The following is a 72,089-nucleotide window of genomic DNA, read 5'->3' as shown; positions in this document are numbered from 1 at the left end:
ACACAGCTTCTTCCCTTCAGCAGTCAGACTGCTGACAATGAACCCCACGCTGTCCTATACTGCCTAGTTGTTGTCGTGTGCTGTGCTGAAGCGCAATTCTGTATTCACTGTATTTATTATTATCTGTGTATTTATTCTTATTTATACATTTCCCATCTATTTACCTTTATTTTCGTATCATTTATTTTGTACATACTTCTGATTGTGTATATAACTGACTGTTTTGCACTCTGGTTAGACCCTCCTTAATTTCGTTACACTGTGCTTGCATTTTTGTAATGACAATAAAGTAATCTAATCTAATCTAAATCTAGAGGAGAGAGCAGTGTCTCTGGAGGAGCTGTAATCGAGGGTTCAAAGATTTAGAGGAGAGAGGAGAGAGGAGTCTCTCTGGAAGAACTATAACCGAGGGTACACTGAAGTATTCTCCGGAGACGATTTCAGCCAATAGTGATGTTTAAAAAAGGTGTGACGCATGGCTGGACTTATGTCAACAAAGCACAGCTCTGCAAAATGTTCCCGTTGTGATTATAAGTTATTTAAGATGATTAAATGTGCATCAGACTTTCTGCTCTTTACCGTTTGTTTACTCACTAATCACATCTCCCCTGGATGTTAGGCTATTTCTTTTTCAATACAACTGCTTTCATTGTGAGGCAATTTTTACAGTGAGAACAGCTGCTGAGGTCAGTAAAGAAAGCAGAACAGTGTGTATAATATATATCGCTCAATACTATATTTAACAGGCCTACATGTCACACTTTATTTGTAGGCTTTAGGAGATATCTACAAATAAACAGTAGGGTTAGGGTTAGGGAGTGTATAGGTGGCTGTTGTAATGAATGAAAAATGCAAACCTTTGAAAATGGCCAACTTTATGGGGGATGGGGCTAATGAAAAGCAATTTGAAATATGTGTGCAATCATAATAGCAATGTGTATACAGCGTTTCGTGAATATCTGAAAAACTATATTTGAGTAGTTTGGAGTCATTTGCGACATGTAAATGGTCAAAACTGGTGTATTCGCTGTTAGCTTACGACCTCCACGATTGAGCTATCAAATAATTTATTCGCAATTTAGCATCATATTGGATAGGGGATGAACTTGTGCTGGATTGGAATTTTTCCGATCATTCCCCTAGGAGGAGTTGGCAAGAATGTGTTTAAAATGCATGAAAAACACAAATATTTCAAAATGGCCGACTTCCTGGGGGGCGGGGCTAATGGAAGCTATTTACAAATATGTCCACAACTCCATGAGAAATGTTTGTGCCAAAATTCGTGAAGTTCTGAGAAACTATATGAGACTACCACACAATAGGAGGCGCTAGTGAGCAGTTTTTTTGAAAAATTACGTTTTATTTTTACATTCTCCAAAAGGTCGTGGGCTCTGACGTGTGTCCCAAGTTTTGCGTCTGAAGCTCATTTTATGCTATCGCAAATTAAAAAAAATGTATAGGCCACGCCCACATTCTGCATTTGTTGCACCCAGAGTATGTGTAAAACATTTTTTTTTTAAATCATCAATACGTTCTTGAGTTATAAATTGGTGGTGTTTTTGGGGCCCCCTATGGTCCAAAATGAAAATGCGTTGGTGTGCCTATTCCCCAAAACAGAGTGAACCTATCCACCAAAATCTGTGTTGTTTGAATACATTGTTGATGAGTTATGAGCATTTCTTTCTAAGCCCCGCCTTTTTGCGAGTACGTTTTGATTAATGGCGGCAATATTTAAAGTCGGAACATGCTCTTTTTCTTTGGTAATGTATCTGACCCTCAACCGATGCTGTATACGAAGTTTGGTGTTGAAAATCTGAAAATTGAAATGTAAGTTAATATGGCAGTGTTTTTGAAGATTATTCTAATTTAAAAAATAATAATCTAGGCGGAGTTTAGGGTTCCAAGAGGATTATTTGTAGAGCAGGTCTACCCGGATATGTGTGCAAAATGTCAGGTCATTCGGAGTAACGGTGCGGTTTTGTAAATGTATTCCGAAATGGGATTTTCATAGGTGGCGCTAGCGAGCACGTTGGAATATTTTAACTAGGGCTGTCAAGTTAATAATGCGTTAACGAAAAAAATAATTAACGCCACTAATTATTTTAACGCGATTAACGCATGTGTATTTTTTGTCCTCGGCCGCCCCGTAGTTTCAGAGCGCATCGAGTTTAAAATACCATCTACAAGCTGATGCTGACAGCCCCGCTCCTGCCGTCCGCTTGCGGCAGACCACACTTCCACGCTCACCGGCAGGCACCGACTGGCCATCGGGAGGACCGGGAGGGAGGGTGTATGTTGGCGCGAGCGAGCGAGAGAGAGACCTTACGTGTATTGTTGTTGTTAGCATCTGGTGCTAGCTAGCTGCGCTAACGGATATAAGGAGCTGTTTCCATGAAAACAGAGGAGCGACATTTCGCCCACAACTGTGCCGAGCACTTGACTTTACAGTATGCAGGTAGCCAGACAGTGGGACATTGTACGAAAAGTCAGCACACTCAGCACGGGTAGTGCGCGCAACATGATTCTCCAACGATCCATCACAATGTCTCTCCACACACACACACACACACACACACACACACACACACACACACACACACACACACACACACACACACACACACACACACACACACACACACACACACACACACACACACACACACACACACACACACACACACACACACACACACACACACACACACACACACACACACACACACACACACACACACACACACACACACACACACACACACTTTGTATTGTATTATTGTATGAGAGAAGTTCCAGGTTGAATTGAGGCGAATATTTGTAATGTTCAGAGGTTGTTGTGTTTAATGTTCATGAGAATATTTGTCATTGTTCAAATGATAATAAAAATGTGCATAAAGCATATTTGTCCACTCATACAGTATGTTGATAAGAGTATTACAAACTTAAAAAATATTCCTCTAAGGTACATTTAGAACAGATACAAAATGTGCGATTAATCGCGATTAAATATTTTAATTGACTTACAGCCCTAATTTTAACATTAAATGCTCGGGCCCTAATAATAATGTTTAATATACTAACTATTTAAACATACAACACTTTTAGCTATTTTCTTTAACTTTGTATTAATTACTTTTAGCAAATATCAACCAACATGCTTTCACCTGTTTATCCCTTCATTGCTCACTATTCTTCAGGGGTGTAGACTTCTCTGCTCAAGGTTCAAGGTTCTTCATTTGTCATACGAACATAGCTACAGAGTAGTTATGTCGATGAAAATCTTAGGTCACAGGCTTCTCCAACACTGCAACACAATAATACAGAAAAACAGAAAAATATAGTTCAATCAGGAGAGACGTTTATTTATGAAATACATGTTTATTACTGGGACACGTAATATGAATGAAATATCAATCAATCAATCAATCAATCAATCAATCAATGTTTATTTATATGGCCCAATATCACAAATGTTACATTTGTCTCAGTGGACTTCGCAGTTTGTACAGAATCAGTATGACAATACGACACCCTGTGTCCTTAGACCCTCGCATCGTACAAGGAAAAGCTCCCGGAGAAAACCCACAGTTTAAAGGGAAAAATGGGAGAAACCTCAGGGAGAGCAACAGAGGAGGGATCCCTCTCCCAGGATGGACAGGCGTGCGATAGATGCCGTGTGTTAATAAATAATGATGCCAGATTTAAAACAGGAGAATGGAATGGTGTTTGGCGATTAGGCACCGGTTTGCAGGATCATCATTCACGAGGGGAAGAACCGCTCAGAAGAAACCCCCAAAAGAAGTGAAGTATGACAAACTGAGATGTAATGAGTTTCTTACCTTGTGGGCTGACTGCGGTGATCTATGGATGAAATGAGAGATTAACATGTGGATTAAACAAACGGCCGGAATCACTGCCGGGCTTACTGTACATCATAAGATGCTGACCCGAAGGTCGACGGCCGGAATCAGCGCCGGTGTTGCAGTATAAGTTGAGTCATGACAACTGGCGACATTCTATTTTGTTCGTCATAGGAATCCGGGGCGTGTACATTGAGGACCCATTGTTGACTTACCAGGAAAGAAACATCGTTTGTCGTTTACATTCATCTTTTGCTATATCTGCCTTCCTAAGATCACTTTGCTGCACATTCAGTACTCGTATGTGAGGTTGTGGGTGAGAGGCCGATATCGTGACGCTTACAGGGAGGTATCGAACATTACAAAGTAGGTGACTGTGTGGATGCCTGTTCAAAACATTGCAAACTTCAATAAATCATTTAAATTATATATTTGTGTCCGACTTTCATTTGTTCATCGTTCTTAATGTGATGTATAGTAGCTTTGATAGCTGTCCATACCTTCAGACAGCCTACAATTAAAACACAAGTTGTTTATTCACAGCCCGAACGCTCATCGAGATGACTGGATCAGTCATGACAACTTGTGATCAGCTCCGATTAAATTGTGCTATCAATTCTGTAGCTAACCTCCAGGGACCACGTTCTTTTTATGAAATACCTGTATCCCTCTCATCACAACAAGACTCTACACTGTGCAGGAAAAACAATTACATACATGAAAATAACCTTGATGCATGGGAATTAAACACACAAACTATTTTCCGTGGCTATACTGATATGTCACAGTAACGGTAAACCACAGAAAAGTAAGTCCAGCGGGGCACAAGTTGAATACATATAATACGGTAGTCCTATTATGCCTTTAAGCCTATACGTTTAACCCATAAGAACCCGGACCCATTTCTACTTTTGGGGAAATTAAGGGGAACGTCATTTAGACTAAATAGACACATTTCTGACAAAAACCCCCCCTAGTGTCAAATATCTGGGCTTTAATGGTAAAGTAAATCTTATTTATAACTTAATTAACAAGGATGATGATTTGGTTTGCCTTTGTTTGAACATACTATGAATTGAAGAATAAAGCATATGTTAACTAAATATAATTGAATCAGCTAAATTAACTGACCAGACCATAATCATATTTCTAATTGTGCATATATGTCACTCCGGGTTTACTGTGAATGTTTAGGGTTAAAGTCCCGATGTGACACCAGTGTCACAGCAATATTTATGGCATTTGTTTCATATCAATTTCATCAAGAAATGTTTCCACAACAGGTTAAATGTAATCAGAATCAGAATACCTTTATTCGTCCCACAGAGGGGACATTTACATTTGCTACAGCAGAAAAGAGCCGAAGACAGCTTATTGTTTAACAAATGACATGTCATTTAAGCATTTTTATTCTTAAATGGCTTGAATATTAACTTTAGCAACAAAAAACCTTTCCAAATCTAGCTAGTTCTGTCACATGTTTTAGCCTGACACATGGACATCTTGGACATGTTGCTATGGGAAGACAAAAGCAAATGACAAGGACCATGACCCCAGACTGTTCAGTGTGTGTCACTTAGGGACTTCATGAGATAAAAAAGGCTAAAGCTGTATAAGGAACTTTCCAGAACATTTCAATTTCATGTGACACCAGTAGTAAGATTCATCCCGCTTTCGTCTCATTAGTATGCATAAAAAAGTGACAGGTCACACCTCCCCCCATTATGCAAATGAGCTAAGTCCCGCCTCCCCTTTGATCGAGGTGTGAGATCTCAAGTAGGTGTGATATCCCAAGTAGGTGTGAGATCCGTCGATAGGAGGGGGTTGATGTGTATTCACAGGTGTGAAAAGCCCCCACTGTTGCGCCTTATGGTGTATCATAAAAAATGTTTCAATCACATTAGTATGCATATAAAGTGACAGGTGGGCCCGCCCCCAAGTCTATTGAAACAAAATGCCGCTTCCATCACATTAGTATGCATAAAAGTGACAGAAGGGCCCGCCCCAATTATGTGATGTCAGAAGACCGAGGGGGTGGAGTGAGATAAAAAAAAGAACCCCGTGCAGATAAAAAGCCAGTCATTTCCAATCATCAAGTCATCTTTCCAAAAAGAAAAAATGGCCAAGAGACGCCTCGATATGGGTTTAATCAGCGAGACGCCTGTGACAACTTACCGCCATCCGTCCGGAGCGCCAATCAAGAAATGGATGCAGTATCTGTGCCGGGTTCAAACACCTCCGGTCGAAGATCTTGAAGAGAAATGGCTTCTGGAAAATGAACATGTTTGGGGATACGTATTCAACTATATGGCGAATGAACTGCATTTCTACAATCTGAAGAATGGAGAAATGTATGGACCCCACAGTGTTAAAGCGACGTTGACCTCAACAGATTGGGCTGTGTTAACTCTGGTGTCTTCCAGAGATCTCCACGCAACCATTGTATCGGAAGAAGTAGTGCATCAAGAAAATACTGTGAAACCATCGGTGTACAAGATATTTGCAACAAAAAGCAAGATCAGAGAAGAGTTTTCACCGTTACCCCCCAATGGGGAGGAAGAAGAAGGAAATATCCCCCCGCCGCCAGAAGTGAAAAGAGACCTGACAAGCACCGTCTGGGAAACTAAAAGCGGACCATCTGGGCGATGGTATTACCGCGCAAGCCGTTTGCTGACGCAGGGGGGAGGGGTTCTTTCTAAAACACAGTGTCCTGCCATCTATCTCTGTTTCTGTTGATGTGTAAAATATACAAAATAACGTTTTATATACTTACTCTCTTGTTAAAAGGTGATGAAGTTTGTAGCGTAAGCCAGCCATCAGTATTCTAGTTTTAAGGATCGAAGGATCCAATGTATTTTTAAATGGAGCAGAAATAGAACTAGTCTCCCAGTGCAAGTATCTTGAACAGAGAGTGTCATATTGGACTCGCACTTGACTTTTTAAGAAACATATCCAGAAAGTGACCAATACCATTAAATTCAACTTGCAACATTTTAAACAAATTAGACCTTTTTCTTAACTGTCAATGCTGCGAAGTCATACCTCCACTGTATGATTCTATCCAACATTGAATACTGTTTTACAAACTGGTCGTTTGCTTGTGCCACACACCTGAAACCCATAGAACAGCTGTTCAAGAGAGCTATCCAGGTGTTTGACAGAAAGCCACAGTCATACCACCACTGTACCATCCTTGAATATGCTGCTCATGCTCTTTCTGCATATCGTGTATTTATTTTTGCTGTATGTATATATATAAATGTCATGTTCTTATATGCTGTATGTGACGGGACTACAGATGGAAATGAGCTCAGAGCTCAAATCCGGCTCATTTACACTTGTAAGCATTATATTTGTTTTAAAGTGTTCATCAATGTGCACTACGGTAGCCCTGAAGAAAATTAAACATTAAAATATGTTATCAATGTCCCCATTCCCAGTTTGTTTTGGGAATAATTGCAATGTTTACTATGTTTTGGTAGCTCTTAACAAAACTGAATTTTTGTAAAAGACTGCGACTCTAAAAGGCAAGTTTGTGATTTTAACACTGTTTCGATGAAACAATACATTATACAATATTACGACTTTTTGCCATATTTTTAACACAATATACTTGTACCTTTTTTTTTGTGGTTGTAGGGCTTCTAGATATTTAGCATTTCATGCATAAACACGGTGTCATCTCTTCCTTGAAACTGACGTGCTTTACAAAACAAGTTATTTTTCTGCTTCTTCATCCTCTGAAACTTCCTCCCCCGTCCCTCTTCCTTCAGCCAGCACAACAAGAATCAAGGTGGATCTGTGAAATGAAACACCTCTTCCCAAAGCGTGACTTCCCTATTGAGAGCATGCGTCTAGGGCAGTAGGGTCTAAACCAATTGGCCAGATATACTAACATGCAGAACGTACGGTATGTTTGAAGACTAACCATTTATCCAGTTCAAGCTGTCTTTAAGATGTGACATTGCGCTCTGACTATTTCCTGTAAAATGGTGACAAACTATTACTTATTCTTAAATTTGACCTCTTGCTGCCTGGTTGAAATTGATAGATGAAAAATAACTTTAAAAAAAAAAAGACTCAAACAGTGAGGGATATTATACTGGTGAAAAAACTCTCAATTCTACAGATGACTCCCCCAATTCAACGCAATAAGTCCCTCCCTCCACTCAGCAAAGCATATAAAACTAAGGACCCCACTAAGACGACAGTTTGAAAACTAGCTATGGATCTGAGAAAAAACAAGTCTGATGTAGCCTACCCTTATTATCACCAGGATAACGTATATGGGCTTAATGAATGGATGTTACAAAGTAGGGGAGAGGATGTTCCCGAAGAAGAGCTCTCCTCTATATCATATCCATGTAAGGTCTTTCGGACAAAAGAGGACTATGATAACATGACATATGAAGAATATCTTTCTTTAAAAGATGGTATTATAGATAACCTCTATAGAAACAATATATCTCATACCACTCACCAAGATCGCAAACGACATTTAGCAGATAAGAAAAGCAAAAGTAAAGAAAACCGAAGAAAAAGAAAAAGAAAAATGAAAAGGAGAAGAAAAATGAAAAGCAAATGCAGAATGCGAATGAAAAGAAAAGGGACCATAGGACGGAAAACGAAAAAGACAAAAAGAAGGAAGGTGAAAAGAAAAAGGAACAAAGTGCAGAAATGTCAACTAACTATAGAGGATGGTGTTGTAGACCCATTACCGGTTCATAATAATCTTATAGATCAGCTACCGCTAACCGACTGCTGCGAATGTGTTGAACAAATACCAAAAGCAATGGCAGAGCTTTGCTTCAATATAATGAGAGAAAAAGCACGATACTACGGAATTGCCCAAATTGGAGACAGTGCCAGAGCATGTATTAAAAGACTGTTGGAGGATTTCTATTCTAGTGTTGGTTGCCATTACATCGAAGGATATGCCAAAACGTGTGACAACATAGACAAAGCTTTTGAAAACAATTATATGGTACCTGTCCTTACAGCTAAACAAATCCTATGCCAGGTATTCAGCAGACCACAAGAAGCACAAGAAGCCCCAGAAAGGATTACATTCAGAGCTAATAATGGTGAAACCGAAGAACAAGCTAAGCAGATTATAATCGTTGCGGGTGAAAGGATAGAGAATTTGCAAGTGATGTTAATGCATTTATCTGATACAAAAAATGCATTCGTTTACTTCCAAGAGACCCCTAAACATCTACTTGGGCAATGTGAATTGAACGATAAACCGATCACTGTAAATGAAAGGCGGAGAGAAACAGCAGTGCAAATTGTTAAGTCTATTACCTTGTATGCACTACGACATTAACTTGGTAAAATGTAATATGTTTTTCTGAAAATGGGGTGAATGTTGTGTTTTCAATTAAACAACCAAAACAAATGAAAATGTGTTTTATTTTTGCTTTCATGTATAGTAATAGTATTGTAAACGAAACATTTAAAGTGGTCCTGGAATCTTCATTTTCCGAAACATTCTGTAACATTACCGAAGAAATGAAACAAACACCAAAAGTGTACCATGTGCTCTCATTGTATGCTCTGTTTGTAGATGTAATGCATCTTTGTGTCAAAAACAGCATACACATGAATATTTTGACTGAAGTGAAAAAACTCCATCATGATATTTCCAGTAATCTGGGGAATTCTAGCTGGAGACGGTCCTGGGGATGTTACAATCAGTATAACTATTGAATTTGTGTGTGAAAAAATAAAAATGTAAATAGAAGATACAAAAAAAAAGAAGTTTTTACATTTTAAAAACTGTTGTCTTCATTATAGCAAGGGGAGGGTAACAGGGAAGATGTATGATACAAGTGTATTGAAACGTGTGTATTATACCCCCACAGAAACACAGAAACGCAGAAGCACAGATACACAAAAACACAGAAAAAACACTGAAACACTGAAACAACACAGAAACACTGAAAAAACAGAAACACCGAGACACAGAACCACAGAGACACCGAGACACAGAACCACAGAGACACAGAGACACAGAAACACAGAAACACAGAAAACACAGAAACACAAAAACACAAAAAACACTGAAACACCGACACAAAAACACTGAAACACCGACACACAGAAACACAGAAAACACAGAAACACAAAAACACTGAAACACCGACACACAGAAACCCAGAAAACACAGAAACACAAAAACACTGAAACACCGACACACAGAAACCCAGAAAACACAGAAACACAGAACCACAGAAACACAGAAACACAGAAACACAGGAAACACAGAAACACAAAATTGCAAAAACACAAAAACACAGAAAACACAGAAACACAAAAACACAGAAACACAAAAACAGAAAAAAATTAAAACACCGACACACAAACACCGAAAACACTGAAAACACAAAAAACAGGCTTGTGTGCTAGTATGGTTTTTGAATAAACACATCAGTATTTTAAAAAGTCGATGGGAGGCTGATACAATTTGACTTTTTAAAATACTGATGTGTTTATTCAAAAACCATGCTAGCACACAAGCCTGTTTTTTGATCGTTTACTGAACATCGTCGTTGAGAGTTTTTTCACCAGTATAATGTCCCTCGCTGTTTGAGTCTTTTTTTTTTTTAAGTAATTTTTTCATCTATCATTTTCAACCAAGCAGCAAGAGGTCAAATTTAAGAATAAGTAATAGTTTGTCACGATTTTACGGGGGATAGTCAGAGCGCATTGTCACATCTTAAAGACAGCTTGAACTGGATAAATGGTTAGTCTTCAAACATACCATACGTTCTGCATGTTAGTATATCTGGCCAATTGGTTTAGACCCTACTGCCCTAGACGCATGCTCTCAATAGGGAAGTCACGCTTTGGGAAGAGGTGTTTCATTTCACAGATCCACCTTGATTCTTGTTGTGCTGGCTGAAGGAAGAGGGACGGGGGGAGGAAGTTTCAGAGGATGAAGAAGCAGAAAAATAACTTGTTTTGTAAAACGGGCAGCACGTCAGTTTCAAGGAAAAGATGACACCGTGTTTATGCATGACATGCAAAATATCTTGAAGCCCTACAACCACAAAAAAAAGATTGTGTTAAAAATATGGCAAAAAAGTCGTAATATTGTATAATGTATTGTTTCTTCGAAACAGTGTTAAAATCACAAACTTGCCTTTTAGAGTCGCAGTCTTTTACAAATATTCTGTTTTGTTAAGAGCTACCAAAAACATAGTAAACATTGCAATTATTCCCAAAACAAACTGGGAATGGGGACATCGATAACATCTTTTAATGTTTAATTTTCTTCAGGGCTACCGTAGTGCACATTGATGAACACTTTAAAACAAATATAATGCTTACAAGTGTAAATGAGCCGGATTTTAGCTCTGAGCTAATTTCCATCTGTAGTCCCGTCACATACAGCATATAAGAACATGACATTTATATATATACATACAGCAAAAATAAATACACGATATGCAGAAAGAGCATGAGCAGCATATTCAAGGATGGTACAGTGGTGGTATGACTGTGGCTTTCTGTCAAACACCTGGATAGCTCTCTTGAACAGCTGTTCTATGGGTTTCAGGTGTGTGGCACAAGCAAACGACCAGTTTGTAAAACAGTATTCAATGTGGGATAGAATCATACAGTGGAGGTATGACTTTGCAGCATTGACAGTTAAGAAAAAGGTCTAATTTGTTTAAAATGTTGCAAGTTGAATTTAATGGTATTGGTCACTTTCTGGATATGTTTCTTAAAAAGTCAAGTGCGATTCCAATATGACACTCTCTGTTCAAGATACTTGCACTGGGAGACTAGTTCTATTTCTGCTCCATTTAAAAATACATTGGATCTTTGGCTTACGCTACAAACTTCATCACCTTTTAACAAGAGAGTAAGTATATAAAACGTTATTTTGTATATTTTACACATCAGCAGAAACAGAGAGAGATGGCAGGACACTGTGTTTTAGAGAGAACCCCTCCCCCCTGCGTCAGCAAACGGCTTGCGCGGTAATACCATCGCCCAGATGGTCCGCTTTTAGTTTCCCAGACGGTGCTTGTCAGGACTCTTTTCACTTCTGGCGGCGGGGGGATATTTCCTTCTTCTTCCTCCCCATTGGGGGGTAATGGTGAAAACTCTTCTCTGATCTCGCTTTTTGTTTGCGTTTCTTTGCTTTTTGTTGCAAATATCTTGTACACCGATGGTTTCACAGTATTTTCTTGATTTACTACTTCTTCCGATACAATGGTTGCGTGGAGATCTCTGGAAGACACCAGAGTTAACACAGCCCAATCTCTTGAGGTCAACGTCGCTTTAACACTGTGGGGTCCATACGTTTCTCCATTCTTCAGATTGTAGAAATGCAGTTCATTCGCCATATAGTTGAATACGTATCCCCAAACATGTTCATTTTCCAGAAGCCATTTCTCTTCAAGATCTTCGACCGGAGGTGTTTGAACCCGGCACAGATACTGCATCCGTTTCTTGATTGGCGCTCCGGACGGATGGCGGTAAGTTGTCACAGGCGTCTCGCTGATTAAACCCATATCGAGGCGTCTCTTGGCCATTTTTTCTTTTTGGAAAGATGACTTGATGATTGAAAATGACTGGCTTTTTATCTGCACAGGGTTCTTTTTTTTATCTCACTCCACCCCTTCGGTCTTCTGACGTCACATAATTGGGGCGGGCCCTTCTGTCACTTTTATGCATACTAATGTGATGGAAGCGACATTTTGTTTTAATAGACTTGGGGGCGGGCCCACCTGTCACTTTTTATGCATACTAATGTGATTGAAACATTTTTTATGATACACCATAAGGCGCAACAGTGGGTGCTTTTCACACCTGTGAATACACATCAACCCCCTCCTATCGACGGATCTCACACCTACTTGGGATATCACACCTACTTGAGATCTCACACCTCAATCAAAGGGGAGGCGGGACTTAGCTCATTTGCATAATGGGGGGAGGTGTGACCTGTCACTTTTTTATGCATACTAATGAGACGAAAGTGGGATGAATCTTACTACTGACACCCGTGTCTAAGCAATTCTGTCTGCCTTCCGTGTTCCTGTTGTTATTTACTTCCTCTCTGCCTTCTTCTGATGATTTATCTGTTAGTTTGTGTGTTTAATTCCCATGCATCAAGGTTATTTGCATGTATGTAATTGTTTTTCCTGCACAGTGTAGAGTCTTGTTGTAATGAGAGGGATACAGGTATTTCATAAAATAAACGTGCTCCCTGGAGGTTAGCTACAGAATTGATATCACAATTTAATCGGAGCTGATCACAAGTTGTCATGACTGATCCAGTAATCTCGATGAGCGTTCGGGCTGTGAATAAACAACTTGTGTTTTACTTTTAGGCTGTCTGAAGGTATGGACAGCTATCAAAGCTACTATACATCACATTAAGAACGATGAACAAATAAAAGTCGGACACAAATATATAATTTAAATGATTTATTGAAGTTTGCAATGTTTTGAACAGGCATCCACACAGTCACCTACTTTGTAATGTTCGATACCTCCCTGTGAGCGTCACGATATCGGCCTCTCACCCACAACCTCACATACGAGTACTGAATGTGCAGCAAAGTGATCTTAGGAAGGCAGATATAGCAAAAGATGAACGTAAACGACAAAATACGATGTTTCTTTCCTGGTAAGTCAACAATGGGTCCTCAATGTACACGCCCCGGATTCCTATGACGAAAATAATAGAATGTCGCCAGTTGTCATGACTCAACTTATACTGCAACTCCGGGCTTACGAGAACACTACCACTAAACAAACGGCCGGAATCACTGCCGGGCTTACTGTACATCATAAAATGCCAGTGGCGAGCCGTGACTTTTATACCTAGGCCCTCTGACACCCCCCACCCCTTCCCTCGAAAAAAAAGAAGAGTTATTACGGCTCAGCGTATACTTCAGCGGAATATCAAAACAACGGCCCGGGGTGCAAAACGCATCAATGACCTCTACCACACAAAACAACACCATTTATATAAACACCTATCATGACAGGCACCCACAGCCAAGTAACAATAAAAAATGAATTAATTCGGCACGGCGGCCCACATTGAAAATGACTTTGCCTACCTTTGATGATCAAATCACTGAAACACAAAGTCCATCCTCCTGTCCTTCTGTATGAAGCACTTGATGGCGGGGTCATGCAGCTGACCCCTTTCCCACTCCAGTTTATCATTGTAACGCAATCTTGAAAATGACTCGGTTAATAATTTCGCAACGATGTCATCACTATCACTGACGTGAACCATCATGAAAGAACTTATGCTAATCATAAATCTTTCCATCATAAATCTATCGATTAGATTTATTACTCGAAAATAATAAAAGTAGGGTAGACATGTGGATATTATCCGGCTGAACAAAACGTGCATTTATCTAACAGGTTCGTTTTCCACAGACCTTATTTCCAGCTATTTTCCAAAATCCTATGGAGAAATCTCATTGCTTTTTTGTCGAGGGAATCCGAGCGCAGCTTATTTCCGGGTTTTAGGACGCGTCACTGCACCAGTTGCATAGACCTCACAGCGGGCGGAACTTGTCATAAAGTCCGCGAAAATAAAGCCCACCCATTTAGAGGGAAGATATGATTGGTCAATTGTACTGTCATTTCACATTACTCTCTCGTTCAGTTACTATTAGACCCTCTGGAAAAACGCGATTCTGCGATCGCAGAATTGACCGAATAATCAGCAAAATGGCGCAGATTTTTTAAAAGCCGCATATTTATCAAAAGGCCGCATAATCCCCGCATTTTTCCACACAAAGTTGAGGGGAAAAAAAGTTAACTCGTCTTGACGTGACGTAATCAGCTCGCGCATCACAGAATGTAAACAACACTGTATAGAGTGAACGTGTGGGGCTCACACGATAGAGAAAACACCAAGATGAAAAAATCTAATCCATCTCATTTACCGACGAACATTTCTACTAAAGACCGGGCAAAAAGTGGGGGGAAACTATTCTGCACCCCGTGCAACTGTGTGTTGGAGCATAAGAGAAAATCGATGGTGACAACCCACTTTGATTCATTCAAACATTCGAAAAGGCTTTTTGCTGCTGCGGACAAGAAAGCCAAACAACGCACGTTCACCGAGGCATCAACATCCAAAACCCTTTCGAGGGCTACAATAAACGAAGTGAGTAGCCTACAAGATTGAAGCTGGTCAGATAACGAACGAGTAAATGACAACAGAATGAGGCGGAGAAGTGTGTGTGTGGGGGGGGGGGGGGGGGGGGGGGGGTGTGAGATTAAAATAGCCCAATTGCTTTTACAATAAATAAACATTGAATTTGTTTAACTGAATAGTAAAGGGGTTTAACGTTAGTGGCAGGTTGTGTGTGAGAGAGAATAAATAAGACTTTAAAAAAACTTTAAAAAAATTGTTATTCTTTTTTCCCGCATATTTAGCATATTTCGCAACTTTACGCATATTTCGCAACTTCCAGCAATTTCACCGCATAAAATCATATAAAAACCCTGCATGTTTAATCGCATAATCAAGGATTTTAGCCCGCATAATCAAGGAATTTAGCCCGCATAATTAAGGATTTTTGCCCGCGTTTTTCTGGAGGGTCTATACTATAGCGGGCCCTCTGTGAATCTATAGAGGGACCAACAAGCTCTCACGTCTTCACAGTAACCCTTCACATTACGACAGAAATTGAACAGGCAGATTCGAAGGATTTATTTATTTGGAAATGTTATTTTAAATACAATTAAATCAAGTTATTTAGGTTGAACTAATGAAACATTTAACAACAAAATATTTGTAAAGATATTTTTAAAGAAGTTTTTTTTTTTATGTTTTCAAATATTATTTTTTTGAATATCTTAGGCCCTCACAGAGGGCCTAGAGGGCCCTGACGGCTCGCCACTGTAAGATGCTGACCCGAAGGTCGACGGCCGGAATCAGTGCCAGGCTTACTTACTAACACTAAACAACGGCCGGAATCGCTGCCGGGCTTACTGTACATCATAAGATGCTGACTCGAAGGTCGACGGCGGAATCAGCGCCGAGCTTACGTGAACACTACCACTAAACAAACGGCCGGAATCACTGCCGGCTTACTGTACATCATGAGATGCTGACCCAAAGGTCGACGGCCGAAATCAGTGCCAGGCTTACGTGAACACTACCACTAAACATCACCGACACGATGGTCGATGACCTGCGATGCAGGGTTAAACATTAACACAGATGAACACTACCACTAAAATGCATAAATACCAGGTTTAGGGTTTGAGAGATCTTTGGATGGCCAGCACGGCGCTGATGTCCGGGCGAATGTAGGATGTGAAGGCAGAGGAGGACCACCGTCCAAGTTGTTGTAGGGATGAGGAAGAAATACCTTAATTGGCAGCAGGGTTGGCTGTACCTATCCTGAACAAAAGCCCTGAAATGCTATTAAGACACCACCACCAGTTATATGCATATTTACCATAGGTAAGCTGGAGAGATCTTGGATTGCCAGCACGAGCCGATGTCCGGGCGAAGAGGGAGATGTCGACAATTTAATGCATGAGAGCTGTTAGCTTAAGTACGGTGATGCATGAATATCATAACCTGGCTTATCAGCAGCCATGTGAGCATGAAACCAAATATAAATTAAGTACGATATGCGCAGCATAAAATGATGTACGCTTAGGTAAATACTGAAACATGACCCATGATATAGGACTAGCTTCTATCATCTTACATGAACTTCTCTTTCTCCCTGAAAGAAACCCCCCAAAACCAACGGATGGGGCAGCATCCGTGACTGTGTTGAAGCTCGAAACTGCGTTACTTACTGAGCATTGTAATGGGTAGTAGTTACCCAAACTGCATTAGTAATGCGTTACGTTACTTCGTACGGCAAAGTAATACGTTACTGAAACTCCATACTGTAACACGTTACACCCAACACTGCCTGAACTCACCTTAACCCTGAACTAAAGGCAGCAATGCATATAACGAACATTTCGTGAATTTGTTGCAAACTGCCTCTTGCCAGCGCTACCCCTGACGCCTGTTTTAGAGGTGATGCGCAGGGGAAAGAGGCGAGAGCCTAGCTCTGCAATGAACCTGCTAGCCGCCTATTACGCACTTAGTGTCCAGTACTGGCTACTGAGCCGGGAGGAGAAGTAGCTTCAATGGGATGTAGCTTAAGCCCTGCCTGCCTGCAAGAGGGGTTGTGCTTGAAGCCAGAAATGGGTGAAGCTTTGCATGCGATGAGGACATTCCGCGTGAAGGCCAGAAGCGCCGTATTTAAGCGGCAGCGGCCCTGATGCCAGTGATGCCCTCTCGAGAGACTGAAGGCGTGCGTCAATTGTTTGCGTGAAGTAGGCCATTTCCATTAAAAGCCAGAGGAACTTCTGTGGAGCCGATATCCTTGTCCTTTCCTCCCGCGTCCGGGTTTGCGGGGTGGCCGGCTGGAACCGCTAGCCAGCCGGGGAACGCCGCCTGTAGCTTAATCCGCAAGACTGCGGAGCTGATGAATATATGCCTTGAGCTGGGAAGAAGCCCTGCTGCTGCTGCTTATTGTCACCTGAAATGACAGCTGACGAGAGGGAAGAGCAGATATAAAGTGATTAGCGGGTGCAACGATAGGCTTGTGAGAATGGAGAGAGGAGTGATTGGTTAGCTGGGGAGTGGCACCCCCGATCACTTAATGAGGGAGGAGAGAGCAATGAAGTGACGTGTACTATGAATGAAGAGCTTGGTCTTCCTGATTGAACTTGCGCTGAGCTTCATTTTGCTTGCTAACTCTTTTTCATGCACTCTCCTTGTGTCCTCACGCCTCATTCTTGCTCAACGCTCCAGCCTGGTTTATAGTGTTAAGTGTTTGCAGTGTTTATGACAGCTAGTTTCTTTTGTTAGATTGATGTTTCTCTCCATTATAAAAATATTTGGACAAACATAGAAATCTTTTTTTTTGTTATAGCTAAGCTCCTCAACAATATTTCTACGAACCCCCTGAATCATGCCTGTGGTTAACTGATAGAAAGGAAGAGCAGAACCAGGCCGCTCTGAGAGCATGACGCTCGGCCTGGATCTACCTCGTTATGTGGTTTTGCTCCAACATGTAATGGCTCCTTTTTTGTCCCAGGCTTCAACCTTTCATCAAGCTTCCTGAAAATCGAACAGGAGTTTCCCATAAACCTGCAGACAAACAAACAAAATAAACTAAAAGCATTTCCTTGGTGGACGTCAATCTGTATTAAAATGGTCTTTTCCACAGCCCAATGGTAGCTGCCTTTAATTAAAACTACTTTGCAAGGCTGTCATATCTGTGTGTTTAAAGATGATTGACAGTTGAGAGACCACACTGAAGAATGACCTTTGTAGCAAACCAAATGAAACCAGAGCCTTGCTGACTTTAAATAGCGGGAAAACATGCTGCAGGTGATGTCATTGTCTCCTCAACATTATACTGAGAAGAGGATGACTTGATATTTCTGTTATAGTTCTTGTGTGATCCGATCTATCCCTTTCAACAATGCCAGTGAGTCCTTTTAAAAAGTGGGTCAATGGAGCTATTTTTAGTAGCCATTGCAAACCCCTTTTCACAAACAAGCAAAGGCACAAATTCTGGATGAAACGTCTCATTGAAAACAAATATACAGAGGAATGAATGTGTTCATCTTGCCAGTAAATGGGGTGAACTATTTATCTGGATTCAAAGTTCACCTCCCGGTGGAGATGAGAGGCAGAGTGAGGGCAGGGAGTGACTTGGGGGGGGGGGGGGGGGGGGGGGGGGTGCTTTGCCTCCTGGATTGGCTTTGATAAACTTGGGCTCTCTGTTCTAAAGTGGGCTTCTGTTTCATCATCTCAAGCGTTGAGCTTGCGTGGCTACCTTGCGTGGCTACCTTGTTGTAAATCCTCCTCATTTTCCCGGGTTCCTCTCTCTCCTTTCATTCTGATAGGATCAACTTGAAAGGGAAGTGTTGGCTGCCTTCTCCTGTGTTAGAAGTGACACTGTGGGCGATGATGTGATGGAGGCGTTCCAGAGACAACATCCTCACATGCACCTTACAGGATTAATATTCCACAATTGCGCAAAAAAGTTTGTCAACCAAACAGAGCATGAAGTGGCGTATGTTGGAACTAAATCTGAGCAGAAAATCCTATTTATTCAGGAATGAACGCAAGGATGAAAAATTAAAATTAGGTTTGTTTCAGGATTATACATTGTTAATTATGGCGGGGGCAGCAATGAATTGCTGCTCATATTGCTATCAAACTCAATAAATCATATGAGGCTGTGCACTGCCCCAACACACGGCAAGAGAATGTCAGTGGAGCAGAAAGGGATTTTGCAGCAGAGCAGAAAATGCACTGTATTCCTACAGGCATTGCATGACAAATCTGTAAACTTCCACTAAGTAGAGGTGGAGCATTGTTTGCAGGAATTCCTGAATGGCTGCTTCACCTCAGGCAAAGAAAGGAAACATTAAGAAATGAAGGCCTGAAGTTTAACTTTGACATCAAAATAAAGTGAAATGTTGCTGATGCTTAAAGAAAGAGGTGGCACTTGCATAGCAGGCTTTTGCAGGAGTGACTGAAATAAGTTAACGTTTCCCAGAGGACTTTACCTATATGCTGCTAACACCTCAGAACCTGAGGGAACCTGTGAAGCCATTATATACGCTGGGAGGGAGATCAGTGTTGTAGAACCACAGCAGCAGTGGGCTATCAGGGGCCACAAGTATCAGGGGCCTTCCTGGTCTTTCCCTACACAAACCACTGACAGGGGAAAACAACGACAATGAGACATTAAATGACTAAAAACAAAAACTAAACAAAAACTCAATTTAACTCAAAATGAAAACAAAAAGGGCGCAAAACAACCACCGACAAAATATTGTTACAAAAAGACGAGACAATTACAAAGAGACATGAAACAACTACCAATTGACACAAATCTACTACAAAGACTCACAAAACAAGATTGACAACACACAAAAGACAACATCATGCGGCAAAACAACGAAAGACAAGAAATAGCAAAAAATAAAAAAAGAAGATGGGCTAACACTACAAAGAGACACAAAGAAAAAAACAATAAGAAGCTTAATGTCACAATCTTAGTTTTTGTGTTTAGTTTCCTGTTTTATTTTGACATTTATTTTCTCCTGGTTTCTTACTTCATTTTTTGACCCATGATGTTGTCTCATTGTGTCCACCTGCTGCCCCTGTGTTTCAACCCCCCTCCCCAGCTGTGTGTTGTGATTACTATTGTGTGTATTTAGTCTTGCTTTCACAATAGTTCTCTGTGAGTTTGTCGTCGTTTTTCCCTTGGTTGGGTTCCTGATCGCTTGCCTATGTTCTGGATGTCCCTCGTCTGGCCTCCTCTGAGTGTTCTAGCTTTGTTATGACTTTTCCTTTTGTCTAAACTCGCCTATACCTGCAGTTCTTGTGTTGATTTGTTACCAGCTTTTAATTTAAATGTCTAAACCCTTTAAAGTCTGTGTCCTGCTCCTGAGGTGGTGGGGCCTTCTGCAGTTCTCTTCCCAGGGGCCCATTGTTTCATCATCTACACAGTCTAAAACCTTCATTCTTCTAGTGGCAGAGGTGGTATGTTTCCAGGAATCTCTACCTATATTCCTCACCTCGAGGAAAACCCTGTGATGTAATATCGGGTAAACCTCACATTTCTGTTGTTTGAGGAGTAAATGTTAAATAATATGATGCTTGTATTGCATTCACATTTCCCATAGAGCTGAGGTTATGTAAAGAGTGGACAGGACACTAATAAAGCCCAATACAGAATGCCTTGCTCAAAGGCAGCAGTTAAGAATAAATGTGTTACTTGCCACCCTTAATTCATCAACTCAGATTTGGCTTTCATCCTCCTCCTGTTAGTAGCACATATCAAAGCAATCGTTTCCTGGCGATTTCTCAGTGCCAGTCTCACTCTGAGCTCAAGGCTTAAGTGCTCCTCAGATGACTCAGAAACATCACAATATTTATCATGAATTATCAGCTATTGGTGCCTCCTATTTCAGTGATGTGGGAGCAGTCAGTCCCGCGTGACACTTTTTCAAAGAGAAAAGTTTGGATTGGTAATGACATCTGCCAGGAGGGCTTGTCTGCTTTACAGTCAGAGGTGATGTGATGAAGATGAGACAGAATCAGGATGGCAGAGAGGGAGGAAAGACAGTGAAGAAATATTGACACAAATGCATAGTGAACTGTAGTGTTAGGATCAATATCAATCATATCCATAGACTGTAAAAAGATCATGACACAGTAAAACTGGCTTATAAGCAGTTTGGCTGGAGAGTGGATCGATGTTAAACATCCTGTAATCACACATTTAACATGAGTGTGCTCCCTGTGGTCCGCTCTGTTCTGCTGGGGTTGTCATCACTGGAACAACACTGCCCCTCAGTGGCTGCACCCCCTCTCCCTCTTGGCTGAAGCACACTCACACAGCTCTCAGCCCTGTGTGATATTTTCACCATAACTGAACTAATGAGGATCACTTGAGATTTTTGGCCGTGAGGGAAAAAACGTTGCATTCTTAAATGTGGGGCATTTGTTGCGAAAGACTTGTTTGAGGTGCATGTATATCCCCTTCTGCTGTTATGATTTAATAACATGCCATCTATTATTACCCAAGTGTTTACACAGTTCCTGCTAAGCCTATTTTCCAGCTTTTCTAACTTTACTGTTGCTAGGTTTCAGCTGGAACTATGTAAACATTTTCAAAATACTATTTTGTAACTGTCTGTTCTCTGAAATAGCTCTGCTGGAACAATCTGTCTCGAGTTGACGCTGCAGTATCAGGACCTGTCTGGGCTGGATTAACCTTGCTGGGGGCCTCAGCTGACATGGTCATTTCACTTGAAATAAATGAAGGAATGTAGAATTTGTAAACAAACTAAAGAAGAAAAAAAACCTAGATGTTATGACTGTTTCTGTGAGCCACCTGACCTGAGGTGCTGGTGTCCTTTTGAACTCTAGACTGAGCAAAGCTTTTCTTTCCTCCCCGCTGCATGCTTTCCTCCTATTGGTGCGAATAATGTCCTGTTGGACTGAAAGCTCATATTTGAACAAAAACAAACAGCCATTTTTCTATATTTAGTTTTAAGTACATAGAAAAGCTGTTACATAAGGAGATAAGAAGATGATTTATTTATTCAGTTTTCACATATATAGTTTAACCACACAGTACACAGGTAGGTGCAAACATGCACATGCATTTTTAGTACACACAGTTTTACACTCTATACAGCAGGGGTGTCTTTTTTCAAGGAGGGCCAGATTTGATAATGTGAATATGCCCGGGGGCAAAAAGTCCCTCCTGACATTTTTTAAACATAAGAGTAAAATATGAATACACTGTTAAATAACAATTTCCCTTTTTCACAATTGTGTTTATTTTTTCAAATGGAAATATAGCTAAATATAAGCCACCAAGGCAGGCGTGAACATTTCTACAAATTAATTAATTTGGGAAATATCTTCTCCATCACCGAAATGCAATACAAATTAAATCACAAATCAATTTCCATTTTGGTCGGATATATTTCAGTGGGAGAAACCAGACATGTAAGATGAGTGTGTGTGCAGTGTGTGTGGTTAAAATAGTCAATATATACAGTTCAATCCGCTTTGGCAAGGAGTCCAGTTGGTTATACAACCCAACATAAGTTCGATCCACGTCATACGCCCACAAAAACAGGGCAAATAAAAAAGTCTGCTCCGTTTTTTTACAATATCGGACCGACAGTCAGTATATATACAGTATAGGCTATAATGTCCGAATAGAGAATCTACCTACACCTGAAGAATGCTTATTGTACTTTTATCCATGTTGAGAGTGAATGAGACACAGCACAGGCACAATCTGTACTTATTGATCCACTATCAGCGTCAGTGCACCCCGCTGCCAGATTGTGACAGCGTGTGGTGCTGAATTAGCCAACGTTTGTGGTTTGAAAAAAATTACACCAGCTCACTAAATCATTCAAACCTAATGTTTACTGATATGTGAACAGTAACAAAGTTCAGTTAAAACATTGACAACAAAATCGGAGAAGCCGCTTGATCATGGAGGGCGAGGGGTGGTGGTGCATATGCTGCCACCCCAGTTGGCAGCTTTGTTTTGAAAGAAAAGTTTTGGCTCATCGGACATTAATGAGAGAAAATCCCTAATGTCCGAGTGCAAGTGAATGCAGCACAAGACGCGAGCCTTGGGATTGGGAGCCGAAACACGGTTCCAGGTGAGAACCGATAAGAAAATGCCGGGTACCGGGTACGCATACAAAATATACAATTTTCCGTCTGCGCCGCGGCGACCCGGTGGAATTCAGCGGCGGACTGGCCATCTGTGTGCTCTGGAGAATCACAGAACGGCCGGTCGTCAGCGGGCCGTTGGCGGCCGGCTCAGTACGCTGACGCTGGCACCGCCCTTCATTTTTTAAAACCGCATCATGTAAGTTGCGCTGACAGGCGACAGAGGTCCACAGTTGGCCCCCAGCGAGGCTCCCCCGCCCGCCCTCCCGTAGACAGTTCACGAGCTCAGTCACTTCATATCACCAAAGATGGATCGCAGTAAACGCTCTAAAGTGAGGCTCCACTACACTAAAAAAGACAATGCACAGTGTAATGCCTGTTAATAGCAGGCATAGCTCAGTTAAAATAAAGCACAGCTATTGTGCAATACTGCATGTATATTTTTTATTTGTAAAAATGTCAGTAAAGGAGACATGTCATGGCCATTTCCACTGATCATATTTCCATTGTTGAGGTCTACTAGAATAGATTTATATTGTGCAATTTTCCAAACTCACATTGGTTTCTCATACAGCATCTCTGTAAACTACGTGTATTCACTGAATTTCACTCTCTGCCTTTAACGGCTCGTTGTAGCTCCTATAGCAGGGGTGGGGAACCTTTTTCCTCTCAAGGGCCATTTCAATTTTTACAACATCCTCCGAGGGCCGTACAAATTATTGAACTCAACGTCTGCTTAAAAAACTAAAATCACAGCCCATTCATTTCGCCTTTCTTTCATGCTGTGCAAAGAAAAAGCAACCTCTTAATCCAGATATTTGACCATGACCCGCGCATGCATGCACCGTGGCATGACAACCAAAACAGAAATATATGGACACAAGATGTGTGCAAATGTATTTAGTTTCATATCAATGTGGACATGATTTAAGTGGGGGGGGGATTTTTTTATTTTTAATAATAACTTTTTTTTACTGTCATATTAGTATTTTATACCTGTTTACTTTATTCTCTTATTTTTTTATAACTATAATGATCATATAAAGATGTGCTGATGAACAGATCGCCACTGGGCTTTCAACTAAAGACACAGCCACACAACAACTGCGGCATGTGTACGGCTCCTTATGGTTACTGCAATTTGTGAAGTCCCGGTCCGGAGCCGCGTTCTGGTGCTCTCCGTTAGAACTACACCCCTGTCAGACGCATATCAGACGAGACATATACCACGTGATGACACGTTCGTGTTGTGTTCAAGGACCCTGACCTTGGCCAGGAAAAACAGGCACTCGCTTGTTTAATTATTTTGCGGTCTAGATTTCTTGAATTTTTTTCTTTTTTGCGTGTGTTTATAAATTACCTCGAGGGCCGTACCAAATGATCTCGCGGGCCCTATACGGCCCGGAGGCCGGAGGTTCCCCACCCCTGTCCTATAGGGTTATGGCTTGAAAGGATCCGTCTTGTGTAAATATGACGTCACGTTCTCGTTGTAACTCTCGTTGGAGCGGCTCGGAAACACACCTACAGCAGTAACATGCAACATACACATTAATGCAGCAGTAATATTAATAGAGAAACATCAGACATAATAGTAAAACACTGAAAGGGAACATTGTATTGTACCATGAGCTATCTTGGGACTTTTACTGCGACGACGTTGACTTGCCTGTAAATAAAAAATAAACCATAGTGTTGGTGATCTACAGTGTTGTCATTCTTCTTTGAACAGCAAGACCGCTAACTCCCTATTTCAACAATCACACTCCCTGTCATTGACATAATTAATAGATGGTTTAGCTTCTCACCATCATTTGCTGTGGCCCACTGATGTTAACGATCGTAAGTGAAAGGCTGCCTGCCAAACGTAAACATTCAGCCACGTGACTTGTAAACTATCACGAGAGTTTTACACTAGACGGATCCTTTCTTCTTCTTCTTCTTCTTCTTCTTCTTCTTCTTCTTCTTCTTCTTCTTCTTCTTCTTCTTTTCTTTAATGGCGAATCGCTTCCACTTGGAGCATATATCGCCACCTACTGTTGAGTTATTAAATGTTCATATTAAATCCTTGTCCTCAGACAAGTGCTTTTGAGGAATTTGAAGATCAGCTTGTTTGCTTCATTTCTTGATTTACTTTCGTATATTGCCTTGAAATCCATGTCCTTGATGTTGAGTTGTTCCAGTGCAGTTTTCAGAATGAATCTTTGTCTGTTATAATCCGGGCAGCTAAAAAATACATGATGTATTGTCTCTGGTTGTTGGCAACCATCACAATTGCCATTTGGATGTTTTCCAATCAGATGCAATGATGAGTTTAGTCCAGAGTGTCCCAATTTTATCCTGCTGTTAATGCACTGTTCTCTTCTACTACTCCCCCAAGTGCTTCCTGTTCCTACTTCCCTTTGTATCTGGTATAAATGTCTTCCTTTGGTTTTACTGTCCCATAGTTTTTGCCATTGTTGCTTGATAACCACTTTTGTAAAAGATTTGACTTCTGCTCTACTGATAGGTACCATAATATCAATCTGGTTTGCTTTCAAACCACATTTTGCCAGTTGATCCACTAATCCACTAGCCTCTAATACCCACATGCGCTGGAACCCACACAAATTGAACAACAATTCCCAGATGAACTAACCTAAACATGCTTTGTAAAATTTCATGTAAAATATCCTGACGATATTCTGAAGAGAAGTTGTTTATACTCTCCAGAGCTGCACTGGAGTCAGAGCAAACGACCACTCGCATTGGCTGTATTTCCTCTACCCACTGAAGTGCTAGAGAGATAGCCATCATCTCTACTGTATATACTGCAATGTGATCACTTGTACGCTTTCCCACTTTGACTTTAACTCAGGAACATAAAATGCACAACTAGTAAGACCATTTTCTGGATTTTTGGATCCATCAGTAAATATTTTTATAAAGTGCCCATATTGTTCATGTAGAACAGTGTTCACATAAGCCTGTACATTGATTTTGTTTTTCATTGAATGTAACCGTTTCACTAGTGATACATCTACTATAGGTTGAGGTAGCAACCATGGTGGAACAGCTGATAACAACACCGTCGCACTAATATTCCATTCTTTAACTTTGAATTCCTTACATATTTCCGAAACACAAACACAAAAACTTTCTTTTTTTATTTTGTTACTTTCCCAACTTGTTTGTACAGTTTGTTTAGTAGGGTGAGTATCTTTATGGCCCTGTAGATTTGCCCAGTAATTAACAATTAACTGCTTTCTCCTCAAAGAAATAGGTACTTCTCCGACCTCTACCTGAAGTGCCGACACTGGTGTAGATCTTACTGCCCCACAGCATATCCTTAGTGCTTGTGCCTGGACTCTATCTAATTTTTGAAGAGAAGAATATGCAGCTGAACCATACACTATTAGTCCATATTCTATGGCTGATCTTATTAAGGCTGTGTATACGTTCCTCAAAGCAGCTTTATCAGCCCCCCACTTAGTGCCTGCCAAGCACCTCATAACATTTAAAACCCTTTTACATTTATCTACTACTTTATCAATGTGAGTACTCCATGTGACTCTCTCGTCCAATCATATTCCCAGAAATTGAAATGTCTTCACTTTCTTTAGATCTTGTCCATAAAGTTTTAACCTAACCTCCTCACCTATCCTTTTCCTCGTAAAAAATAAAGTTTCAGTTTTTTCCCCACGTCAGAGACCAGCTTTCAATTTCCGTAATGGCTTCCTGAATCTTAGCTACAATATATTTTATATTTCGGCCCCTTTTCCAAATAGCTCTGCAAAAAGTGACCTACCAATATCAGATCCTACTTGTGTATATATATCATTGATCATGATAGAAAATAAAAGAGGACTGATGACACTCCCCTGCGGGGTTCCATTTTCAACTTCATGCCTTCGAGAATATGACTTGCCAACTCGGACTCTGATGGCACGGCCAAACAAAAAATCCATAATCCAATTATATACATTACCTCCCAGACCCATAATGTCCAGTTTTATTAATAATCCTTCCTTCCACATCATATCGTAAGCTTTTTCCACATCATAGAATACAGCTACAACACACTCCGTATTCGCTTGGGCTTTCCTGACTTCAGACTCCAGGCACAGCAGTGGATCTAAAGTACTCCGCCCTCTTCTAAACCCACTCTGATAAGGAGTCATTAGTTCATTTTTCTCAATGTAGTATGTCAACCTTTCTGTTATCATTCTTTCCATAATTTTACACAAGTGTGATGTCAGAGCTATAGGTCTATAACTGCCTGGACTGGTTGGATCTTTCCCAGGTTTCCTAATAGGAATAATGACTGACTCTTTCCATATCATTGGCAGCTTCCCTTTCTCCCAGATCTTATTGTACATCTCCAGCAGCTTTCCTAATGCAAAATCACTTAATTTGGTCAACATTATATAACATACATTATCTTTCCCAGGAGCAGTCATTTTACACTTACTTAATGCTCTTCTCAACTCTTGAATAGAAAAAGGTATATTTACAACACTCTGCGACGAATGTCTTTTTTCATATACATTAGGATGTTCATCTAACACTTCCTGCCTCCTGATCTTACCTTCTTCTGTCAAATTTTCTGAAGAATGAACTTTGACAACATTTTTAGCTAGAATTTCTGCCTTCTCCAAAGCACAAGTGGCAACTTCCCCTCCAATTTCTAATACTGGCAGATTACTCTGCTGTCTTATTCCCCTCATCTTCTTAATCATTCCCCATACTTTATCTAATGGTGTAGTTCTCCCAATACTTGAACAGAATCCTCTCCAACACTCCCTTTTTGCTCTTTTAACAATGTTCCTTACCTGAGCCTTTTTATAATCTAATAAATTATGTAATGAATGTGTCTTTCTTAGCTTTCCAAACAGCCTGATTTTGTTTCGGATTGCATCATTACATTCTTTGTTCCACCACGGTACCATCTTAACACATTTACTAAGTTTACCAGTTTTATTCCCAATGATTTGATTAGCGCTTTTAATTATATTTGAAATAAATTGCTCATTTATTTCATCAATACTTTCTGCCATATAAATCTGATCCAATTCATTATCGCACAATTTAGCAAACATCTCCCAATTTGCTTTAGAAAAAGTCCATCTCATGATACCGTCTAGCTCAACCACATGATTTATATCAAACTTGATTATAATCGGAAGATGATCACTCCCAATACTGTTATTTGCCAATACTTCCCAACTGCTACCAGAAGCTAATTCACTTGTTACAAGAGTTAGGTCGATCGCAGACTCTGTTCCATCTCTAAAATTGATCCTTGTACCTTGCCCATTATTTAAACAAACTAATTCCTTTGCCTCCTTTAAATCCTCCACCACCTGTCCGTTGTAATCTGTTGATCTCCCTCCCCACATTGTATTATGTGCATTAAAATCACCACACCATATTATTTCATTTCCTTGGCAAAGACTGTCTAATTCCTCTATTTTGAGTTTATTACATGAATTATAAAAATTCAGGACACTAATTTTCCTTTTATTAATCCAAACTTCTACACCCACTATTTCTAAATCATGACTGTTCTTAAATGTTAGCTTACTATAAGACATGACTTCTCTGATAAAGATTGCACATCTCCCTCCCTGGCCATCATTTCTATCTTGTTTTATAGCAGTATATCCCCCAATTATGAAGCCCAAATTAGTCTTCAGCCATGTTTCTTGAATACAAATAACGTCTGGTTTTTCTTTTAACTGATATATATAGGTCTTGAATTATTGTCCATTTGCAATAACGCTTCTAGCATTCCATTGCAGAATGAGAAAAACCATGAATCTATTCATTAATCTGTGAATCATCATTATTGGTGGCAAGCATATCATGTATTATTTCAACGGTTATATCCTTTATCCCCAAAAATTCACCTGCTGCTTCCACTATTGTTTTCAGTCTTGACCTCTTTTTTGTTTGTTGTAAAGCAACATTCACCACTTTTCCAATAAAGGCCACAAATTTGTACTTATTAACAATCAATGCATCCTCTCCTATCACACACTGATGTGAACACTTTGTGGAGCTTTCCTTTGCCTGTGGGAGTTTGGGAAAATCTTTTGAAGAGAACATACTTGCTGCTACTTGGGATTTCCTAGCTATGTTTAGTGAAACCTTTTCTGTTGCTTCAGCATATGAGACTTTATTTTGCACTTTGTATCTCTGCACCTCCTTGGCCTTTTTCTGCACTTCGCAGCCCTGATACGCAGCACTATGTTCCCCACCACAGTTACAACATTTCACCTTAGCACCTGCAGTACAACTACCATATTCATGTTCCCCCGCACATGTTGGACACCTGGGCTTAGTTGCTTTGCACTTGTCTGCCACATGCCCAAACCTTTGGCACTTAAAGCACCGCAGAGGTTTAGGGATGAATTCTCTTACTGGAAAGCTCATGCAACCGATCATTATCTTCTGTTGAATTGTTTCTTCAAACTGAAGAAGAACAGACAAACTATCCACTATCTTACCCTGATACCTATAGGAAGACGCTTAACTACAGTCACTTTTCCCCCTTTAATTTCCTTCTTGAGTTCTTCTATGCCGATTTCTATGGGAACTCCACTGATAACTCCAAGTATTTTCCGATTTGCTCCAGGAACATGGCATTTAATTCGAACTTCATTCAGGGTCTTCATTTTCAGTAACTTTTCCTGTTGTTTTGCATTAATCAATTCAACCAACATCCGTCCTTTGCTCAGAAATCTTGCTTGTTTTATCGATCCAATTTATTTGTGAATTGCTTTAGTCAGGGCCACTGGATGTAGCTTAGCTGCGGATTGCTCACCAAACTCCACAATCACTTTCCACTCTTCATTCTCAATCCTTTTCTTTACTTTCTTCAATTCATTCTGCGAATCAGATTCACTAAGAGTGTCACTTGACATGTCTATCTTCTTTCTTGAAGTCTTTTTCCTTACTTCATTCCATCCTCCTTCTCCTTCAGATGCACTTTCCATATCCTCCTCTCCAGGAATCAAAGACGCCATTCCACCAGCTGCTCTCAATCTCGCTCTCACTTCAACGTTCACTCCAATCTCCGTCTACTCAGTCTCAGCACGTGTGCTCCAAAAGACACAAGCTAACGTCAGCTCTGCTCTCACAACTCAGACGGATCCTTTCTAGCCATAACCCTCCTATGGGCTAGTTGCACAAGATGGCGTCTATCAACTTCCAGCGGCTGGTTGTGAGCCTGAGTACTTCCGGTCTTCGGTGTGGAGTTGTTTGGGGAGTTAGCGATATACATACGATAGATAGAGAGAGAGAGATAGATAGATAAATAGATAGATAGATAGATAGATAGATAGAGAGAGAGAGAGAGAGAGAGAGATAGCAAAATACATAGCATACAGATGGCGATATAGCTACTGATAGATAGCATAGATTGGAACAGTCTACAGCTAAAATTGAAATTGAGCAATTTTATTTCTCTGAATGTTTTTAAAGCACGTCTAAGTGAAATGTTTTCTGAAACTATGGGTATTTGGAAATGTTGATAAGTATGGAAATATGTTGTATGATATCCTCTATTGTTTGTTTTTATGTTGTTTTATGTTTCATGTGGAACTTAAATTGCTGCAGGTCTCCCTTGTAAAAAAGATCTATGATCTCAAGGGACCAATCTGAATAAATAAAGGTTTGAAATTAAATGAAAGATTAGTGTACCACACTACATCATGTTATCATATTGTGGATTTATTATATTATGTATTGTCCTATGTTACTTTTGTGTGCATTTGTTTTGAGGTTATAATTCATTAGTTATATATAATATATATATTAGTTATATTCATTAGCCAATTCTTTTGAAAATGGAAAATGAGCCAAACGCAGCAGCATTTGGATGCACTTCAACCAAAACCCGGGCAGTGATAAAGCGCACCATTTGTAAAGGCAAACTATCCTTTAAAGCAGGGTCAACAAATAATCTCCATCGCCACTTAAAAACACAGTATCTAATATAAAGAGTTGCGTGAATTTCATTCAAGTCAAGACAACTTTAGTTACTTAACACATACAGAGGGTAAATTCAAAGTAGTACATTCACTGACATGGATATGACGCAACCTTGTGTCAGGTTTACAAAGAAGATTATTGACATTAGGTCTGGCAATACAGTCAATCATTATCCTGGTGATTATTTCGCTTATTTTCCCTTCAAAGAGCCATAATTCCCATCACTAATTGCTGCCCAGGCTTGCCCATGCTTTTACCAGCGGTCCGTTCTGGTAGTTGACCAGGAAGCAAGCCACATTGAAGAGCTCCTCAATGCTTCCACACACAGACAGTGGTATGGCTTTGTCAAATAGTTTGTTCTCTTTGACTCTTCGGATGCACCTCTCCACATGCAAACCAGTCTCACGGCATTTCGTGTTCACCAACACGATTTTTAATCTATTGATTCATGTTCACCAACACGATTTCCCCCTTTTTTTCGTGTTGCACAGCACGATTTTAAAAGCAATGTATTTCTATTGGTAGTCTTTCCCCTTTTTTTTCGTGTTGCACAGCACGATTTTAAAAGCAATGTATTTCTGTTGGTAGTCTCACGGCATTACGTGTTATAGGAAGACCGGAAGCTGTGTGGTTCATAAAAACATGTTCTTACTCAATATCAAACCACGATTATTGCTTTTATTTAAAATCGTATAATTTCGGACTTTTGTTGCTGTCTGTGAGGAAAATAAATGGGGCAAATTTTTCCTTCTAATTTGTTATTCTTTTCAAAATAACACACTGTTATTTAGTCAACAATAACACACAATTATCCTTGTTTTTATTTATTTGTTTAATTCTATAATCTCGGGCTTTTTTGCCGTCCTTCAGGAACTGAATTTCAAAATAAAAATAACCGGAAACAGATGTAGGCCTATAAGGGACATTTCGAGCATCATCGAGTTTAGGATGGCCGAAGACACTACACTACCCATAATCCCCAGCTATCATTTAGGACTACAGTCCCCGTGATTAAACTTCAAGTCGGGATTGGATGTTGGAGTGGCAGTGCGCCAAGGTTACGGAATCGAAACTGGATCGAACGCCGCCCCCCCCCCCCCAACAATTAGAAGTTGCTAGTATTAAACACCAATTATTAACCAATTAAAATGAGCCGATTAAACATCTCTCTGACACAGTTTAAACGCATTTCAAGTGGAAGAATTGTTCGTGTCTCCTCTTCGTGTCTCGGGAAGCTGGAAGCTGTATTATTTTCCAAAAATATTTTTTTTTTTTTTTTTTTTAACCATAACGGGTACTTTACACAACATTGAGTCAAACTTATCCTTGTTTTAATCCTTGTTTTATTTATGTTAAATTGTTGTTGTCGGTTAATTTTCCATTTTATTTATTTTGGTTTAAGATATCATTATTTTTTTATTATTATTATGATGTTAGATGTTTAAACTTTTCTGCATTTTAGAAGGCAATATATACTTTTTTGTTTTTGTCCGTAGGCTACTTAGGTTATTAAAGAGTTATCGTGTCAAAATATAGGAAATGTATAAATATTTTATTGTATAATCGGTACAGGAAATTACATCATTCAGAGCACCACCTATTGGCCAAAGACGCTGCCACCGGCATTGCGATCCATCCTCTGACAAAGTAAGTTGGGTCACTAAAGTCTGATACATGTTTTGCTTAGATTTAGTAATTGGGGCTTTTTTTTAAGCCTTTACTCGCATGGTTCATCATTGATACTGAACTGTTCTAAGTCTGAGAAATGCTTTCGCCATAATCAGCAAAGCAACATTAATGGGAAATTATTCTTGCGGGCAGCTAGCTAGCTAGCTCACGTTCAACATAAGCTTAAACTAGTTTAGCTACATTTATATCAGCTCATAAGTGGTGTGTGAAAAATATTTGTCTTAATTACGGCTACATACGTCTGTGTTAAAGTGTGAGTTATACGTTATCTTAATCGCTTTTGTTTAACACATGACAGTACTAACGCTGGCCGACATTTTAATATATGTTTGGGGGGGAGGGGCATAGTCCACGTCCATGTGCTTGTTACGCGTATGAAACAGGAAACACGTAAATGAACTCAGTCTGTCTAAAGTAGTTAAACCGTCACAATGTGCATTTAAAAAAGCTAGTTTCACTACATAATTCCCTTTTTCTGTTCTCTCCTGCAGCTCCTGTACCCACACCACAAACCCATACACTGATTTATACCATCATAAAACCAACGGCACTTTTAAGAGCCAAACTCAACCTATCTCTCTATCTATCTACCTACCTTTCTTATAGTTATTGTCTCTATCTTTTTCTATCATTCATTATCTATTTCTTCATCTATCCCTCTCAATCTTACAATCTGTCTCTCTATCTCTGTTTCTCTCATACAGCAGCTGTTGCATATCTGTTGTGGCTGGCTGGCTGGCTGGCTGGGGCTGGCTGGCTGGGTTGCAATGGCAGCAAAACACAACCCATACCCCAATAATCCCAAATCCAAAGAAGGGAAACGCATGGCTCTTGAGCTGAAGCATGAACACATGCTAGCTGAAGCTAAGGTTGGTGTTTTAACCCATATGACCTCATTCATTTCCAGGGCTCGACATTATAATTGACCCGCTGGCCCGGAAGCACTATTTAGACACCCCGGGCCAGCATAACGTACTTTCCACTTGCCCGCTTGGGCCACTAAAAATATTGTTTAAAAAAAAATGTTTCCTGTGGTATTGGTATTTTGACTATCAATTTAGTTAAATTGTTTCGTTTATCAACGCTACAACATAGCGTTTCGTGAGTCGCTTGTCATTGTTGGGTGAAAAGCAAACAGCTGTTTGCTGCGGAGCGCAGCGCGAGCAGGCTCCCGTGAGCGGGAGCGCGCTCCTTCACTACAGACTATCGCGCCACCTAACCATTCGCCAAAATGTTTTTAATACCAGCGGTAACAAAAAACAATCTTCAAATAAAAGAAAGTCACCGGAGGAGTTAAAGGAGAGTGACAGGGAGCATGAGAAGAAGAGGGAGAGAACGTTTCAGCCAGCTTGATCGATGGAGTTGGCTTCTAGTGGTGCAGTGACGCGTCCTAAAACCCTTTTATAATCTATCGATTAGATTTATGATTCGAAAATTATAAAAGTAGGGTAGACATGTGGAGATTATCCGGCTGAAAAAAACCTGCATTTATCAAACAGGTTCGTTTTCCACAGACTTTATTTCCAGCTATTTTCCAAAACCCTGTGGAGGAGTCCCATTGCTTTTTTGTCGAGGGAACCAGCAGCTTACTTCCTGGTTTTATGACGCATCACTGCACCTCTCAATATGATGCCAAGGTCTTCTGTCGGCTCTTCACATCAATGCCGACCTATGCTGACAAGTCAGTGAAGAGTAGAAAATATAAAAGGTATTGGCTATAGGGAAATGTCCCAGCAGTTTAGGATAATGAAGGTTCTAATCTACTACATAACCATTACATTTCTAACTCCTAATGACGGCAGAAAGCGCATTATATAAATAATAATACTCATAATAATAGCAGAAATGTTTTAACAATGACAACAATATGATTATTTTAATAAACCAAATATGATCAATTGAGGAAAGTGAGGAAGAACTGATGATTCAAATGTTGTAGTACAAGTAGTAATGTAGTTAGCATAAATTACTATTGCAACAAATGTGTTAATTTGCTTCATTATTAGTCGATTTTTTTTGGACGAATGCTCCGGGCCAGTGGTCACAATGGTGGGGCCAGTGATAATACAATTCCACCGGCCCGGAGGGCCAGTGGCATTTTACCCTTAATGTCTACCCCTGATTTCCCACTTGAATTTGGCACTATCTGTTATCCAAAAAATGCTGAACAGGCCAAGAGTAACTAGATTTTGGATCAATGTATAGGGCCTTTGCAAAACGGTTCATCATTACAACATGGGGGGCAGAGGCTTACTAAATAAAGCTTGTTCAACTTGTTTTACTGCATTAGTTGTATATGGTAGGAAAAACTTGAAGCAAAAATGTTCTTCAAGTGAATGAATTTACTTTTATTTGTCCACTGTCATATGGTATCAGTTTATCAGCAACATCAACCTTACATGAGTTGTTACTTGGTCACAGAAAGCAGCTGAGGAGAGGAAACGGGCACGCTCTGTAGGAGACACTTTACAGTCCCCTAAAAGGGGCTGTGTAGGACGTGGCAAGCCGAGAGGGAGGCGTGGAGGGCGACGCCAAGGCTCAGCTACAGGTTGAAATCCCAATTATTTTACATTTTTATGAATTTACTAAGTAAATGGTTGGAAAATCGAATTAAAACACACTAATTGCTTGTTGAGGGTCTACAATAATTCCAATATATAAACGCATAGTGACACTACAGTCGGAGACATTCCCACTGCGGTGTCATAAGAACTATGCTTTATTTAATTTCACAAGCTTTTAAACAATAGGTAGATAATACAAATCATCAGTTATCTGTTGTTAACCCTCTGTGTGATGTTTTACAGTCACATCCCCCCCGACTGAGGGCTTCCAGTCTTCCAGTGTGGAGGTTCTGCGTACTGAACCTTCAGCACAACATGAATTTGGTCAATCACAAAAATGGCTTTAAGTTTAAAACTAAAATCAATTTTTAAATAAATTGTGTTAGTGAGAGAAAATAACCTTATACACAACTGACAGTTCAGGACTCGAACGAGGAATGTAATTCAGTAAAGATATTGGCCAGTTCCATACTGAGCAAAGAAATGATCCTTGATTTTTAGTGTTCATCTTAAATATAGTCATTTACAGTTAAAGTTTCCCATTCTGTTCACAGAAAAGAATATGGAGAGACTCTCTGACATTCTTTCCTCATGTCCTCCTCCTGAGCCTCAAAAAAGCTCTGCCTCATCCTGATCTTTTCGGCAGCAGAAAGCCTCAGAGCGCTGGAAAGAAGCGAGACCACACCACCTACAATGCCTTCTAGAAAAAGAGGCTGTTGGTCATCCCCTGTGTGGCCTCTGCCACGAGCCGGCTGTTATTAGGTGAGATAACATTTACCTTTATTTAAATTACTTTACCTAATTGTAATTTTTCAGTATTAATGCTCAGTGCCCTGCTATTTCAGCTAACATGCATGACTTTTGGGATGTTAGAAAACTGGATACCTAGAGAAAACCCACATGAAAATGAAAGTAATTCTAGGATATTAGAATAATTTTGTATTTCCTCCCAAGGTGTAGAGAGTGTCTCCCCGAGGAGTGGTTCTGTGGAGACTGTGATGTACTTCATCACAAGAACCAGCCACTCCACAACAGGGACAGTTTAATGAATGTTTTTTTTAAACCAATTGGTCCAACAACGTGTGTTGTTAGAGAGGAAGGTGGATATGACACCCATGACCAAGGTATGCTCTCTCAAACTTGCATTTTGATATTCACATGTCTCTTCGGCCAGCATATAATGGTAATTAGTGCTTTTTCTTTTTTTTTTGACAGCTTGCATATTACCAACTGTGAAGGCACCCAACTGCTCCTGTAAAGGCACAAACTTCACTGTGGTACCAGGCAAACCAGTGATTTTAATTACCATCAATGGTAAACAAATATATATATATATATATATTTGGATTTCTATTGAATTGTTGTTATGTTTACTGTTGTGGGCCGAGGCATTGTGCTTCCACTTGGAGTAAAACCTTCATGTAATATCTGTTCATCTTTGACTATTTGTAGATGGAACTGTTGTAAAATGTGTCTTAATTATGTTTATTTACTTGTTCCAATGGCGTTATGACTTGCATCTGCCACTATATGTCTGTCAAACTTGCCAGCAGCAGTGGACCCCCGACTTGAAAGTCCTCCTTAGGAGTGGATACTGGCCAGCTTCGGTCAGTATTTCCACACTTTACACCTTGGACCTCCTGAGCTCCTTTGAAGAGCTCAAGGTAATCTCTCCGGGATTCTCCAGACAGGCCTTTGCAAAGCTGCTGGAGCATCGCACAAAGTGTGGAGGAAGAGTAAGTGTAAATATTCTTTACCATATTATACATTATAACATTTCCGTAAATAGACAAAATCACAGCAATATATGTAATTATCTTCCAGTCTGGACCTGTCAACGGAGATGCACTGCAGCGCAGCTTTCTGGAGTTCTCCTATGCCTCGTATGAGGAAGACCAGCTCTGCTGTGGTGCTCCTTTCATCTGCCCTGCCTGCACGCCGGGGATGTTGGCTGTTTCTGCCGATGGAAACAGGAAGCTGTATCGCTTTCGGCGAAGTGGAAGGTGCTGTTTTTACAATGTTGTTATTTAACTTTTTTGATTACTGTTTATATTTCATGGATATATTTGCTCATCTTTTTTTCCTCAGTTCTGATGGCAGCGCCTTTTTTAATGGGCTCTTTGTAGCAGAAGACAGCGCGGTGGCTGCATTTGTCGACAAAATACAGAGATCACTGAAAAATGCAAGTTTTTATTCGTCATTTTACCTTATAGGTATATCACAAAAATAGCCATGTATATCCGACCCTGACTTTCTTAAAATTCAGCTACTTCTCCTTACCATCTACTCCAAAATCAGATAATTAGAACAAATGGTGTAGATCGTGATTCCATTGCTTTTAACTGATGATGTCATGATGATTCAATGGAGCCTGAATACCTGCATTGAGACCCTCACCCTGCACCCTGAGTCTCAACTCTGTGTTTTTCAAGCCTTTCCCTGTTTTTTTGTATTAAACAAAACATTAAGCTTTCCCAATGGTGTGGTTTTCGTTTTGTGAAAAAGTGCAAATGCAGTGTTTGTATATAATTACCTCACATATTTTTTTGCTGTTGGTCGTGAAATTGCTCCTGCTGACTTGAGCCAGCCATTTTTTCCTGCGCTCTGTGTCAGTGGGGAAGCCGTACATTCGTACTCCTTTCTCTGAGCGATTTGAGCATCCCCAGGCAGCACAGCAAACCATGGTGGCGAGTAGGAGGCAGCACAGCAAACCAGGACAACACGGAGGAAAAGGCACAGACAAACTGCATGATATGCAGTGTTTCCCCTAGGTTTACTGCCTTGGCAGGGTGCTGCTCGGGTACCTCGAAAAAAAAATTCGGGGCACCCAGATTTTTTTTATCCTTTGGAGCAGAGAGAGGGGCTGTGGATTATTGTTATTGATATCGTACAGTAACAAAGTATTTGTACATTAAAAAGTAATAAAGTACAGTGTTACTCTGTACTTTATTACTTTAATTCAAACTGTATTCCCTTCTTATCATGTAGCCTACACTTCTTCCTTTCATTGATACATTTAAATCACCTGACTACAGCATATAACATACCTGCTGCAACCCTGTGCTGCTGCTGCTTCTCTCTGCCTCATCCTCTATTGCTGGACGCAGCTCCACCTCATCTGATCTCTGATATGAAAGCAATCGTGTTATGATCATATTGAGCTATTGGTGTGAGTCTAACATTAAACAAGCAGTCTGCTTGTCATACATTGCTGACGATACATTTTAAGTGGCAATTTGTTGAGTCACTGCCGCTAAATGTCGGTAGCATCAAGCTAGCAAATCCTGCATTAGCCTCACATCAACAAGTGACAGAACATCCAATTATCCTGAGCTAATTTACTGAATAAACCAACTCACATCTCCTGTCTTTTTTTTCACCCAACTCATTAGACTATTCTTCTGCTGGCGTTTGATTGTTGTTTTCTGTCAAATTCAATACTGTAGTTCAAAACCGCGGTACCTGCTCACCATCTGTGAGCTATTTTTAGAATGCGCACGCTACGTTCGTTGTCGCGTTCGCGCGCGTCCACCTGGGCAGGCTGTGTGTGTCCTTCTCCTGTGACGATAACGGCTTGCGGTTAAAAAATAATAATAAACAAAATTGAAACTGGGGGGACACACAAACGGGCAGACTGCAGAGCTGTTGTTCTCCTCCTTTCCTCCGCTCTTGTCTCTGATTGTGAGTGTGTGCATTCTCGTGAGTGTGTGTGTGTGGGGGGGGGGAGCCCCGCCCTTCAGAAACAGAGCGGAGGGAGAATGTGAATATGCAAGGCTGTGGACACTGAAACATGCACATTGGATAAATAACATAGGCGTTTAGTTTATTTAATAAAAGAGCACATGTTCAATGTGAAAGTGACCGTAGATATATTACTTCAGTTGCAATTTGGTGCTATATATATATATTTTTTTTTAAATAATAAAAAAAAAAAATGTAAATAAAAAAAAAAAAAAAAAAAAACCTTGAATTTTCAGGCAGGGCGCGGGGCTCCGTTGGCAGGGCGCAGCGCCCCGCCAAGACAATGGTAGGGGAAACACTGATATGCTATTCAATTTTTATTGAATTCCATGTATTTGCAATGGATGTTCCTAAAACAACACATTTAACATCATCATCATGCTGCTGCTGCTAGTCCTTTGATAGTCACCTGTCGGTCTCCTGTCCTTTCTGAAAGCCATAAAGATGACATTAGTCATTTAGATAACTTGTGTCCTCAATTACCATGGGATTACTGAAACTACCATGAATTTAAGAAAATGGTAGAAATTAATCTAATCTGAATTTTGAAGCATTCCTTTAGATCCCCTCCCTCTAAATATATCAATAAACATTAGAAAGTGATGCTCCTGACTACCATACAAGTTTAAGAAGATAATATTGGTTTGAAAGAATTCAAAGCTATAAACAGCAACAGGCTCTTCAACCAAGGCACTGTTAGCCTAACATGTAAACTAGTTGTTCACACTAATCCTAATATTATCACTTAATATTAGCAAATTCTATTTTATTTTTTAAAACATATTGAAGTAAATACATACACATCGATTTGTTGTGTAAATATTGCAAATCAAAACCTTTATTCACTAATAATTACCAAAAATCGTAGTTCTATCTCCTGTTATCAATGCATTCACATTGCCCGCCATGAACTTCCGGGGAACGATCCTCGTCTACATGAACCACGTGACGATAACCGATTTTGGACTTCCGCTGTCGTAACTCTTCTATCTATATGGCGCTAGACAACCCATCCATGGACAAACCCTGTGATAGTCCTCAAGCTCTGATTGGATGTTTGAGTGTGCGCCGAGGGTTACGCCGAGCGTCGAACAGCACTTTGAAATGGGATGGAACCACGGCAGACTGTCCAAAACTGGATTTGAACCAATGCCAATGTTCTATGGCACGTCTCTGCGGGGAATTGTAGTTTTAAAAGACGTTTTCATATTACCCATAATAAGAAGTTGCCAGTATTAAACTGTGTACATCCCTGGAGGTTTAGGGGATAGGAAACACTCACATTTAAAACATATAATTAATAAATAGGGGAAATTGCTTGTGCCCATAATGGGCAGCATTAATATGTAATATATATTATATAATATAAATAATATATATATATATATATATAATATAAATAATAAAGCTCTTCTGACCTTAGCTGTCATGTGGGTATATATACCCACATGCCAGCTAAGGTCAGAAGAGCTTTATTTAACAGCTCGTCTTATGTCTGTGACCCCTCCTGTTGTAAATTGATGAGCCTGAAACATGCACTTGTCAAGGTTCAGAGGCAAATTTTGCAAATATGGCAGTAGCCATCGATCATCTTAAGATAAGATATACTTTATTGATCCCAAGTTGGAAACATTTGCGTTACATCAGCATGTGTAACAGTTGTAAATATGCAGTGGTGTTTATTTGTAAATCATTTAGTATAATCACACAAATTCTGTGTTTTCTATTGAATAATTCTGTATTCTTTATTAATTGAATGTTCAATACCTGACAAGGTCGGAGATGAACAACTTGGGTCACAGGTTCCTCAACAGTGCATTACAAGACATCTATCAATATGTGTGTATACCTCCACCCTTAAACTGTCATATTCTGCACATTTCTTATACTATCTACATACATCTTATAAGAGTATAATACATATGTATAATATCAGTTAAAATAAGTGCTTAAACATACAGTAGTTAACATTGCAGGAAAGCAATATATTAGTACTTTGTCAGGCTTAATATTTATACCCCCAAAGCTTTTTTCTTATTCAAAATAAGACCTTAACCTAATTCTTTAATGTTTAAATAAAGCCTTATTAGTTTGTCTGTCTGTGTCTCCTATTAATATCTAATAATAAAAATGATAAATTTCAATAACGTGCTTTAACCACTAGGTGTCCCTTTCTATCAGCTGTGCACCGTTATGGTGTAAATATACCAATATACCGATTGGATCAAATATAAAAGTCAGCCGAATTAGTATTGATACTGCGAGGAGTTGACCGTCCGTCAACATGTGACCGGTTGGGAGTGAGAACGTGTTGTGTACAGAGTTATTGCAGTGGGCAGGAATGTTTTCCTGTATCGGTTCCTGTGACAGCGGAGCCGCAGCATTCTGTTGGAGAAGGAGCTCCTGTCTGTCCAGGTGGGGGGGGGGGGTTATCTGTCTGTCCAGCTGCAGGTGGAGAGGATAGGTGGGGTTACCCATGATAGAACCAGAGTAAGGTTTTTTTGGCTTACACGCCTTTCATCGTAGTGGAAAATGTTGTCTTATGCAATATGTTTGGATAGTTTCACCATTGAAATGCGTTTGATAGCACTAGGTGCTCTGGTGCCAAAATTGTGGCCCTAAAAAAATATCAACTATTCATTTGTATGGCATCCAGAGCTTCCACATTTTAGGGAATATGTTTTTTGATTTAAAATATCATCAATGTCATAAGCAATGGTTACATTAAAACCCTCCTCTTGTATTCGCTCCCCCCCCTTACTTTGGTGTTCGCTGTCAAATTTGACCGGTCCTGTTTTAACTGCTATTACATTAACACAAAAACCATGAATCATCATCAAATTTCATTCATTTCATCAACATTGTATGTTGAGTTGGCACCTCAGCTCAAAACATACAAAAACACAGAAGAATAGAAAGTTAACCCATTGAAATGATATGAGAGCAATGCTACAAACTACAATTCCCATTAGATACGCGCCCAACAATCGTTACGAAGTACACAGAGCTGACATATTTGTAGTTCTTCCGGCGTGTGTGCGTGGACTCGTTCGACTTGTCTTTCTAGGCTCCATTCCCTTTCAGAAATCCGTCAATCGGGCGCGATCCGAAACCAAACCCTGTGTTTAAAAAAATATAAAATACAAATTTGCACTTTTGCCTCCTTAGCAACGGCAGTATCGTTTGGGTGGCGATCTGAGTTCGGGTACCGTATCTGTGACGTGACAAAGGGTCGCCGTGACAACGTGGTGATGAGATGTGGATAACTTTCCAGATAAAGACCATCCTGATACTCGAGTTGTGGTTTTCAATAAGTGAAAAAGAAAATTCAAGGTAATCAATACCATTTTAATATCTCAAGCATTTGTCCCCAAAAGCTTTCAAATGTAGTAGCAAAACCAGTGATCCAGATCAGGATCATTTGAATTAGGCCTATAATTAAATGATATAATAATAATACATTTTATTTTTAGAGCGCTTTTCTGAAACCCAAAGACGCTTTATATGCAAGCCTACCTCCAAAGCGTTATACTTCGGAAGTTAAACAAATTAGATAAGGCAGTGGATGGCAAAGTACCAGATTTCACACATGAATATGCTTAAAATAGGTTATGGTGTTCCTATCACTGACAATGAAATCATGTAGTATTTCAACTGTAATTTCCTAAAAAGTCAAATGCATTTTGGTGGAGGTTTTCATCTTATTTCTAATAGAAACATATTAAATATGACTCAAATGGAGCATATAAACAAGAGAATAAACGTGCAAAAACAAAACTGGTGTTCAAATAACAGATTTTATTTTTATGCATTATCCCGGAGAACTCTTCGGCTGCCAGGAATGAGCCCACTCCTTGCCACTGAAAACAGAATGGAATAATGTTAGTTACAGTTACTGGTTTCGTCTTTCCGAAAAGCATAAACCATGTGTGAAGCAAACATCTTATAACTCAATTTATATAAGTAAATGTTTCATTTACCATTTAGAAAAAGTGAACATAGAAATGAAAACAAATGTTCTGACAAACAATAAAAACAAACAAAAACACATACATTAACAACAATGAAGTTAAACAAACATTTGTTCCTACACTACTTCAGCTGCTTCAGAATAACAGCAGTGAAATATATAAGAGGACTGGTGGTAGATTTGGATGTTTTGCATTTGTTAAATATCATGTGTTTGTTCTCCAACATGGGACTACATCAGATGACATGAAGCCAAGTAACTGGAAGATATATACCATACTGGACAGGGCTCCCACTCCACCAACATTTCTGCTTTTCCCTATCAATAGAAGAAAACAAATCTCTAATTTCGGAAAGACCAAACGCATATTAGCTATTTAGCAAACATTTGTGTTGGAAGTTTGGAAATCATAAAGCATACCCTATGCATTACTTTTATTCCCGTCTAACCTTTCTCATTCTTTCTTTTATTACACTCCTGATGGGGAACGTTTCTAGGCGAGTGTGGTAGGAGCAATCTGTGAACATCAAAGCAGGTTCCACATACAGTATTAGTCATATTAGAAATAAAATAAATACAACTATGAACACTTAAGTAGCAACCAGACTTGCACGATGAAAAGTGACCACACTGTTATCACTGGTCAAAAGTTACTGTATACATCATTGAAATGGAACCAAGCTGCTCTCAGTCCTAACATGGGATGCTTGTTTGAATGGCCATACCACTGCTGAGCCTGAGATGACCAAAGAAAATACTGCACTGCTGTTTCCTTTACTGCCTAGCATTCTCATCACCACCGTATCAACTATGACTGTATGTATTTTAGTCTAATTAGACAATTAAAGCCCTTTGGATTTTTGGATAATGTATCAGTTATAGTTATTAGTCACAATATAGCATTGTTAACTCACTGAAGAAGCATCAATCACTGCGTTTACATGCACTTTGCTAAAGTACAAGTCGATATATTTATTAGAATACCAATCAATTCGACTCATGCAAATGTTTATAATCATAATCAGTCAAAATACTTAATACTGTTAATATACCTGACTTTTTCTTTTTGCGTCTAGGACCAAGTACTGTGTCCCTCACGGACCCTGTCCTGACAGCTGTGGGTTGAAGAAGAAATATTACTATATACATACAGTATACCAAGTTAAGCTTAAACTCAAGTTTCAAATACATCCCACAAATGCAGCATCACATGATGCAATAGGTGTTAGATACAGATATCTTTTTGTTATTGCGATTTAATTGAGGTTGATCTATGAAGTCTAGGTGTTTTGTTGTCTTGCCTATATAATTGACTCCATACTTTATGTGTAAGGAATAGTTTGATAAATATTAACATGTTGTGCTGTAACGTTAAATGAATTTAACTTTGATTCAAAAACCTAAGTTTATTCCCCGTATGTTCATTATGGGACAGTGTCGTATCTAAATGCAGTTCTTGAGTATAAAGTTGAAATATGCTGCATGACGTTGTTGCATGAGTTGCTTCGAAGTTTACCCCTATGGTCAGGGATTGCTTTAGGTAGACCACAATATTAATGATATCAACCTGTCGTACAATATATGGACATGAGCCAAATCATTTTGATGTAATCGACCTACTGCCCAACGCTACAATGTAAGACCCTTTCTGTGTGTAAACCAAATCACATAGGAGTTTTATTTTGTGATTTATCAAATGTAAAGTAAGCCTGCTGTTGCTTTGCATTTTTGTGTGAAAAAGGTATAACCATATAGTAACCACATGTCTGTTCAGGAACGAAAGACTGTATTTTTCTAAACGTTTAATATTTATTTATATCCGAGTACCTAAGGATATACACATACCCAAGTATCCCATTTTCCTTTCATATTTATGAAGTTGTAGGTGAAATTGTTATTTAGATTAAGCTATTGTTGTTATTATTATTTACCTATTGCAACAATCATTATTCCCAAAAATGCAAGAAGTGCAATTAGGTGTTTTGAGATATTGTAGAAGCATGACTTGTCAACAAGTTACCTACAATAATGTTTTAGGAAAATATCGGAAAACACTCTTGACTTTTATAAATATAAAAGCTGCAAATCTCAGAGAACAAATGTCACTGTGTGTGCTGTGTGCTCTGCATGTGTGACCATTAAAGAGCGTTTCATCCCTCAGATTCTATCTATCTATTTTATTACCTGGCCCCTCCGTGATGGTAGCCTGTCTCACATCATCCCGCTGGGGCTGCTCCTCCTGCCCCACCTCTATGATGGTGCACTGCTTCACGGGGGGGGGTCTTCAGCACCTCCACCTGCATGGTGCTTGTCTCTGGCACCTGGCTCTCTGTGGTCCCTGCCTCCTGCCAGTTGTTTTCTGGTTCAGATGGGTCACAGGGTGTGAGGTTCAGCGTGACTGTCTCTTCCTCAGGATCTTCCGCAACCCCCTGGCCAGTGGAGTCCTGTGTCCAACCTGTGCAAGTTAAACAAATGTTGGTCTTGACTTGCTTAAGACAAAGAGGTTAACTCATATATCTAGAAATAAGAAATACAGCGTGCTTAAGGTATGTTTCCAGACAGGGTCAAAAATATACTCGTCATGTCATAGGACTGTGTGCAGTCAAAGTTAATAGCAGAGAAATAGTGGTATTTATCCAGTCAACCATTTATGGTTTTGTTTTTGCGATATTATTCTTCCGATTTGTGTCTACATTCCATGTGATGTGACATGTCAATTTGTCGGTAGACAACATATAGACGTGTGCATGTATGTTCCCTTACATTATTTACATCCACACATTTTGTTCAGAATTTATGAAACTGACGCGAACGTGTTTTGCATAAGTGCAATCAAATAAGTAGCAAGTCGCTTTGGATAAAAACATAAATGTAATGTAAAGGGACCTCTGGATGCACTGGATAACTGCTTTTGTTTACAACCCGAGAAACATGACCTTAATACAGAACTGCCAAACTGAATATGTGGTCAACTGGGATCGTCTTCATGTATTGTGCTCTTACCATTAACCTCAAAATATTTCTCCCTTTTGGGCGTTGATAAAGGAAACCGTTTAGGAACGGTTTGCTAAAAGGAAATTGCTTAAGGGATGGCTCAAGCCTAAACATACATTTCAGTCATCAAACCTAACTACCTTGACATTAACAACTTTACAACTTTCAATTTGTATACAATGAATGCGCAAGTGGTAGCACAATACCCCAAAATGTTTTTTCAAATTCACGTAAACTTGCCTAACTATTTCCTGATAAATAACAGTTAAATGTCCACAAGTCCCCTCTGCAGAGTAAGCCATGTCTCATTAGGCTACATACTCAGTGTTTAAAAATGTATTTATTGTATGTAGTTTGCTAAAATAATAAACAGTCAAACGTTGTCCATATCCCTAAATATTTTGCAATTACTTTCAACTTTTGTAATACTTTGCAGCTAAAAATAGTGACAGTTAACAGGTAGAAAGGATGTGTGTTAGTTGTCTCACAAAAATATAGTTTGCCAAACCCAAATAAATGGCTCGAATGACTGCTTTCTGGCTGTATCAAAGGATAAATACTGGATCAAGTTGTTGTCCCACAAGATTTGGATGGATTGAAAACAGTCTCTGTAAGTTGTTGTTAACTTAACTGACTTTATTAAATGAGTTGATCCAAACTCATTCCATATAACTGTGTTGGTTATAAGGAAATGTTAAGCTCTCCATTGATACAAACATTTTGTGTACACAATACTGTGAACTGTGAAGATATAGTGCAAGCATCTCACCTTCACAAAGGTACTCATAAAAAGTGCCTATCTTGTCAAGGTAATCCTGGGCATAGCCGGTCAGTGTGCAGCGAGGGGTTAGGATTTCACATTTGACGTCCTTCTTCCTGGTCTCCTTGCCAAGAAGCAGCACTGGTTTAAAGCCAATGGCATGGAGTTTCTCAAGCTGTAATGACAAAATAATATATTTACTGTTTAAAGAAATGGGAAGGAAACATCAACAACAACAACTATATAACTACATCTATAACATTACTGATGACAGCATCTAGTTGTATGCCATTCATAAACCTAGATGCTGAGTTAAGCTTTTGCAGAATCATGTATTTACCAGGAAGGGTTACACAGTAGAAGCAGAAAATATTTTATAGACAAACACAAAATACAAATAAATCAGTATCCTGAGTCCCAGTTCAAACCCTGATAATCTTAAAGTTAAAGTACAATAAGATACAAATGTGTGACCACTCAACAATTAATAGTTAACACTTACAATGACTATTGCATAATTAAAAATTTAACACAATCCAAGCATAGCTTGACACTGTTGAAATTGAAATTGCGTGCTACGATGTAAAACGTTCCCGTATGTTGTGGCTGTAGTCGTAAGAGTAATATAGAGTAGTAACATACAATTATGTAGTCTTATTAAAGGTGGGGTAGGTAAGTTTGAAAAACCGTCTCGAGATACACTTTTTGTTATAGTCCATGGAATGCTCTTAACATCCCGATAGCAATGAATATCTTAAGTGCTTTGACAAAAAATCCATAAAAAAATGTCATCTGTGAAAGCCGTAATACTGTAAAAAGCACGACCAATCATCTAAGCCGGCCGGCTAAAGTAATTGGATGGCCTACCTGCCTGTCAGCCTTCGATCTGTGCACAAACTTATCTCGTGCCCTCATTGGTCATGTGCGCGTTCGTGTGTGTTGGAGGAGGGGCTCTATAAGGAAGTGGCAGATTTTCTCCGGTTGTGTATTTTCAAATTCTAGCGATCTCGAGCCGGTTTGTCAAACTTACATACCCTACCTTTAAGGTCTAAAAGTGTGTACATAAGCAAGAATGGAACACAACATGGAAGTGAAGGAAGTGCTCTGTTTGTTTAAATGTGTAGTTCAATTAAAATAGTGTCCCTTGGCTCTTAGATAAGAGTAGTTTTAAAATTGAAAGAAAAGAGAATATTAAATAATACCTTTGCAATAATATCTATATTTGAAGTTGATATCAAAATGTATATTGGTTAATAAGATACAAACATCATTAAGAAATAAATGTATATAAAAACAACATTCAACTTGATCCTGGCCCAATATATTGGCAAACAGTCAGGGTCCGTCTGTGTCAGTTCTTTGGTGTCAGCTTGGTGTGTCCGGGCCTTAACATACAGTAAAAAGTGTACATACCAAGACAATGGCTTCATCCTTGATGGAAGCAATGTTGTGGTTCTTCTTCCGCCCTGACACCCAACCCCCTCGCTTCTCATCAAACCTCTTGAGCTTCTTCTCAAGGCGCTGCTTTTTTGGCTGCTCCTTAAGGCAATGTCCACAGATCTTCTGTGCACAAAATAAAATGTTCTGACAGAAGGGACATGTCTTTTTTGTAGACCCACCTGGCATGATTAACACGGGATTACAAACAAACAGACAGACTGACAAACACAGGAAAGTAGAGAAGTACACAGCATAGATAGAAGGGTGAATAAAGCAATAGATGATAGATATAAGAGAGCTAGATAGGGAGATAGGTTGAGTTTGGCTCTTAAAAGTGCCGTTGGTTTTATGATGGTGTAGATCAGTGTATGTGTATGTGGTGTGGGTACGGGAGCTGCAGGAGAGAACAGAAAAAGTGAATTATGTAGTGAAACTAGCTTTTTTAAATGCACATTGTGACGGTTTAACTACTTTAGACAGACTGAGTTCATTTACGTGTTTCCTGTTTCATACGCGTAACAAGCACATGGAAGGGGACTATGCCCCTCCCCCCCAAACATATATTAAAATGTCGGCCAGCGTTAGTACTGTCATTTGTAAAACAAAAGCGATTAAGATAACGTATAACTCACACTTTAACACCGACGTATGTAGCCGTAATTAAGACAAATATGTTTCACACACCACTTATGAGCTGACATAAATGTAGCTAAACTAGTTTAAGCTTATGTTGAACGTGAGCTAGCTAGCTAGCCGCCCGCAAGAATAATTTCACATTAATGTTGCTTTGCTGATTATGGCGAAAGCATTTCTCAGACTTAGAACAGTTCAGTATGTATGATGAACCATGCGAGTAAAGGCTTAAAAAAAAGCCCCAATTATTAAATCTAAGCAAAACATGTATCAGACTTTAGTGACCCAACTTACTTTGTGTGAGGATGGATCGCAATGCTGGTGGCAGCGTCTTTGGCCAATAGGTGGTGCTCTGAATGATGTAATCTCCTGTACCGATTATACAATAAAATATAAATACATTTCCTATATTTTGACACGATAACTCTTTAATAACCTAAGTAGCCTACGGACAAAAACAAAAAAGTATATATTGCCTTATAAAATGCAGAAAAGTTTAAACATCTAACATGATAATAATAAATACAAAATAATGATATCTTAAACCAAAATAAACAAAATGGAAAATTAACCGACAATAACAATTTAACATAAATAAAACAAGGATCTGTCGCCCGGGTCTGGTCCGTCGAGACCCTCTGCCTTCACTGCCACCCTTCTGGCAGCGCACCCGACCCCATCACTGTTTCCCGTAGGTGGTGGGCCCACGGGACGGAGAAGCGGAGGTGTTGCCCACGTCGCCTTTTCGGGCTGTGCCCGGCCGGGTTCCGTGGCAAGCCCAGCCACCAGACGCTCGCCGACAAGTCCTCCTTCTGGGCCTGGCTCCAGAAGGCGACCCCGGGCTTCCTCCGGGCCGGGTATCCTCACTTCGTGTGTCGTCTTTCATGAGGTCTTGTGAACCAATCTTAGTCTTGCCCCTTGCCTGAGACCAATTTGCCATGGGAGACCCTACCAGGAACACAAGGTTCCAGACAACACAGCCCCCAGGTTCATCAGGGCACACAAACCTCTCTACCACGGTAAGGTGCTGCTTCTTCAGAGCCGGCGACAGAAGCTGTCTTTGGGGACGTGGAACGTCACCTCTCTGGGGGGGAAGGAGTCGGAGCTTGTGCGGGAGGTGGAGCGTTACCAGTTGGATCTGGTTGGGCTCACCTCTACGCACAGCGTCGGCTCTGGAACCTTACTTCTGGGTAGGGGTTGGACTCTATTCTTCTCCGGAGTTGCTCAAGGTGTGAGGCGCCGGGCGGGTGTGGGGATACTCACAAGTCCCCGGTTGGGTGCTTCGTTGTTGGAGTCTACCCCAGTGGACGAGAGGGTCGCCTCCCTACGCCTGCGGGTTATGGGGGGGAAAACTCTGACTGTTGTGTGTGCTTATGCACCCAACAGCAGTTCAGAGTATACAGCCTTCTTGGAGACCCTGGAAAGAGTCCTGTATGGGGCTCCTTAAGGGGACTCTTTAATCTGGCTGGAAGACTTCAACGCACATGTGGGCAATGATGGAGACACTTGGAGGGGAGTGATTGGGAGGAACGGCCCCCCTGATCTGAACCGGAGTGGTGGTTTGATACTGGACTTCTGTGCTAGTCATGGATTGGCCATAACAAACACCATGTTCGAACATAAGGATGCTCATAAGTGTACGTGGTACCAGAGCACCCTAGGCAGAAGGTCCATAATCGATTTCGTTATCGTATCATCGGACCTGAGGCCGTATGTTTTGGACACTCGGGTAAAGAGAGGGGCGGAGTTGTCAACTGATCACCATCTGGTGGTGAGTTGGGTCGAGTGGCGGGGGAAGCCTCTGGATAGACCTGGTAAGCCCAAACGTGTAGTTCGGGTGAACTGGGAACGTCTGGAGGAGGCCCAAGTTCAGGAGGCCTTCAACTCACACCTCCGGCGGAGCTTTTCGGGCATTCCTGTGGAGGTTGGGGACATTGAACCAGAGTGGTCGGTGTTCAAAGCCTCTATTGCCGAAGCCGCGGCAGGGGGGCTGTGGTCTAAAGGTCCTAGGTGCCTCAAGGGGCGGTAACCCTCGAACCTCATGATGGACACCGGTGGTCAGGGAAGCCGTCCGACTGAAGATGGAGGCCTTCAGGGATTTGTTATCCCGGGGGACTCCCGAGGCAGTGTCAAGGTACCGACAGGCCCGAAGGGCAGCAGCCTCAGCCGTGGCCGAGGCAAAGCAGCGGGTGTGGGAGAAGTTCGGAGAAGACATGGAGAAGGACTTTCGGGCAGCACCAAAGTTGTTCTGGAAAACTGTCCGACACCTCAGGAGGAGGAAGCAGGGAACCATCCAAGCTGTGTACAGTAAGGATGGGACGTTGTTGACCTCAACTGATGGAGTGTTAGGGCGTTGGAAGGAGCACTTTGAGGAACTCCTGAACCCGACAACTCCGCCCTCTATGTTAGAGGCAGAGCTGGAGTATGACGGGGGATCGACACCAATCTCCCGGGGGGAGGTCACTGAGGTCGTCAAACAACTTCACAGTGGCAAAGCCCCCGAGGGTGGATGAGATCCGCCCAGAAATGCTGAAGGCTCTGCGTGTTGAGGGACTGTCATGGTTGACACGTCTCATCAACGTTGCGTGGAAGTCGGAAACAGTACCGAAGGAGTGGCAGACCGGGGTGGTGGTTCCCCTTTTTAAAAAGGGGGATCAGAGGGTGTGTGCCAATTACAGAGGCATCACACTACTCAGCCTCCCCGGGAAAGTTTACTCTAAGGTACTCGAAAGGAGGGTCAGGCCGATTGTCGAACATCGGGGAGGAACAATGCGGATTCCGTCCTGGTCGTGGAACGACGGATTAGCTTTTTACTCTCGCAAGGATCCTGGAGGGGGCCTGGGAGTACGCTTATCCAGTCTACATGTGTTTTGTCGACTTGGAGAAGGCGTATGACCGGGTTCCCAGGGAGTCACTGTGGGAGGTGCTGCGGGAGTATGGGGTGAGGGGGTCTCTACTCAGGGCCATCCAATCTCTGTACTCCCAAAGCGAGAGCTGTGTCCGGGTCCTCGGCAGTAAGTCAGACCCATTTCAGGTGAGGGTTGGCCTCTGCCAAGGCTGCGCTTTGTCACCAATCCTGTTTGTAATATACATGGATCGGATTTCGAGGCGTAGTCGTGGGGGGGGGGGGGGGGGGGTTTGCAGTTTGGTGGACTAAGGATTGCACCACTGCTTTTTGCAGATGATGTGGTTCTGATGGCTTCAGCGGTCTGCGACCTTCAGCACTCACTGGATCGATTCGCAACCGAGTGTGAAGCGGCTGGGATGAGGATCAGCACCTCCAAATCTGAGGCCATGGTTCTCAGCAGGAAACCAATGGACTGTCTACTCCAAGTAAGGAATGAGTCCTTACCCCAAGTGAAGGAGTTCAAGTATCTCGGGGTCTTGTTCTCGAGTGAGGGAACAATGGAGCGTGAGACGGGTCGGAGAATCAGAGCAGCGGGAGCGGTACTGCAGTCGCTTTACCGCACCGTTGTGACGAAAAGGGAGCTGAGCCAGAAGGCAAAGCTCTCTGTCTACCGCGCCATTTTCGTTCCTACCCTCACCTATGGTCATGAAGGATGGGTCATGACCAAAAGAACGAGATCGCGGGTACAAGCGGCCGAGATGGGTTTTCTCCGCAGGGTGGCTGGTGTCTCCCTTAGGGATAAGGTGAGAAGTTCGGTCATCCGGGAGGGACTCGGAGTTGAACCGCTCCTCCTTCGCGTCGAAAGGAGCCAGTTGAGGTGGTTCGGGCACCTAGTTAGGATGCCACCTGGGCGCCTCCCTAGGGAGGTGTTCCAGGCACGTCCAGCTGGGAAGAGACTAAGGGGTAGACCTAGAACCAGTTGGAGGGATTATATCTCTTCGCTGGCCTGGGAGCGCCTTGGGATCCCCCAGTCAGAGCTGGTTGATGTGGCCAGGGAAAAGAAAGTTTGGGGCTCTCTGCTGGAACTGCTACCTCCGCGACCCGACCACGGATAAGCGGGAGAAGATGGATGGATGGATGGAAAACAAGGATAAGTTTGACTCAATGTTGTGTAAAGTACCCGTTATGGTTAAAGAAAATATATATATATATATTTTTTTTGAAAATAATACAGCTTCCAGCTTCCCGAGACACGAAGAGGAGACACGAACAATTCTTCCACTTGAAATGCGTTTAAACTGTGTCAGAGAGATGTTTAATCGGTTCATTTTAATTGGTTAATAATTGGTGTTTAATACTGGCAACTTCTAATTGTTGGGGGGGGGGCGGAGTTCGATCCAGTTTCGATTCCGTAACCTTGGCGCACTGCCACTCCAACATCCAATCCCGACTTGAAGTTTAATCACGGGGACTGTAGTCCTAAACGATAGCTGGGGATTATGGGTAGTGTAGTGTCTTCGGCCATCCTAAACTCGATGATGCTCGAAATGTCCCTTATAGGCCTACGTCTGTTTCCGGTTTTTTTTAATTTTGAAATTCAGTTCCTGAAGGACGGCAAAAAAGCCAGAGATTATAGAATTAAACAAATAAATAAAAACAAGGATAATTGTGTGTTATTATTGACTAAATAAATGTGTGTTATTTTGAAAAGAATAACAAATTAGAAGGAAAAATGAGCCCCATTTATTTTCCTCACAGACAGCAACAAAAGTCCGAAATGATACGATTTTAAATAAAAGCAATAATCGTGGCTTGATATTGAGTAAGAACATGATTTTATGAACCACACAGCTTCCGGTCTTCCTATAACACGTAATGCAGTGAGACTACCAACATAAATACATTGCTTTTAAAATCGTGCTGTGCAACACGAAAAAAAAGGGGCCAGACTACCAATAGAAATACATTGCTTTTAAAATCGTGCGGTGCAACACGAAAAAAAGGGGAAAATCATGTTGGTGAATACGAATCAATAGATTAAAAATCGTGTTGGTGAACACGAAATGCCGTGAGACTGGGTTGCCACATGGACCCTCAGACGTGCAATGGATTGAGTCTGCCTGACATCCTCCCTTCTCATTTGAGTTTTTTTGTGCAGAAAGGCAGGCCGGTACACTTTACACTCAACCAGATTGTCCACAAGGAACCCTTTGTCGACCATTATCGCCATGTCTGGTGTGAGCAGGCTCACGATGCCATACAGCTTGAAGATCTCCCGGTCACTCATAGATCCTGCATACAGGCCAGACACAAATGTAACGGCACCATGTGGTGCCATGCCGATCATGGCCTTGAATGTAGCATGCGACTTGTATGTAGAAAACACCTCACTCTGCAGCAGGAGAGATAATGGAGTCTGGTAGTATACTTCAGTGCAGTCAAGCACCACTTGTGTGTCAGGGAAAGCTGAAAACTCAGGTGGAAGGTGAGCTTTGACAACTTTGCGTGGGATCCACAGACATTTGCTTCCAAGCAGTTGGTAGTGGAAGTGTGTCCAGGTGGTAATAATTCTGCTGACTGTGGTGCGGTGAATGCCAAACCGTTCTGCTAGATCCCTCAGATGTAGTCCCACTGACAGGTGCATGAGGAACAGCAGCAGCTCATCTATGGGTGGAAGTTTCTGTGAAAACAAATAAGTGTTAGGCATACTGTAGATACTGTTATAGTGGAGACCGGGTACAGTTGTAACACATTTTCCTGGGGTTTGTTGTTCTCTCTCTGTGTGTGTGTTTGTGTGTGTGTGTGTGTGTGTGTGTGTGTGTGTGTGTGTGTGTGTGTGTGTGTGTGTGTGTGTGTGTGTGTGTGTGTGTGTGTGTGTGTGTGTGTGTGTGTGTGTGTGTGTGTGTGTGTGTGTGTGTGTGTGTGTGTGTGTGTGTGTGTTTGTGGGGTGTGTGTGTGTTTTGTGAGTGATGTGATGCACTTGTTAAACGGTGGTATAGTGCGCAGCGTGCATAATTATTAATATACATCCATGCGTGCATAATTATTAATATACATCCATGCATCCATGATAGCTGCTGGCAGAGGATGCCTTGGCGTTGGTGATCGGCACCATCTTGGTGTTGGCTGCAGGCTCCACCAATTTCCAAAAGGCGAGGAAATGCTTGTATGTGGCAAATCTAAGAATGTAATATTGTTCATGTTAGACATAGTTTTGTTTCTTAAATTAGCTTCCCCAAATGAAAAGTATTTATCAAACTAGTGGCCATAACAACATCCTGATAGCCTTATAAACAAACCTTATAAACAAACCTGGTGTAGAAACGAATGTCCTCGTCCGACCCTGCCAGTCGTTGTATCCCGAAAAGAGATCTCAGTTGTAAGACTTCCAGCTGGTGTTGGAGCTCCCTAACCTGGATTTTCAAGGCTTCGTTCTCGTCGGCCATCTGATTTGCCATCACTGCCGTCGCTGGATTTACAGAGTAGTCATGATCCGGCAGCGCAAGTGTTTCCACCTCGTACTCAGCTGTCAAGTCCGGGGTGGGACTCTCTGCCTTCGGCCGACGCTCCCAAACATTACGTCTTGGTGTAGGTAGCTTGTAGTTATTCCAAACAAAGAGAACAGGTGTAGCTCCTTTCTTTACTCTGTTCAGTCCTCAAGCTGTGACCAATAAGTCTCCTGGTCGAAAATGCCTACTACACACAGAGGTATTTGTTGTGGGGCTGAAATTGTCCCTACGGACCTTGATCAGCCACTGAGCCTTTAACACAGCATCAATAGGAAATGAATGGAAACTTATCTCCCGATTATAACGGGACTTATTTGTACAAAGGGGCACACAGCAATGTAGTGCCGACTTTCTTACCCGCTGGAAGGCTAATCGCTTTTCTTTACCGCTCATCATCTATGCTATCTATCGCTATCTGTATGCTAACTGTATGCTATGTATCTATCTATCTATCTATCTATCTATCTATCTATCTATCTATCTATCTATCTCTCTCTCTCTCTCTCTCTCTCTCTCTCTCTCTCTCTCTCTCTCTCTCTCTCTCTCTCTCTCTCTCTCTCTCTCTCTCTCTATCGTATGTATATCGCTAACTCCCCAAACAACTCCACACCGAAGACCGGAAGTACTCAGGCTCACACCCAGCCACCGGAAGTTGATAGACGCCATCTTGTGCAACTAGCCTATAGCTCCAGCCTCCACCCTCCCTGTGAGCACAGTATGCTCTGATTGGTCGGGACGTTGTGAATCGCGCTGAGCTCCGCGGAGGTGTTGTTTCCTTGTTTTGCGATACACAGCGAAACACAGCAAAACTCATCCTGAGCACACACAAACTCACAGCCGAAGTAAAAACAATAAGTGTGGCTTGATATTGAGTAAGAAAAAGGTTGATAAACGCTGTGAGAATGGGTCTGCAGAGAGAATTTCGCCACGATCCCAATTGTCTGTTATTAACCCGCAGCCAGGGAGGAGAAATCAGCAGAGCTGCCTGCACTGTGTGTGTGTGTGTGTGTGTGTGTTTGTGTGTGTGAGGAAGTCCGTGGATTGGTCAATTCGGACCAATCAGCGGGGGCTTAACGTAACGGCTCCGCGGACGTAACGTAACGGCTCCACGGATTGGTCCATTTCGTTCCGGGTATGGGTTGACTTCATGCCGTACCCGGAAGAATCAAATGTACAATGTCCAATCTCCAACGAGGCGCTTTGGGGAGGTATTTTCTGTGTTACCATTTTACTCGCTACAGGGTGTACTTTGAGGGTTTGTGACTCTGCACACCGTTTACATGCATAAAAACCTTCATAACACACAAGGGGACGGGTAATAACCGGAAAAGCATGACATTTCTCCTTTAAAGCTTAAAAGAATAAAGATATTTTTGTTATCTAAACGTTTGACCTCTTTCTTTTACAATTTTGGAATCGAAACGGGGAATAAGAACGGAATCGATAAACAGAACTGGAATCGATACATTTCAAACGATACCCATCCCTACTTGTAACCCCTCCCCCGGCCTTTGCGCGAGCATGGAAATGTGATTGTCATTTGAACGGGACGGCGCAAAACGAGAAGCATTCGGTCTACAATGACAGAGAAGAGACTGTCAAGTTTGGCTGTACTCAGCATTGATTAAAAACGCACTAAAGCAAATCTTAATAAGCTAGTGAGCAGTGGCGGACTGGCCATCTGTAGAATCACAGAACGGCGCCGCAGCGGCACCGCAGCGAGGCTGCCCAGCGAGGCTCCCCCTTACTTGCCGACCCCTGCCTTAGGGCTTAGAGCAGGGGTGCCCAACCAGTCGATTGCGATCGATGTCTAAAAATAGAACAACAACATTCTGTTTTATCGTTAATGTCCTATAACATAATCTTCCTGTGCCAGAATAATGCACTTGAACGCATCAAAGCTTTGTGATTGGCGTGACCCCATGTGTCGGGGTGTGGCTGGTGGGCAGTGGGCACTAGTTAGCTGACGTTGTCCGTGTCAACAGGAGTGACAATTATGGCAGAAGCAAAAAAGCCCAAAATATATCATTTTCACTCCGAGTGGGAGGATGATTATTTTTTTGTTTATTCCAATTCAAAGTCCATCTGTTTCATCTGCAATGCGAGCGTGGCTTTATCGAAGAAGGGTAATTTAGGAGCTGCATTTCAAAACAGTGCACACACCAGTGGCGGCGGGCCCATAGGGGCGCTAGGGGCGCCGCCCCCCTCTTCCCACATGTTTGATTGTCATTCATAATAAAAAATAAATAAAAAATATATTTAAAAATATATATATATTAGGGCTGTTTTGCGTTAACGCAAAAAAAAAATAACGCCACTAATTATTTTAACGCGATTAACGCATGTGTATTTTTTGTCCTCGGCCGCCCCGTAGTTTCAGAGCGCATCAAGTTTAAAATACCATCTACAAGCTGATGCTGACAGCCCCGCTCCTGCCGTCCGCTTGCGGCAGTCCACACTTCCACGCTCACCGGCAGGCACCGACTGGCCATCGGGAGGACCGGGAGGGTGTGTGTATGTGTGGCGCGACAGAGAGACTTTGGCCCTTTCTCATTTCATCAAATCCCCCTCCTCGACTCCTCGACTCCTCGGTCCTCCGGTAGTGACCCGGAAATGAATTTCAGCGCGCCATGTTGAAGGACATTTCTCTAAATGCACTTTGAGGACCGAGGATCGAGCGTTGAGGAGGCTCTCTGGAGGAGCTATAACCGAGGATACACTGATGGGTCCTCCACGGTCGTCCACGGCTCCTTCGTGGATGCATTTCCGGGAACAGAGATGTTTCAAAGAGTCGTGACACACGGCCGGACTTATCTCAGCCAATCACAGCTCTGCATGCATCCCCTGGATATTATTTTATTAACTGCTCTCATCACGACGCGATGTTTACAGTGAGAACAGCTGTGAGGTCCGTGCAGAAAGCAGAGCAGTGTATATAATATATATCACTCAGTATAAGAGGCCTACTCTCTTTATTTGCTTTTGTTTAGTAGATATCTACAAACAAAGAGTCGATATTTTTCTAAAACCATTTAGTGCTTCACATAATAAAATACACAACGGCTGTAGCCTGTTTTAGGAGCTGTCGGTGCGTGTGTGTGGTGTAGGAGTGTGTGGTACAGTGTGTGCGTAGATGCAGCAGACAGACAGGTCTCAGCTGGTTTGGTGTCCTCTGCTTACTTTTAATACTTGTAAATAAAACTTTTGGCCCGTAATTTATTTTCCTCAATGTAGTGACCAGAGAGGGGGGGGGGGATATATCCATTCTCTGATAGTGTCTAACCGTCTGCTGCTTCCCCTCCTCTCTCCTCGGTTCCCCTTCTCGGCTCCTCCACTCGCATCTCCTGTGGGTGGGACTAAGTCTCGAGGATAGGAGTCGAGGAGGGGAGTTAGAGAAATGAGAAAGGGCCCTGACGTGTATTGTTGTTGTTGTTAGCATCTGGTGCTAGCTAGCTGCGCTAACGGATATAAGGAGCTGTTTAAATGAAAACAGAGGAGTGACATTTTGCCGACAACTGCGCAGAGCGCTTGACTTTATGCAGGTAGCAGGACAGTGGGATATTGTGGGAAAAGTCAGCACATCAGCACGGATAGTGCGCGCAACATGATTGCAGCGTCCAGGCCAACACAATCTCACTCAGTGGCGGCTGGTGGAAAATATTTTTGGTGGGACTATGGAAATGGTGACAAAACCATACCAGGGCATTAAAAATCAGGAGACTAAATACAAACATTGTGTGTGTGTGTGTGTGTGTGTGTGTCATACTTGCCAACCCTCCCGATTTTCGCGGGAGACTCCCGCATTTCTCCCGATTTCTGACAAAATCAGATTTACTCACCACTGTTTCCACTCGGACTTTAATATAGGTACACCATTGTTTGGTTTCCACGGTAGCGCGTCTCTTTAGCAGCGCGCGCAACTCAAAGTCTGAGAGCGTGAGGAAAATGAAAACTGAACAAGAATCGACAACTCGACCCTCTGATCACTCCTTTCCTGTAAAATAAAGGTCCCACACATATGCTCCATGGTGCCACAGGCATTGCCCTTACAGCTACAATAAGCATGCAAATGTTAATCTACAGCTCCGGCGATCCACTAGCACCGGAGTCTACACCTGCAGACGCAGCCATCCCCTACTTTAGCGTCACCTTGGATACGAGTCTAAACTAAGGTGACCAGATTTTCCAAATTAAAACCGGGGACATTTTGAGTTTTGCCGTCAATATATCATTAACATAACCAATTTTCTTCACTGTTAAAGAAAAAAGGGGGACAATTCTGGTTCAATGTAATTCGTACATTTTAACTGTTGGATACAAACAGAAGGACTAGCTCATATATGAGACTTCAAAGGTCTTTTATTTTGAAACTGTACATCAGATTGTCCTGATTCTCTCTGAGTGACTATATGGGGTGTTCTGCTATCACCCTGGAGTGAAATAAGTCTTTGATAATTTGACAGTTTTTTATTTATTCTTGTATAAAAACAGAAGGACGATAGCCCATATATGAGATTTCAAAAGTATTTTATTTTGAAACTCTACATCAGAATTTCCTGATTTTCTCTGATGGACTAGATGGGGTCTCCTGCTATCACCCTGAAGTGAAATAAGTATTTGATTTACTTCGAATGACTCTTTGATTATGGACAGTTTCCATTAAATAATAATCAAAATATAGATGTACAATAGATCTAATTTGAGATTTTAAACAGCATACATTTTAAATTGTGCTTCAGAAAGTAATGTTATTTTAGGAGTGCTGAGACATGGTGTCAACATCAATTGAAATGAGTCACCCAGTGGAAATGTTAGATATGTCTTCATAACTTTATCCTTACATTTTACATTCACTCAGTTATAATTTGGTAGTTATACGTAGTTTGTTTTAATTTATTATCGATCACATTATATAGTACATATTTCTTAATTTAAGCTCCAGTATATATGAATATGTTTGGTGGGTCATTCCTAGCTGTGGTGGCTGTCCATTTCCAGCCGCCTCCTTGGGGATGTTTTCCCTTTGCCTGTTGTGTGGGCGTGGTGGCTGTCACTCTGGCTCCCGGCTCACCTGCTGCAATCAGCTATTCACCCTCACACCTGATTCTCATCAGCCATCTACAACGGCATATCAGCAGAGGCTCCACAACCTGTCGGCGCCAGATCGTTGTTAAACCACAGTGGATCATTCTCTGACCGCCGTGTTGTCGTCACCAGCCTCCACTTCCTCGCCACTCCTGCCGGATTATCCTTCCCGCACCTTTTGTTCACTAATAAACCCTTTTTGAACACTCTGCCGTGTCCTGCGTTTGGGTCCTCTCAGATACCGTAACAGAACGATCTGGCCAGCATGGACCCAGCGGACACAGGCCACCAGTCCAAGACTGCGGACGAACTCAGCAAAGCCCTGGCCAGTCAAGGCGCTCTCGTGGGGCATCACGCTGTGGTTCTCCGTGAGGTAGTGGAGACTCTCCGGAACCTCTCCGCTAACGTGCAAAGGATCGGCACGCAAGTAGAACTGCTCACCACACAGTATTCTCCTCCGCAGCCCGCTGCACAGCCGGCAGCCCCTCCTCCCGCTCCTGCCGCACCTCTCTATCAGCTACGAGAGGCCGTCATTCCCACACCGGAGCGATACGCTGGAAATTTGGGGATTTGTAGAGCCTTTTTGTTCCAGTGTACGTTAGTTTTTGAGCAGCAGCCCAGTACTTATCATACAGATGGGGCTAGGGTAGCATACGTAATGAGTCTGTTGAAGGGGAGTGCTTTAGATTGGGCTACAGCTGTTAGGGAGAGCCAGCCACACATTTGCTTATCATTTGATACTTTCATTTCCGAAATGAAAAAAGTTTTTGATCACCCGGTACGAGGGAGGGACGCTTCCAGGCGCCTTCTTTCTCTCCGGCAGGGCTCCCGTAGTGTAGCCGAATTTTCAGTTGAGTTTAGAACAGTTGCTGCAGACTCAGTCTGGAATAACGAGTCATTGCAGGATATTTTTCTTCAGGGGCTGAACGAAGCAATTAAAGACGAGCTAGCTGCTAGGGATGATCCAGTTAGCTTGGATAATTTAATTGCCACAGCTATCAAGATTGATAATCGCCTCAGAGAGAGACGTAGGGATAGGAATAGCCGTCACCCCAATCCCAGCTACTCCTCACCTGATCCCCAAATTGGGACTGCCACTGCCCCAATCTCCAGATCCTTATCTGCCAAAAGGTCAGGCTCGTCAGTAGGTGTGGGGATTCTGGCGAGTCCTTCCTCCTCTCTCAACCCCCGACCCAGAACGCAGCTAGAAGCCGTGCTTTGCTGCAACCAACAGTTCCTACCTCTGCTCGCTTTAGTGGACTCGGGGGCGGACGAGAATTTTTTGGACATTAATATTGCAGTTCAGGCAGGAATTCCCTCCGAAGTGTTAGATTCACCTCTTAATGCTAATGCTCTTAATGGTAAATTCCTGGCCCAAGTCACTCACCGCACCTTGCCAGTAAACCTCATTCTGTCTGGAAACCATCGTGAGGTTATTCAGTTTCACCTAATTTCCTCACCTCATGCCCCCATAGTGTTGGGCCATCCCTGGTTAAGAACACACAACCCCCAGATTAATTGGGTAACTGGCAAAATCCTTAGTTGGAGTTGTTTTTGTCTATCCTCATGCCTGCAGTCTGCCCTACCGCCTGCAGAGACCGCCACTCCACCACCCAAGATCGAGCCGCCTGACATGTCATCTGTCCCCACTGAATATCATGACCTGGGAGAAGTGTTCAGTAAACAGCGAGCTCTTTCTCTTCCCCCTCATCGACCCTACGACTGTCCCATTGACCTTCTTCCCGGGACCCCTCTGCCTTCCTCCCGTCTGTTCAACCTGTCTCGCCCTGAGAGGAAATCCATGGAGAGTTACATCCATGACTCCCTGGCTGCCGGTGTCATCCGCCCATCCTCCTCCCCGGTCGGAGCTGGTTTTTTCTTCGTGTCCAAGAAGGACCGCTCACTGCGGCCCTGCATTGATTACAGGGGTCTTAATACCATCACTGTAAAAAACAGATATCCATTACCCCTCATCAACTCTGCCTTTGAACCCCTCCAGGAAGCCACAATTGTTTCCAAACTGGATCTCCGCAATGCCTACCACCTCGTCAGAATCCGAGAAGGGGACGAGTGGAAGACGGCCTTTAACACACCACTCGGTCACTTCGAGTATCTGGTAATGCCTTTTGGACTGATGAATGCCCCAGCAGTTTTCCAGTCGATGGTTAACGATGTGCTCCGTGACCTCCTCAACCGATCAGTTTTCGTCTACTTGGATGGATATAAGGATTTCCTTATATTCTCTCGTAACCAGGAGGAACACATTATCCATGTCAGGCAGGTGCTGCAGAGACTCCTGGAAAACAGACTCTTTGTGAAGGCGGAGAAATGCGCATTCCATGTCAACACAGTCTCATTCCTGGGCTACATCGTTGAGGGAGGAAAGATTAGGGCCGACCCTGAGAAGATCCAAGCAGTGGCAGGGTGGCCAAAACCAACCTCAGTGAAACAGCTTCAACAGTTTCTTGGTTTCGCCAATTTCTATCGGCGCTTCATCAGAGACTACAGCAGAGTGGCGGGCCCTTTAACCAGACTCACTTCCCCTACAACTGGCTTTTCCTGGACCCCAGAGTGCGATGCAGCCTTCTCGGAGCTAAAGAGACTCTTCACCACTGCCCCTGTGCTCATCCACCCTGATTCCTCTCGCCAGTTCGTTGTGGAGGTTGATGCCTCCAACACCGGGGTAGGCGCAGTTCTTTCCCAGCGCTCGGAAAGAGACCAAAAATTACACCCTTGTGCATTTTTCTCCCGCCGCCTCACTCCAGCTGAGAAAAACTATGACGTGGGTAACAGAGAGCTGCTGGCTGTCAAACTTGCCCTGGAGGAGTGGAGACACTGGCTGGAGGGAGCTGAGCTCCCTTTTATTGTATGGACAGACCACAAAAACTTGGCTTACATCCAAACTGCCAAGCGCCTTAACTCCCGTCAGGCTCGATGGGCTCTGTATTTCGGTCGCTTCTCATTCACCCTTACCTACCGCCCAGGGTCACGGAACCTCAAGCCGGACGCTCTCTCTCGCCAGTTTGCTTCCGAAGAACCAGCTGCCGGTCCAGACACCATCCTGCCTGCCTCCTGCGTGGTAGCGGCTGTTACTTGGGAGATTGAGTCACTTGTTAAGGAGGCTCAGCGGGCACAGCCTAACCCAGGTAACTGCCCAGCTAATAATCTCTTTGTGCCTATCTCTGTCCGCTCCAAGGTCCTGCAGTGGGCACACGCCTCCCGTCTCTCGTGTCATCCTGGTGTCCATCGCACACTGTTTATCCTCAGACAGCGGTTCTGGTGGCCTTCCATGGCTCAAGACACCAGGGTCTTTGTTGCTGCCTGTACAGTATGTGCCCGCGCCAAGTCCTCCCACCAACCTCCCTCTGGTCTGCTTCGCCCGCTGCCAGTACCTAGTCGCCCTTGGTCGCATGTGGCCTTGGATTTTGTTACTGGACTTCCACTCTCACAAGGTAATACCATCATCCTAACTATTGTGGACAGATTTTCCAAGATGGTACACTTTGTTGCTCTCCCCAAGCTTCCCACAGCCCGAGAGACTGCAGATCTTCTGGTCAACCACGTTGTTCGACTACATGGAATCCCCACCGACATCGTTTCTGACCGGGGTCCCCAGTTCATTTCCCACGTTTGGAAAGTCTTCTGTCGGGCTCTGGGAGCATCGGTGAGCCTGTCGTCGGGTTATCATCCTCAAACAAACGGGCAAACGGAACGGGCCAACCAGGACCTGGGAGCGGCTCTCCGCTGTGTGGCTTTCAGGAACCCCTCTTCATGGTGCCCACATCTGCCATGGATCGAATATACCCACAACTCCCTGTCAAATACAGCCACAGGTATTTCACCTTTTCATTGTGCCATGGGTTTTCAACCACCCCTGTTTCCAGCACAGGAAGAGGAAGTTGCTGTTCCTTCCATTCAGACCCACCTTCGACGCTGTCGTAAGGTGTGGAAGGACACCCGAGCCGCCCTGCTCCGTTCCGCTGCCCGCAACCGCCTCATCGCAGACCGTCACAGGGCCCCGGCCCCCAACTACTTACCAGGTCAGAGTGTTTGGCTTTCCTCCAAAGACCTCCCACTCAAGACAGAGTCTAAAAAACTCACGCCACGTTATGTCGGCCCCTTCATCATCGACTCTGTTGTTAACCCATCTGCAGTCAAGCTCAAGCTTCCCCCACACATGAAGGTTCACCCTACTTTTCATGTTTCTCTGCTAAAACCTGTTGCCAGCAGCCCCTTGTCTCCTCCAGTGACTCTTCCCCCACCCCCCCGCATCATCGATGGTCACCCAACCTACACCGTCAGGCGATTGTTGGACGTTCGTCGCCGTGGAAGGGGATTCCAATATCTCGTGGATTGGGAGGGCTATGGCCTGGAGGAGAGGTCTTGGGTTCCCCGGCGAAACATCGACGACGCGTCCCTGGTACGGGACTTCCACCGGGATAACCCTGGTAGACCTGGTAGACCAGGTAGGCCGCCTGGAGGCGTCCCTTAAGGGGGGGGTACTGTGGTGGCTGTCCATTTCCAGCCGCCTCCTTGGGGATGTTTTCCCTTTGCCTGTTGTGTGGGCGTGGTGGCTGTCACTCTGGCTCCCGGCTCACCTGCTGCAATCAGCTGTTCACCCTCACACCTGATTCTCATCAGCCATCTACAACGGCATATCAGCAGAGGCTCCACAACCTGTCGGCGCCAGATCGTTGTTAAACCACAGTGGATCATTCTCTGACCGCCGTGTTGTCGTCACCACCCTCCACTTCCTCGCCACTCCTGCCGGATTATCCTTCCCGCACCTTTTGTTCACTAATAAACCCTTTTTGAACACTCTGCCGTGTCCTGCGTTTGGGTCCTCTCAGATACCGTAACACTAGCATTCGGTGCCATTTAGGTCCCCACCACATTATATCATATATTTTGTATTTAAAAAGGTCTAATGCTTATTTTTTAAAAGCTTGGTTTTAAATGTTTATACCCTCTACCATAAAACAACAATGTTATTTAGCCAGGATATTAAAAATTCTAAATAATTACTCTGATTTTAGCACAAGTAGGCCAAATTGCTGTGTCCCCAATCATGTTTGCTCAACTTCTGTAACAGATATACAAAAAGAAATCAAAGAAATACAAACAAAATTCTACATTTTTGTGAGTGTTGTATGACCCTTTTGCTAATATTCCTCACCAAATTGAAATTGTTGTTATTAATTCATTTGTATTGAAAATAAAATGTGTGTCCCCTGTTTGAATTACCCCCCTGTTACTCTGATTTTAATCCCTCTGGACACGCCCCTTTACTATTCTACTATTTGTATGACTCAAGAAGAAGAAGGATACATTTTGAGTGGGAAATAATCTTCAAGAAGCAGAGTGAATGCGTTCTTCCTTCAACGTTTTTCTAATGTTTTAAAGAACCTAACTATTGCGGTAAACTAAAGCATAAAATGTCCACCCTGTTATGCTCATTTTTAGTGGAACTGATCATTTGTTTTACATTTAGAAAATATGGTGAATATATCTATCAAATATAGGTTTCTGTTGTCACCAAGTGCTAGCTTGATTATCATCACACATGTAGCAATAGCCAAGTTTAGCATAAAATGTCCACCCTGTTACTATTTTTCACAGTAACAGGGTGCACACACAGTAACTGGGGATGGTACACAAATAAAATGTAAGCATAATATCCTGAGCTTGACCAAAATATTTTTCTTATACTTTAAGAAGCCATCATTCAGATTAAATAAAAAAAAAACATGGACAATTATGTTTTTTATTTTTGAATACCCTAGCTGAAATGGCACCGAATTCTTGTAATGACCCTGGTGTGTTTTTTTTAGGTATATTTGTTATTGACCGAGTAAACGCTTTTATTTTGAAGGCAGTTTTTACAGGCCTCTACCGTAATGCATAGGATATTCGCGCACCGCAACACAACGTGTGGGCTGGCTTGACTGTGTTTTCCGAAGTGGGGGCTGTTGACCACAATCTGTTTACCCAGTGTTTTCGGACATAAAACGTTTTGTTTTACCTTGCTATGTGTTTTTAACGTATATTAAAAAACGGGGACATTTCCGGGGACAGTTTCAACCGGGGACAGGCTAATACAAACGGGGACTGTCCCCGGAAAACGGGGACGTCTGGTTACCCTAGTCTAAACAGACACGCAGGCCAGGGCGCTGAAAGGGCGCCCTTTGAGCATCAGATCTGACGACGCTAATTGGCTGAAATTATGTTTCGGCGGCATAGTTTATAGATAGCAACAGTCAGCTTGTTGGTTGCAGCTGCTCTGGCTGAGGGCTCTTTTTTACCGCCCGGGTGAGAGAGGGTAATGATACACGCTGCGGCCAGACAGGAAACATGTGACTTATCAGTAACTTTAGAAATCGTAAAACTATTTTAAACGAGATTTTATTGTAAATTATTCATTTTACTGATATCAACTATATAATATTTACCTTGTTTTTAAAAAATAAAAATAAAAAAAAAATATTTTTTGGAAATATATATATTTTTTAATTTTTTATTTTTAATGACAATCAAACATGTGGGAAGAGGGGGGGCGGCGCCCCTAGCGCCCCTATGGGCCGGCCGCCACTGCTCTCACTCCATAATCGTCCAGGAGTGACGTTTGGTCAGGGTCCCGTGGCGTGCAGTTGTGACGCTCCTAGGCTCCTTCAGCTTCATAAAGGGACGCAAATAACTTTCAACTGATTGCAATGTATTCCCATCTGCGGCGGGATTTGACGCTCATCGAAGCACGGCATTCGTTGGCTACCCTTAGAGGCAATGTGAGCGTCCATTCCCATTGGATAACGGAGAATTGTACACCCGGAAGTAAGTATTCCCCTTAATTGATTTTACAGTGATATCTGCACTACTCATCGACTAAAAAACACCAGATTATCCTTGATAATTACACAACATTGATTGGTTTAAATTGTGTGCAATGCTTTTGTATTTTTCCCCTTCGATTCGGAGAAACAAATATTTTTTCGGAGTAAAGGATGGCAGAAGACACTACACTACCCAGAATCCCCAGCTATAGTTTAGGACTACACCATGTGCTCTGTTTGACAAACCCCGTGATTAGTTCTCAAGCTCTGTGATTGGTTGACTTCCAACTGCATTCCATATGAAAAAAAAAGTTTCGTAAAAGATAAAATCATACTTTATTCAGCAGTGCTTGCTTTACTCTTTAAAAATCATCACACGAATGCATTGTAATAAATGGTTCGGCTGCATTAAATATATTACACATCTGTCGTAGCTCTTTATTTTTATTTATCTACAGAGATCGGGCTCAGAATAGACCGGAAACTATTCTTTTACCGTTCAGTTTGAATTTCACAATAAAGTTAGTAGTAATATTTTGTTTTGATATTATTGTTTTTTATTAACTACTAGACCGCTGGGTCATGTTAAGACCATCTTTTCTGTGTTGCTGTGGTTTTTTTCCATCGTTTTTGTGTTAAAAACATCAAAACAATTACTAAATATATCCGTCGTAAACTAAACCAGAAACAGCAGTATATTTTATTTTGTTAACACTGTAAACTTGACAGCTTTTTAACCCAAATCACCTACTGGTTAAAGCACGTTATTACACGTTTAGAGTAATGCAATGAAGGGGAGATTGTGTTGCTTTTTAATGACTGTTTAAAATGCCTTTTTCTTAATGTCTTTTATTATTATTAACTACTTGTTACTTGTTGCTATGGACGCTGCTATCGATATTGTGTTTCGCAACATGTTCTCTATCAATGGCACGTCTCTACTGGGAGTTGTAGTTTTAAAAGAAGTTTTCGTATTTCCCATAATAAGAAGTTGCCAGTATACTGTGTACATCCCTTGAGGTTTAGGGGATAGGAAACACTCAAATTTAAAATATATAATTAGTAAATGGGTGAAAATTGCTTGTGCCCATAATGGGCAGCATTAATATATATACCCACATGCCAGCTAAGGTCAGAAGAGCTTTATTTAACAGCTGGTCTTATGTTTCTGACCCCTCCTGTTGTTAATTGATAACATTACATTACATTACATTAATTGATAAGCCTAAAACATGCACTTGTCAAGGTTCAGAGGCAAATTTTGCAAATATGGCAGTAGCCATGGATCATCTTAAGATAAGATATACTTTATTGATCCCAAGTTGGAAACATTTGCGTTACATCAGCATGTGTAACAGTTGTAAATATGCAGCGGTGTTTATTTGTAAATCATTTCGTATAATCACACAAATTCTGTGTTTTATATTTAATAATTCTGTGTTCTTTATTTATTGATGGTTCAATACCTGACAAGGCCGGAGATAAAATATCTACATACATCTTATAAGAGTATAATACATATGTATAATATCAGTTAAAATAAGTGCTTCAACATAGTTAACATTGCTGGAGGTATGCACAAATATTGATAGCTGTCTTGTAATGCACTATTGAGGAACCTGTGACCCAAGTTTTTCATTCATTGCATAACTACACCATTTGTGTATGTCAATAAACCTTAGAAAATCTTGAAATCTTGAAAGGGATGTGCAAAATAGTCATTATATACAGTCTTTAATTAACTATTAGTAGAGAATAACGAGTAATGAATATACTTTATAGGGATCCTATTAATATCTAATAATAAAAATAATGAAATTCAATAACATGCTTTAACCAGCAGGTGTCCCTTTATATCAGGAATGCACCTTTATGGTGTAAATACAGCCTATCTACCAATTGGATCAAATATAAAAGTCAGCCGAATTAGTGTTGATCCTGCAAAGAGACGTATTGTGTGAAAAGAAATGTAAGATGTTGTTTAATTGCTGATATATTTATGATCCACGTCACGTTTTCAGTGTTGGCGGCAGTTCCTCATGTTTGTCTAGAAGTCTTCTGATCAGGGCTCTATAAATAGAGAACTACGGCAGATATGTAATATTTAATGCAGCCGAACCGTGTATTACAATGCCGTTATGTGATGACTTTCAAAGAGAAAAGCAAGCACACTCGGAATAAAGTATTATTTTTTTAATGTTTTCGGTCTATTTATTAATGACGATGTGATGTGAGATGTGAGACTGGAATTGCACAGGGGAAAATAACGTATCTTTAGATGCGGATTTTGTTAAACTAATATGTTTCCGCTGTGGACCAACCAACCCCATATTGACGGGGATTGGGGTAGCAATAAAGATAACACCATTAAACACTTACACAACATAACAGAAATAATATCAATAGGAGCGTCTCTAGCAACCACCTTGGTAACAATGAAAACGTTCTATGGACGCAATTTCCTGAAGTAATCTTCGTAATAACTAGCAAACTAAAGATCATGTACATCCACTGCACACATAATCTGAAATAACAACTCATACTGTATTTCTCGCATCAAATGACATCAAAATTCATTTTAATGGCCAAACTAACTTTAAAATAGGCATTTTCCACCGAGAATAAAAACGAAGTTCGGCCATGTTTTTTTTTTCTGCAGGGAGAAATTTGAAGATCATGTGACATAGACGCCAGCCATTGGAATTGATGGTGAAAAAAAACGGGGTTTGTCAAACAGAGCACAAAGTGTAGTCCTAAACGATAGCTGGGGATTCTGGGTAGTGTAGTGTCTTCTGCCATCCTTTACTCCGAAAAAATATTTGTTTCTCTGAATTGAAGGGGAAAAATACAAAAGCATTGCACACAATTTAAACCAAGTGTTGTCCAGGCAGCTCCCGTTCGAGCATATGCCTTGAGTTGCACATAGCTCCGACGATCCGACTCCGACACACACACACACACACACACACACACACACACACACACACACACACACACACACACACACACACACACACACACACACACACACACACACACACACACACACACACACACACACACTTTGTATTGTATTATTGTATGAGAGAGGTTGTTGTGTTTAATATTCATGAAAATATTTGTCATTGTTCAAATGATAATACACATTTGCATAAAGCATATTTGTCCACTCATGTGTTGATAAGAGTATTCAAAACTTGAAAAATATTCCTCTAAGGTACATTTAGAACAGATAAAAAAAGTACGATTAATCGAGATTAACTATGGACAATCATGCGATTAATCGCGATTAAATATTTTAATCGACTGACAGCCATAATATATATATATTTGTTTTTGTAATGAACAAGGTAAATATTATATAGTTGGAAAAATGTATAATCTACAATAACATCTTGTTTACAATTGTTTTACGATGTGTAAAGTTACTGATAAGTCACATGTTTCCTGCCTGGCCGCAGCATGTATCATTACCTTTTCTCGTCCGGGTGGTAAGAAAGGAGCCCTCAGCCAGAGCAGCAGCAGCCAACAAGCTGACTGTTGCTATCTGTAAACTATGCCGCCGAAACATAATTTCAGCCAATTAGCGTCGTCAGATCTGATGCTCAAAGGGCGCCCTGTCAGTGCCCTGGCCTGTGTGTCTGTTTAGACTCGTATCCAAGGTGACGCTACAGTAGTTGTCGAGGATGGCTGCGTCTGCAGGTGGAGACTCCGGTGCTAGTGGATCGCCGGAGCTGTAGATTAACATTTACATGCTTATTGTAGTTGTAAGGGCAATACCTGTAGCACCATGGAGCATATGTGTGGGCTGGACCTGTATTTGACAGGAAAGGAGTGATCAGAGGGTCGAGTTGTCGATTCTTGTTCAGTTTTCATCTTCCTCACCCTCTCAGATTTTGAGTTGAGCGCGCTGCTAAAGAGACGCGCTACCATGGAAACCAAACAATGGTGTAGCTGTATTAAAGTCAGCATTTAGCATTTATACATTTTGTATGAAAATAGAAGTACCAGAGTGTAGGAATGAATTACATTACATGTTACTTGTTAGACGCTTTTATCCAAAGCGACTTACATACTTAATACTGTGGGCAAAGTCAGAGTGGAAACAGTCGTGAGTAAATCTGATTTTGTCAGAAATCGGGAGAAATGCGGGAGAAATATGACCCTGGGAGGAAACCAGGAGAGGGCAATGAAATCGGGAGTCTCCTGTGAGAAATCGGGAGGATTGGCAAGTATGACACACACACACACACACACACACACACACACACACACACACACACACACACACACACACACACACACACACACACACACACACACACACACACACACACACACACACACACACATTTCATTTTGTAAGTATAATAATCTGGTAAATTGTGCAGCGTGTTAAGAAGTATGGGAAGTACGCTGGCCGGCCGTGACTTGACTCGAACTCCAGGATTGACTTTCAGAGCAGTGGGCTTTATTTTATTAAAAGTTTTTATATACCCTTAATCGTCCAACAGAAATGTACATTCTGCATTTGACCCATCCTAGTGTTAGGAGCAGTGGGCCGCCGGCGGAGCAGTGTAGGGAACGGTGCCTTTCTCAGGGACACCTCAATAGCACTTGGGCTTTTGGGGACTTTAACTGGTTCCCAAGCCAAGTCCCTATGGACTTCGCCACCACCGCTCATTTAGTATTCCGTATGACAGGCCTATATGAGCTTTTACAAACTATTGCAGTTTTGGAGCAATGTGTCTTTGTAACAATTGGCAGTCCCCATCTTAATACTCACCGGCTCGTTGTTCTATCTAACATGTCCAGTTTTCAATTAACAGACGAAATGAGACGGTATAAATCTTCTGATCAAACTCTCAACAAGCAAGAAAATAAGCAGAATGTCGAAATGTTTAACTTCCCCTTAAACAAACTTTTTAAAACTTTTACAATTTGAGTGCCTTGCC

The 72,089-nt window shown here is 41.6% G+C and overlaps 2 protein-coding genes across 16 annotated transcripts; one reads left to right on the top strand and one right to left on the bottom strand.

Moving 5' to 3' along the window:
• Positions 1 to 32,660: 32,660 nt before the first annotated feature.
• Positions 32,661 to 37,800, top strand: LOC307036749 (uncharacterized protein). 11 transcript variants are annotated; one of them, XM_079677337.1, is made up of 10 exons: positions 32,661 to 32,721; positions 33,255 to 33,632; positions 35,185 to 35,311; positions 35,571 to 35,651; positions 35,882 to 36,089; positions 36,282 to 36,451; positions 36,543 to 36,641; positions 36,878 to 37,063; positions 37,152 to 37,330; positions 37,416 to 37,800. In XM_079677337.1, the coding sequence occupies exons 7-10, from the start codon at positions 36,639 to 36,641 to the stop codon at positions 37,555 to 37,557; spliced, it is 510 nt and encodes a 169-aa protein (XP_079533463.1). In that variant the 5' UTR covers positions 32,661 to 32,721; positions 33,255 to 33,632; positions 35,185 to 35,311; positions 35,571 to 35,651; positions 35,882 to 36,089; positions 36,282 to 36,451; positions 36,543 to 36,638; the 3' UTR covers positions 37,558 to 37,800. The 11 variants fall into 10 exon arrangements, with proteins under 11 accessions (XP_079533463.1, XP_079533469.1, XP_079533468.1 ...); XM_079677342.1 differs by lacking the exon at positions 35,571 to 35,651 and having other exon boundaries at positions 36,881 to 37,063; XM_079677333.1 differs by lacking the exon at positions 35,571 to 35,651.
• A 4,707-nt stretch (positions 37,801 to 42,507) lies between these two features.
• LOC307025243 (uncharacterized protein) lies at positions 42,508 to 48,538 on the bottom strand. Of its 5 annotated transcripts, XM_079659883.1 has the most exons (7): positions 48,206 to 48,538; positions 46,802 to 46,967; positions 45,223 to 45,493; positions 44,091 to 44,153; positions 43,488 to 43,555; positions 43,313 to 43,356; positions 42,508 to 42,928 (listed from the first exon to the last, which is right to left on the bottom strand). In XM_079659883.1, the coding sequence occupies exons 1-3, from the start codon at positions 48,416 to 48,418 to the stop codon at positions 45,255 to 45,257; spliced, it is 618 nt and encodes a 205-aa protein (XP_079516009.1). In that variant the 5' UTR covers positions 48,419 to 48,538; the 3' UTR covers positions 42,508 to 42,928; positions 43,313 to 43,356; positions 43,488 to 43,555; positions 44,091 to 44,153; positions 45,223 to 45,254. The 5 variants fall into 5 exon arrangements, with proteins under 5 accessions (XP_079516009.1, XP_079516007.1, XP_079516011.1 ...); XM_079659881.1 differs by having other exon boundaries at positions 42,508 to 43,356; XM_079659885.1 differs by lacking the exon at positions 43,313 to 43,356.
• Between the last annotated feature and the right edge of the window lie 23,551 nt (positions 48,539 to 72,089).

Source organism: Notothenia rossii (genome assembly GCF_949606895.1).
Source record: "Notothenia rossii genome assembly, chromosome: 1".
Taxonomy (NCBI): domain Eukaryota; kingdom Metazoa; phylum Chordata; class Actinopteri; order Perciformes; family Nototheniidae; genus Notothenia; species Notothenia rossii.
This window is presented reverse-complemented; position numbering and strand designations above follow the sequence as displayed.

Bases quoted from the DNA above. Each gene is read 5' to 3' on its own strand.
- LOC307036749 (XM_079677341.1), top strand. The intron at 37,064-37,151 runs GTAAGTGTAAAT...ATTATCTTCCAG, and splicing joins GCACAAAGTGTGGAGGAAGA to TCTGGACCTGTCAACGGAGA. The intron at 37,331-37,415 runs GTGCTGTTTTTA...TTTTTTCCTCAG, and splicing joins CGCTTTCGGCGAAGTGGAAG to TTCTGATGGCAGCGCCTTTT.
- LOC307025243 (XM_079659881.1), bottom strand. From the start codon at position 48,418: ATGCCAGGTGGGTCTACAAAAAAGACATGTCCCTTCTGTCAGAACATT. The intron at 46,968-48,205 runs GTATGTACACTT...TTGTCATTACAG, and splicing joins AGGATGAAGCCATTGTCTTG to CTTGAGAAACTCCATGCCAT. The intron at 45,494-46,801 runs GTGAGATGCTTG...TAACTTGCACAG, and splicing joins TTATGAGTACCTTTGTGAAG to GTTGGACACAGGACTCCACT.